General features: G+C 34.2%; 1 protein-coding gene across 3 annotated transcripts; it reads right to left on the minus strand.

Moving 5' to 3' along the window:
* Positions 1-14,144: 14,144 nt before the first annotated feature.
* On the minus strand, positions 14,145-48,098 carry LOC121325277 (paired box protein Pax-2a). Of its 3 annotated transcripts, XM_041267710.1 has the most exons (11): positions 47,904-48,098; positions 45,549-45,714; positions 43,559-43,756; positions 38,293-38,378; positions 37,823-37,942; positions 27,670-27,845; positions 25,177-25,297; positions 19,483-19,692; positions 17,150-17,251; positions 15,098-15,184; positions 14,145-14,416 (listed from the first exon to the last, which is right to left on the minus strand). In XM_041267710.1, the coding sequence occupies exons 1-11, from the start codon at positions 47,944-47,946 to the stop codon at positions 14,340-14,342; spliced, it is 1,386 nt and encodes a 461-aa protein (XP_041123644.1). In that variant the 5' UTR covers positions 47,947-48,098; the 3' UTR covers positions 14,145-14,339. The 3 variants fall into 3 exon arrangements, with proteins under 3 accessions (XP_041123644.1, XP_041123645.1, XP_041123643.1); XM_041267711.1 differs by lacking the exon at positions 19,483-19,692 and having other exon boundaries at positions 14,145-14,397; positions 47,904-48,035; XM_041267709.1 differs by lacking the exon at positions 19,483-19,692 and having other exon boundaries at positions 47,904-48,035.
* Positions 48,099-72,089: the final 23,991 nt, after the last annotated feature.

Consider the following 72,089-nt stretch of genomic DNA (forward strand, 5'->3'; position numbering starts at 1 on the left):
TGAACTGGCGAGCAGACAGGTAAAGTGGATGCTTTTATATATAATAACATTTCTCACTATTAAAAGTAAGCATATTGAACATTAATCAGTGCCCCTTAATCTTATTAGAGTCAAAAACAATAGCTCAACTATTAACTTGTTTAAGTTTCTTACAATTTTACCTCAACAAAAATAAAAAGAGAAACACTTAGGGGTAGATGTACTAAAGTGTTGCGTCTGTCGCAATTGTTGCAATCCACATGCAAACCAGTCAGAAGTATAGCGTGAAATGTATTGAACAAACGCAACGCTCTTAGCATCATTTTAACAAATGCTTTGCAGCCACAGTTCTTATTTGCACTTTAGCAGGATGCAAATGAGGGATCAAAAATATTGTAATGAGATGTACTAAACTGCGAGCAATTGTGGCACTTACAATTGCATCAACTTGTTAAGAAATGTTGAAAGCATGTTTTAAACAGTTACAATTGGTGCTGGCATTTCCCAGTCCGCTTTTTCTCGTTTTTCTTTTTCTCAATGTATTTGAGACGAACACCCAAGTACCTAATTTTCACTAAAGACAGAGTGTACTTACAAGCCTTGAAAACAAATTTCTATAACATTTCTGGTTTTCCCAGTGTGTATGAATAGACTGCACACTTGTGCCATTTGTATAGGACCTTGATCTATTGTGTGTTAATTGTTTAGGCTATTAAGTAGACCAAGTTAAAAATAATAATAATAATAAAAATTAAATAAAACCCTCTTTCATTTAGTTTAAATGTAAATTAATCTTTTATTTGCATTGTAAACCAATTTGTACAATGCAACAGCATTGTACACATTGGAAATAAAAATTGGAAATAAAAATGTACATTATCAATATCATATGGGAGATATTGAAATTGGAGAAGGAATCTATGAAAAAGACCTAGGAGTTTTTGTTGACTCAGAAATGTCTTCATCTAGACAATGTGGGGAAGGCTAACAAGATGCTCGGATACATTGTGAAAAGTGTTGAATTTAAATCAAGGGAAGTAATGTTAAAACTGTACAATGCACTAGTAAGACCTCATCTTGAATATTGTGTGCAGTTCTGGTCACCTCGCTATAAAAAAGATATTGCTGCTCTAGAAAGAGTGCAAAGAAGAGCGACCAGAATTATTCCGGGCTTAAAAGGCATGTCATATGCAGACAGGCTAAAAGAATTGAATCTGTTCAGTCTTGAACAAAGAAGACTACATGGCGACCTAATTCAAGCATTGAATTCTAAAAGGTATTGACAGTGTCGACCCAAGGGACTTTTTCAGCCTAAAAAAAGAAACAAGGACCGGGGGTCACAAATGGAGATTAGACAAAGGGGCATTCAGAACAGAAAATAGGAGGCACTTTTTTACACAGAGAATTGTGAGGGTCTGGAATCAACTCCCCAGTAATGTTGTTGAAGCTGACACCCTGGGATCCTTCAAGGAGCTGCTTGATGAGATTTTGGGATCAATAAGCTACTAACAACCAAAAGAGCAAGATGGGCCGTATGGCCTCCTCTCATTTGTAAACTTTCTTATGTTCTTATTTATTTTGTGTTACCGGCAGGCTAAAGTACAAAGAAAGTGTGCTAGGTATTCATTTGATTTTACTGCTGTACTGTATAGTGTGTATAGCTTTGCATGACACTCCTGTTGAGTTTAAAATGTAAGTGGGTGTCATTCTGTGACAAAAAAACATAGCACTCTATAGCATTGTGTAGTTTTGTTAAATACGTTTTAAGTAAATAAAGCATCTATTTGGAAATATTTTTGCTGTTTCTAATCAAATGAATAGGCATCATGGAAAACAGCAATCCATTATTTCTCACATTGATTATTGCACAGCTGTGAGCTTTCAGATTTGACAAGTAGCTTCACATTTAGGAGTTTTGCATATAGCTAGCAAGCTGTAAGTTACTTTTTTATTTTTTTATAACAAATCATACATTTTTTTCTGGACGGAATAGTTAAAAAATTGAAATGGACTGATACGTCTTCATTTTTTTTTTAACAACTATTTGGGTTTCTTAGAGGTATAAACTATTTAAAAGAGCCTTCCATTCTAAGCAAAGTGAAAGCCCTGAGCTTGACTTGCATAATTAAAACACTCACTAATGAGCTATTGTTGACTGACAGGACAGAAATGCCCTTTCTCCTTCAGACCATCACATGTGACAACTAGATGATAGTGAGCAGAAGTATACTTGACAAGCTTTTACTTGACAGCCGGCTCTGCCTGTGTGTACCACTTAAGCAACATATCTTATGATTTTTGTTGTTAGAAAATTTCTGCTGATCAAAGAAAGTAAAACAAAAAAAAAGTTGTGTCTTGTGTAAATATGCAAAAAACTAATATATATATTATATATATAATATATATATATATATATATTATATATAATAGATATATATATAATATAATAAAATCATATATAATAACTCAACCGTATATTTAATGTGTGGCATATTTACACAAACTCACTTTTGTACTATCTTTGATCAGCAGATAGATATTATTATTATTATTATTTATTATTTATTTTTTACATTTTTTTTAAACCTCTTTGTTCCAATTACTTGCCTTTTGGACAAACCCATTGCTGTCTCATGTTTAACGTGTAGTATATTATTCAATGCTGTGTAGTTGCTGGTTGTTATATTTTGACTCTTAATTCTAGTGAACATTCTGTAGCCAGTGCTACATACTAAAAAGGCATTTTTCCCCACTGCAATATTAGTATAATTAGGGACTAGTTAGTATTGTTTTTCTGCAGTATACATGCCGAAATGAAGAATACCATATTATATTGAAGGTGTTCCAAACCCCATCTACTACTGCTATAAAGCCTTTTATTAAAAAAATAAAATAAAAAAAAAACACACATAATGACCCCATTATTTGAAATCTGTTTAGTAATGTCTATTTTGTGTAAAACATGTTATGACATCTCATTTATACTCAGACAATGGTGGCAAACCAGTTCATTAAAAAAATTGCATAGTTCAAGCACACGTGTCACTAAACCAATAAACTACTATTGCCTGTTGAAGATTCTTGTGAACTATCCTTCAAAAGATTTAAAATAAAAAGATTCCATTTATCACACAGGAAACCAGTGTAACTTATTAACCTTTTGTCATTTTTTTTTAAACACTGCTAAGATGTATTATATTAATTATGACCACTTTTGACAAGCTGTATCCAATGACACATGACAGGAAAAATAGGGAGTAATTATCGTTCTGACTAAAAGATACAAGAGAGAGACTGACAGAAAACATTCAGAATTCCTAAGGGCCGCTGGATTCGCTTCAGGGGAATCGGGATCCAAAAGGAAGAAGATTGGTTTGGACTGCAGTATCTTAATGCCCACATGCCTCAGCCTTACAGGTCTTGTGTTAAAATAAATGTGATCTACTCAATCCAGTTTAGCCCTCATAGGGTAACCTGGGGTCCATTGGGATCCCACGATGCTTTAGTATCAGTTGTTATGTGGATCTAGTGACTTGATTTTTGTTTCCTTTTGGGTAGTTGTCAGGCACCTAACCTGTTACACTATGCAAATCATAATTCTAATCCAGCTAGCTTGGTTGAATTTCCAAAATTGTTTTAAGTTTGGGGTAATAGCTAGCTTCCTGGTTCAAGGATTGTTTGAAAGTACAGAATTAGAGCTTTCCAATGATGTATGTATGTCTTGAACAGACGTTCCTAAGTGAAACTGCAGCAACCCGAAACTAGTTGGCTCCTAAGTTTTGTTTGTTGCCTATTACTCAGTGCTCAACAAATAACATTCCGGTTTCAATGATATTTTAAAACCGCAGGGTTTGCACGTTCCATTGATATCAGGCATGCCCGTATGCGTACTTTCTACCACCCCTTCATTCAGAGCTTCCTTGCTGTGACGCACAGCAAATTGGTAGGTGTGTTCAAGTGCCTGTAACTTGAAGAAACACAGTCAATATACCAAATGAAAGAGGACACTTGGGGCTTTTCAATGATATCTTACATGTCTGTAGCATCTTCCTAGAATAAACTACAGCATCTAGAATACAGTGGTGCCTTCACTTGCTAAGAGACAGCTATGCGCATTGGGCGTCTTATCCATTTTGCATAGCATAAACAACACAATATACCAAATGATGGCTAGAAGTAAAGGAAAAGCAAAATAAAGTATTCATATACACATTTTAATTCATTCATTTACTCCAGTTGTTAGTTACATGTTATTTCATTGCTGGAGTTTCCCAGGTTACCAGTACTTATGAAGGTTAAAAGTTTGGGGATGGACTCTCAGTGCAAGTTCAGTCTGGTAAACCTGGCAGACTACTTGTTCTGACAACATTTTCTACAATATAGTAAAGTCCCCATTCTGTGGGGTCAACCTTATTGGGATCATTATTCATTATGACCATTAGTTTTTTCTAATAGTCTTTTCAAGATAACATGGAATTAAAACACAGTGGAAATATTGGCAAGTTTTGGACATACCAAATTGTTTATATTTATTTGTATTACCCACCTAGTTAAAACCATTATGAATCTATACATAGATGTATCTTATTTATTTATTAAGCTCATTTAAGTTTTTTTTTAACCTTTTTCACCTAACTCAGCTTTTTACAGTCACTCAGACAGTGTTAACATTTTGCTTTTCCATTCGTCCTCTGATATTGTCCCTGATATTACTTTTTAGCAACATTTTTACCAGTTTTATAGCATTTTTTCAATTAACACTGATAGATTATTGTGAACTTTTATGTAAAATAATAATTTAAAAAAGGTCCTTGAGTATACTTTATACTGTACACACAGCATCCAGACTGAAAGTAGTCATGACAAAGGGAGACCCAAGTACTCACTTACTTGACAATGGATCTGGCTCTTTTAGATGTTCTGGCAGAATTCTTGTCTTTGGGGTCATGAAATGTCTCCTTTGCTCTTATTGCTAATAAACATTTCGATAGACTTTATCTAGTACACGTGAATCTTGACATCATAGTAAAACTTTGTTGAAAGTAAAATGCACACAGCTGAAATCACCTGTGCAGATTGCATAAAGTGGCAACCCAGATCCCTGTGTGTTTCCTGAGCAGAACCACCTGCACCACAAAACTGCAGAAACAGCTAGCACTGCAACAGAAGGCATACAACAACAAGACGCTAAATGTACTCGTTACAACAGTCTCCAGAGAAAAGAACAGCTGATTGACAACCTCCGCTTTAAATCTGTGCCTTCCTCCATTTGAAAAGTTAACTAAAAATATGTAATTCATGCACATATTCATGCACAGATGTTCAAAATGACCAATAACTGTAATTATAGACCCAATGCAATGTTTTGCAATACCATTATACAGTTTACCATAATCTTCAGAATATATTGTGCACTTTTTTTCACATTTTAGAAGAATCTCTATATAAAATGTATATATTGTTCTACACAATGTACTAGGATAATATACCTGAGGTGCATGATTTACACAAGGTGTTCATATAATCAGGAAGTAGCTCAAAGCAGCATACTAATACTAATAAGTTAAGAGACAACAAAACTTTTTATTGAATATACGTGCCACTCGGAGCCCCTTGAAAAATTGTTAGGCTTCATTAAATGATTATATATATATATATATATATATATATATATATATATATATATATATATATATATATATATATATATATATATACACACACACACACACACACAAACACACTATACAAGTTTAAACATGGCTGAAAGTTCCCACAGCTTATATAAACTTCAGATGAGATGTAAAACTGAGGTCCTATTGTACGTGACTCTGCAGCAGCAGTTGTTGATGCACAATTCACCCCCTAGTCTCTGTAAGTCCCTCTGGACAAAGCGTCTGCTTAAGGACTAATTAATAATATAAACTGAGATGGTATCTTGCTGTTCATTATTGCAGTTTGATAAAATATAATTTTACAGTGGTGAAGTACTTTCCAAGAAAGATATTAAAATGAAAATCAATCACCATTTATTGTTATTGCAGCTTTACTTTGGAAGATTACTCATTCTGAACTTGCCTCCTGTCTTTATTTTACCTGTTAATTTTTCCTAATTTGTGTATGGTACATCACAATTTGCAAATGCTACTTTTTAAGGATTTGTAAAATAAATAAATAAATATATATATATATATATATATATATGATATATATATATATATATTATATATATTATATATATATATATAATATATATATTATATATATATAGCGGAATGTTACAAGTTAAAAAAACAAAAAACCTTTCTGGAAGCTCATGCTCCATGAATGGGGCCCTCAGAGTCTTGGGGTAGCATGGAGAATGGCAGGTGCATTTTCTAATGCCTTGCTGATGAGAACCAACCAGCTGATCCCGTTCTGGTGTGTGTGTGTGTGTGTGTGTGTGTGTGTGTGTGTGTGTGTGTGTGTGTGTGTGTGTGTTTTTTTGTTGTCATCTGGCATGCTCAAGTAAAGATGAGCTTGATTGACAGATGCATCCAGGTTCACAGTTTATTGGTTTCTGCAAAAGAGCCAGATATGCCAATTTAGACAGGGGAGTGACAAAAAAAAAGTTTCCATCTAAATGGAATAATTTTACTACTGGGAATTCTCTGCTGGGGGAAGAACGAAGACAAGTGTTTTTTTTATATTTTAACAAGGGCTGAATGACAAACATATACGACAGTTAGAGGCTGACAGAACATCAGCTTTTGATGCTTCACAGGGGAGCTATGAAATAAACAACAGGCAGAGAAATTGAATTACAACTGAATAAGAGTGTCTGTTATGGAAGGAATGGGATTGGGGCAGTCAGTGGTGTGATACAGAAGGAATAAGTCTGCTTTTAAACCATATGCATTATTAAACTTCACAGACTGTAGTGATGCACATTTCTCCATTCTTCAATAGGCAAAACTTTAAAGCAACAAACCTGTGGTTTTGGGTTTTTTTTTTATAAAAAGACAAAACATAATTAATTTCAACTTCTGTTGGGCATAGTATGATACTTTTAACATCAAAAGTTAAGATCTAAACAATTGTTTAATAGTTACACTTATTGAGGCGTGCACATGGATGCTGTGTTTACAGGATCTGACAGTAACTGATTCATCTAGTCATACCTTAAAGGGGTGCTGTCAGTGTGTATAGGCTTTAAATCTGACATAATATGTTAAACAAATTTAATAAATAAATATGTAAAGATTTTCTTAGAAAATCAAGTAAACATAGCTTACTATTTATTTATTTATGTATTTATATAAGGTACAACTTAAGAAAAATGAATGGTGAATTATGAATGTATTTATGTAAAGTCAAACTTTTGTTATAAAGGTCGTAACAAACAAGTCAGGCATGCTTTTGATTCTTGCTTGTAACCAGTGTTGTAAAATTATCACTATTAATACATTTAAGGTCAAATCCCATTGATCTGAAACCAGGGGTTAACATGAACACAAAAAAAGATCAAATTTAATAATAATAATAATAATAATAATAATAATAATAATAATAATAATAATAATAATAATGGAGCTATTATTCATTACATAAAACCTCTTCAAATTCACATGCAATTTGGGTACCTTCTATTTACAGGAAGTACAGCAATTTTCCTTGTTAGAGTGTGCTGTTTAACTAGTTGTTACATTTAACTCAATTCGATGTTGGGGTGTAGCATGCAGAATGAGATTTTGACCACAAAATTCACAAACATTCATTATCAACTTTACACAATTTTTGCAACCTATTATAACAGAATAGGTTTAGGTTAAAACAAATGAACCAACTGTTTTGATTTTTCTTGACATTACAGTAGTCACTTAAGTTCAGAATTATACTAGAGAAACTATAATTAGGGGACTTTGCTTTGCTTCTTCAGTTCTGGAATTTGAAGTGCACAGTTAAAGGGTCATTGTAAAGGTAATGTTAGGTTACTTACCATAATGCTGATTCCCTGAAAGAGAAGACGACCACCTAAACATTACACTCCCATAAACATTCACTGAGCTCTCTATACCAGAGCTGTCAATAGGCCCCTTCCTTATTGACATCCTCGGTCCCACCTACCGAGGGGTTAAAACCATCATTCCACGGAAGCCATGTCTTTTTGCATCGAAGCCGTGAGGGCGACCGATGTGACCTCACTGGTTGGCGGTCATCTTCTCTTTCAGTGAACCAGGGTTGCGTTAAGTAACCTAACGTTCCCTTTCTCGAAAACGACCACCAAAAAATTCTGTATGGGAAATGTATACCAGAGCCATCACGAGGGAGAAGGAACAGCAGCTTACGAGGGACGCATCAGAACCGCTTAACCCTAGGTTAGTGGTGCGAGCAACCTCAAGGACCCTTGTGCCTGTTGAAGGCAAAGTAGGATTTACCACTTTCAAGCTGTATAACCTGGAGAATACATGCGGCATAGCCCAGCTAGCCATCGTACATATATCGGACAGTGAGGCTCCTCTAAAGAGGGCCCAAGATGTAGCCAACCCTCTAGTGTAGTGCACAGCTACTCTCCCAGGTGGGGTTAAGCCAGCACTGTCATACGCCATAGAGACTGTATCCAGAATCCAGTGGGACAGTCACTGTTTTGAGAGGGGCTGTCCTAGGGTCTGTAAGCCGTGACAAACAAAGAGCTGGACAGAATGATGCAGAGCTCTTGTTCTATCCATGTAACGTCTCAGTGCCCGTACTGGGCAGAGGAAGTTCAATCTCCTATCCTTCTCCGAAGAAAACAGAGTTGGATGGAAAGACTCCAGTTCCACAGATTGATTCATAGAAGGCTGTGATCACCTTGCGGAGGAAAGCAGGGTTAGTATGCAGTGACACCCTGCTGCCATCGTCCCAAATCCGTACACAGGAGCTGTGCACAGACAGTGCCTGTACCTCACTGACCCGCTTTGTGGAGGTAATAGCCAAGAGGAAGGCTGTCTTCTTAGATAGATGCTTCAACTCTGTGGAGTGTATGGGCTGAGATGGGGCCTTCAATACAACAAAACAGCCCCATTTGGGAACCCCGCTAAGGGGGCTTTGGATCCCTGTTGAAACAGGGAGAGGCAACCCTGAATAGCTGCTACTTCTTGCAGCCATAGCCCCAGGTACCTCATACACTGCACCGGTATAAGCCGATGCAACCGCAAGTGGGCCAGGATAGTGTCCTCGCACTTTGAAAACTTACAAGGAGCTAGGGAGAGGCCAAAAGGCAGCACAGAGAACTCGTAAATGCTTCCTTGAAAGGTGAAGCGGAGGTAATTCCTGTGCTCTGGATGAATGGGAACATGAAAATACGTATCCCGTAAGAACACAGTGGTAAACCAGTTGTATCAGTATTTTGTAGTGATATTATCATCTCGAATTAAAGCAGCCATTTAATAAGTAAATTCATCAAAGCAAAATAACCTCACAACCACTGTGTATCCAGCTCCCACCTCAAAGTCATTCATTTATATGAATTGTTTTAACAAAACAATTAATAAAAGATGGTAAAAAAAGAAATATTACTTGTGCATTATAAAATGCAATGACATACAATAACTGTTGCAATACATACCTTGTGGACATTCTCTTGACCGATAACACTGATGACAGGAAAAGTTGGGAATTATAAGATTAGAAATGATAAAAAGCAGCGTTGTCTTTTCAGCTAATATTATAATAACAAGTTACCTGAAGATGTCTCCTTAGTATCAAGACCATTCTGTAAGTAATTTTATTCCAAATGTATTCGGTAACCCAGGCCTTTAATTTGTGACATGCCTTACACTACACAAAGATACTGCATTAATACATCTACTGTTCTACTGTTACTTCCTTGCATCATCATGGTTTCAATTTACAGAAATCATTGCGTAACAAAATGCTACTGTTTTTATAAATCCTGAGAACTATATTGACATATTACTGCAGTCTCAGTGTGAAGCTTTTGATTTCTTTTTTAATGCATTTTAATGTATATTGCTGTAAATCTACTAAATAATGTCTGATGTTGAGGCATTTATTGGAACAAAGCCAGGTAAACTAATAAATTACTCAGACAAAAGCAGCACAAGTAAATGGTAAAATCAAGTGCTTACATCCTTACATCTATTTCATTTATCCACATTTTATTTTTACAAAAATAATACTATCCATGCTTTTTGGTTAATGTCAGAAGAAATTCCTAGATCTAGGTTTTACATAATGACCGTGCCATACCTATCACCATATTGTTATAATGTTTCCTAATTGCCCGGGCTAATGCCAGACTACTGTATGAGCTAATCATGTAGGTGTGTTTGATCCATCTTTTAATCTTCCTGTTGATTCTTTATATGATTCAAACCTAATGAAAAAGTGCTGTACATGAACATATAAAAGAATGTTTTTATAATTGTGTGGTCATATACTGTAGTGACAAATGTCATATAAAACGTGCTTTTGACCTTATTTAATGTATCTATGCTGTGTATGTAGTAATGCATTCTAATGCTGTATAACTGATATGTATATAACAGGTTATTATACATACAAATCAAGACAATATATGTTGTGGGTGCTGTATTAATTTGTTGAATCCAAGCAATACCCCATCACATTACATATTCCAGTGCCGGATCCAATTCGGAATTCATTGTGTCAGTGACATTCAGAAGAAGTGGAAGCACAGCTGGGATTGGTTAATATATTAGATAACCTTAGAGCCCTCAGAACGGACAGCTATAGGGTACTGCTAGTGTTAATTATATCTACAATTGCATGGAGGAGTCATGACTCTGAGTTGACATACAAAAATTTATTTATCATGTGCACAAAAAATCTGAACAGAACTGGAACAATGATTGAAGCCATGTGGCTTTAGTTATAGACCATCAAAAATGCTTGTTAGATCTGTGACATGTCCCTTGTGTCATCTTTACAACTGGAAGAGACCCATTCCCTCTTTTATCGGCTGTGCAGTCTTATTTTTTCTGTCTCCTTTTTTGTTAAAGGTGGTACCATGAAGTACCAAACTGTTGCATCATAGTTCAGTGAGAAATACAGCAGTTTATATCCATATCCCAAAATGCAAAATGATTGTGAACCATTTCTGCTTTCAGAGCAAGGTGGAGCAATGCATCGTTGCACAGTTCGACATTTTTTTTCTCTTTGTCATTTGTTTGGAGGGTTCAGACGGTCATCTGATTCAGATATAATGTCAATCAAAAAAAAAAAAAATATACAAAAAATACATGAGAAGCTTATAATGCAGACTTTGCCGAGGAAGTTAGTCATTTGTCATTTTTATTCCACCAGGTATGCAAGTGTGAAAAACATGCAAACAACCACAATGAAATACTTTGGGGGATGTTGCCACTATAATTTTTAATGGTCACAAAAATAAGCTTATTTTACTGAAATGCAGTCAAGAAATCCATGGCTCTCTTGACCCCTCAGTTAAAACATGATAACACTTCACAATGAATGTGGAATGGACAGCACGATCAGACAACAGTTGTGACAACAGTCTTTCGAATCAGATAACAGAAATACTTTTATCAGTATTTTTGCTGTGTTGTGTTCATGTTAGCAATGCAAAGCTGCTTTTTCACAATTATAAAAAAAGGGAAATGTGTGACTTGGTAGAGTCCAGCAAAAGAAGACGTTAAAGAAAGCCATTTTCTTAATTTGCATAGTGATTTTAGAAAAGGTTTTGTAAAAAAAGAAACAAATGTTAAAAAAAAAAAAAAATGTTGAAGCAACCCCTTAAAGGTGATGATCGATCGCATCTTGAAACCCTTGAACTGTCAGTTCACAAGGTTCAAAGTTCATGCTGTGCTTCATTTTTTTTCTTTTATTTTTTTCATAGAGCACAACGAGACTTCAGTCACACAATGATGTAATGTTTTTGTTGAAATATCTACAGATGGGACCAGTAAATTAGTATGATACTGCAATGGTCAGGATGTAGGTGATCTTATATACAGAGAAGAATTGTCTTCACGTTATACACAAATCATTCTACAAAGCAGCAATTTGTTGCAAATAACATAACATTAAGTAATTGCTAGAATTCACCTTTCTGTTTACATTTCCAGTCTACAGAGTTTAAATATGCATAATGACGATCTTTGCCTCTGCATAATATTACCACATACATTTTCAGTGTTGACTAGTTTGTTTTTACTATAATACTGCTTTTACAATGCATACACATACTGTAAATAAAATATGAACAAGAACTAAGTCTTTGGCAAATGTGGTAAGAAGTACATTCACTTTCCAGTTTTGTTAGGAGCAGTATGTGTGGACAATTCCTTCACACTGAAGTAGTATTTTATATGTTAGGGTTGCCGTTGTTTCCTTCTTGACTACATTCCCTTCCCCTGGTAAAGACTATTTTTAGTTACTACTATTCTCTGAAGTAGAATACTGTTTTAAAGAATGCACTTCTACTAGAAAATAGAGCTGTAAGGCATAAAAATAATCTGTTTTCCTAAATGGTGGTAAAACGTTCTGTGATTTTCAATACAAATTGTTGACCAAGCTTCACGTAGATCAAGGTATCAGTTTGATTTAGAAAGAAATGCACTAATATGTCTCCATATATAATGTAACTTAAAATTGTATTTAAAAAGTGGTAGGAAAAAACTGTGCTTGCAGTCATCTATACATACCATAGGCATGGTTTGAAGCCTGTGGCCTGAATGTGTTTGAATGAAAGTAGTTATGTTTGTCACAACTGCCTAGTCTTCAAAGAGAAGTATGGTTGTCCAAAAACTGTGTCTCTCAAGTTCAACTATTAGCTATGGATCACAAAAAAAACTTTTACATGTTTACCTTTTATAAGTGCAAAGTGTTACAATTATTTTTTTAAAGAATTTTTTTTTTTTTTTTTTTTTTAATTTCCTCCATTTCTAATATATGCCAAAAAAGTAGAAATTTAGACTAAGGCTTTGAAGCAACTGTATATGGCAGACAGTGTCACAGAAGCTTCAAGACAGGCCTGAGGAAAAAAAAAAAGTTTGACTTCATAGCTATCTACAGTCATGCACAGAGCATGTTTCTATAAATGTAACCAAAATAATGGCATAGGTTTGGAATTTGTAAACTTCTAATAGCTTCCTTAAGTGCCAGCTCTGATCAATTGATAAAATGAAGCTTCACACACATTTGTTTTGTTGTTGTAATAAAGGTTGTCCATACTGCCCCACTGCAGAAAAGGTAGTTACTGCAAGTAAACTCCGAGTGTTTATATCCTATACCATCATACCATAAGAAAATAGTGCAAAAATAAGTACAAAGAAAGATCAGATATTGCATGGACTCTCTTCACGATCATTTGACTTGGTTTAAAAAAAAAAAAAAAGAAATGATCCCTAACATTCATACAGACCTTCATAATTATATTATAATATATAATAATAATAATAATAATTATAATAATAATAATAATAAAAAAAACTTAATTTAAGAATATTTATTTACTTACCCACCATCTTCTGGTTTGGTAGAAGACCATGATGTGTCACGGTTTTGTTTAAATTAATTTAATTTTTTGTAGACTCTGATTGTGTGTCCACAGGACAGGTCCAATTAATCTTCTCAGTACCGTAGCAGTTCGTCATGTGTACATACACAGTATGTATATATATATATATATATATATATATATATATATATATATATATATATATATATATATATATATATATATATATATTTTTTTTCCAAGAATGTTTTTGAATGCATTGACAAAGGGAGTGGAATACCAAAGCTGCAGCCTACTCTATTGCGATCTTCTTGAATGGCAGAAAGCTTCATACCGTCTCTCATTCACCATTAACAAGAAAGAGTAAGTGTTCACTTTTTCCATGCGTCTGGGAAAAGAAAATGCTTCTTCAGAGTCAACTATACTGCTTTCAAATGCTGGTCCTTTTGGAAGAAGAGGAGGAAGCAAACAGTCAAGTACAGGAATGTATTGATCCAAGAAGAACAAATAAACAAAAAATAAACACTTGTCAGTCTTCACTTTGTCCTCCATACACCATGTTCCATCTTTTTTTTATTATTCTTCCACAGTCTCTTGATATTTTTAAATCTTGCAGATTGAAGCATAGGACTTGGTGTATACAGTTCGAAAGGTGTAATTGTGTGTTTGTGTGTGTGTGTGTGTGTGTGTGTGTGTGTGTGTGTGTGTGTGTGTGTGTGTGTGTGCGCGAAATTAGGTGTCCGTCCTTCACTGTATGTAAGAGATAGTTGGATGGTTTGGAGTCGCCTTTCATCCCTTTGACTTGGATGCCAATCAGACTGGTACAATATGGAGGCCATACCCATCGTCCTGCAGTTTCATTTGGTTTCTGTGGTAACTAGTGGCGGTCATAGGCAGTGGCAACAGTGGGAGGTGCGGAGCCCCTAGATGCGGCACTATAATAATAAGGGGAACCTGGAAGTTAACACAGGAGAAGAATACTGGTTGAAAAACACACAAACAAATCTTTAACATAGTAAAAAAAAAAACTGTTAAGGTTGAAAAAATGTGAAACCCCAATGTAATCTAATTACAAATGCAATAAAGATTATTGGTAAATACTGTATTATGTACTACAATAGTTTTTCAAATGGGAGCCTTGGAATAATGTCTTTGCGTAAAAATTAATTTTATAAGTGATTGACTTGTTCTGCTAGTTTTCATTGGCAAAATGTTACATAATGTATCAACTACTGTAAGCAGCTTCAGTTTTTACTCTATAAAATATGTTTACCCCATTAACTCAGTCAGTCAATACTCAGTAATTATCTATTATTTAGTAATTAGTTATCACAGTGTTTTAGACAACACATGGTAGTGTTTCGCTTTCTTACATGCAGACTTTTAAAATCTAAAATGTAATATTCAAAAGGATTATTTTAAAAACAATACTGAATCCTTACAAATATATGCTACTGAAAACCTGTGTACAGTATTATAAAATAAATAGTTTTCTAAAAAAAAAAAATGACTAAGATGAATTTGCTAAATATTAAAATAGGTATATAAAGATTACACTTAATGTGTATTTTACTGAAACAATAAACCACCTGTTAGAATATAAAATGATATTTACATGCAAAAAGTAATACTTACTTAATAATGCAGGGTTGCTAAACCGCCAGGCTTCATTGTAGGGTGTGTACTGTGGATGGGAATAGGGGTTCCCGGAAAATTCACTCCCTGAAAAAGAAATTATTAAGAAGAATTTTTTTTTTTATATATTTCACTACATAACATTTTAAAATTACATTATTTATAGTTCAACTCGTAGAAAGACACAAATCAGGAAACTCACTTTTACTCTTGTCAGCTGCATGCTGATGAATATCACTTTAGTATGTTAATGTATATATTTTTCTACCCTGAGGTGAGATTTTTCTTTGGTCTTTAGTCAGCATATATAATGGAGTAGGGCGTGCTCTTTAGGTCTTACTGTTTACTTTATAATACCCATATAAACTCTAGAAACTTTCATCAGTAAAGGCTGATCTATAGAATTCTTTCCCATTTTTTCAGAATTCCAGTTTCAGGAAGTAACTCAGACTGTGGCAGTGAGCAATGCTGTGGGTCCAACACGTTTTTTTCTTTTATGAGACAATAAAGGCAAGATTTTATATGAAGCTGGTGAAGAATGGCTTTTGGTTTAACAGTGTTTGGGGCCTGTCACTAAATCTTAGTCGGGCTAGGCCCGGTGAATGGGAAAGCACACAAAATGTATAGCCTTAGGATTAAAAGGGCTTCACGTTACTGTGTGTGACTGATGAAAATGAATGTTTGATAAAAAAAATATATATATATATTTGATGCACTTGAAAAGAACTGTTCGCCAACTGAATGAATTCTGTCACAGAATGAATTACAAAACTGAGAAAAAAATATTAGAAAGTAACAATCTTAGGCTTAATACCACGAGGTAGCTGTCCATTAAACAGTGAAACAGTTTTTTGCTTTCTTATCATGAATAAACAGTACAGCATTAAGTTTAAGTTACCAATTTATAACGGATTATAATAGCATTAGCACATGCTTGCTCTAAATAATACAGACTGAATATTTATTATTGTTGTGCCAAATAAATATGTCACCCTCATGCTTTGTACTCATGGGTAACTACTGTACGTTTGACAATACTATGGTGTATTACATCTTGAAGGTGAAAATGCAACAATAGTTTTTGGTCTGAAGAAATGGCATAGAGATAGTACCTCTATATCTGCTTGTGGTCGGCAGTGAAACTCTAGCCATGTCTCTATGAGAGATAATGATTTAAATATTTACAGGCCTCTGTTGCCTGTTTTGTGACCCTTAACTGTTTGCTGTGAACCTGCACTGCAGGTTAAGTAGAGGGGAAAGAGATACGCTCTGTAGCACTGGGGCTTGAGGACGGCTGAAAACAATGTTTATCGACGACTTGTGAAAGTGCGCACACAAGGGGATAATGAGCTTTGGAACTGAAGTGTAACTGAGAGGAACTGTCCTATCTCCTTCCCACTGATCAGTTATCGAGCATGTTTAATTTCCTCATCCGCATCAGATGGTCTCTTAACTACTCTCACTTTCTAACTCAAGGTCAATGCCGCATGCCTAGGCATGCAGATTCCTTTGGTAATCATTATCCTAAATGTGTTTATTGTTGGGTCAAAAGAATACAATTCAGCATGGTAGCATGGCAAAGAATAATTCTACTACCGAAAACAGCTCACAGGAGACATTAATGGCTTTTAAAATGTTTTCTACATTTGATGCAGTTACTCACATGAAAGATTATTGATTTAATTGTGATGTGTGTAATTCAGTGTGTGACAGCAAGTTCTTGCTATTTTTATCTTATTCATTTTTTGAAGGCAATTGCATTTTCTACATTTTGTGGGCTAACTACAGTATCCGGTTGTCCAGTTTTCATTTTATAAGTGTCTCTAGGCCTCAGTCACTGAAAAGAAGGCAAGATAAAAAGCAAGAGAAAGAAAATATGATAAAACCTGCATTGGCCCTTCCACTTGCATGAAAGTCTGTAACAAGTATTTTTGTAAAAAGTAGAAAGAAACACATTACATTATAATTAGCCTGTTTGTGTGTGTGTGTGTGTTTGTCTGTGTGTGTGTGGTGGTGGTGGTGGGGGTGGTTGTGATTCATAAATTAACCTACCAGGGACCATTCCAGCAAGTGTAGAGGAGGGGTAGCTGCCCTGTCCAGTTGGTGGTACGTGGGGGGGATAGCCAGGAAGGGTGGTACTTGCCATGTCACGACCTGGAAAACACAACACAAAACACAACCTTTACAACACTTTGTCTTAGTTTGAATGCAACAGGCAGGTTTAACCACACACCTTTGTTTGCCTTTTATATTGCGTTGTTATTATACCTTAAATCTACAATTTCAGATTCACTTAATCCCCAGGATTTCCAGTGATTATCAGCTGAAATCCCAGAGATTTACAGCGTATATCTTAAAACAACAAGTACCGTATCTGCTATGTCCAAGATATAGATAGGATAAGCTACAGACAATGGGGGTACTATCAAAGCACATGCTGACTTTTTTTTTTCTTTTGTAAATCCGTTAAACTACTTCTTAACAGAACAGGACAGCTAAAAACCCTGTACAAATTATTTTAAATACAGTACAATGAAAACTATAGTACCAGATTTGGATGTGTTTACTACTCTATTGTATTGGTTACTACATTTACATCCACACACATCAAAGTGGTCTCAAGTCTGTGTGCTATATATACACTTGAAATTAATGGGAAATAAAAATTGCCTTTGACGTTAAACAGTAAAGAAGTACGAAATGAGATTTTAAGGGAAAAGATAAAATCAAACTGCAAGTCCTGTGTGCAACAGCAAGACAGCAAGACAGTTCAAGAGACAATGTGCAGTCACTGTGAGGATCGATGATTCACCTAGCTCTATACAAATGTCACACCAACAGTGAAGACTGTGCCTTACACTAGGGATTAGCTAGCCTTCAATACTTGGCCAGGCATAATCACTTGTATCAAAGCACACTTGGTAAAGTGCAGTGATACTGCATTACCGTACAGTCAGGCAGCAGAGGTGACAACTTCCGATTTAACAATAGATATTGGCTTAAGATGGAGATGGAGAAAAATAATATTGAACAAAGATTTAAAATAAACTACTTTTATTATATGAATATATATATATATAGATATATATAAATATATATATAGATATATATATATATATATATATAATATATTTTGTTAAAAGGATAATTTCCCTGTTAATACAAAAATCTGGGTGAATTGCAGGTTCTGCCACTTTGCAAGTGAAATTCCTTAAGCTTATTCCATCCACAATCACAGTAAACAAATAAAGTTAAACTAACCCCACTGACTCTCACTTTCAAATATCCGACTCATCTGACATGACAGAATATAAATGCACACCAGGCACTTTGTGGCTCTGGTCCCACTAAAACTTGAGCATCATATTGAGCTGAGCACAATGTTTCCACATTCAGCTACATAATTGGTTGTGACGGGTGACTGTCCTACCCAGGCACCACAGTGATTGTGCTGCCGCACGTAGTTTGAGCCGAGCCAGAGCTCCTCTAGCTCCTGAGCTTCAGAGGCCTGCAAATGATACATTGTTAGCACGAGGGGCACTGGGGGTTGGGGAAAATCATTTCCCAATTGAACATTAATGAGGAAGACAGCAGTCAAAGTTGTTCTTGTTTACGTAATACAACAGTGAATTTTAACAAGCCATAGTGGGGTGCCTAGCAACATCAAAGAATGCTTCTGCCTTAAAAAAAATCACATGGCATCAGCCTCCTCCTGAAAATGACTCCAGAAAAAAATGAAAACTTTACCATAATCGCACAACAAAGTAAACTGCAGTTACTCCAGTAGTAAGACAACTATACTCTTCGTGCTAAATGTTTTAATAAACAGGAGTTGGAAACTTTTTTTTTTATTAATGCAACTACTGGAATAAAATAAAATAATAAAAATAAATAAAAATAAAAAAAAACTTGAAATTTTTTGTGCATTAAAGAAATTTCAAGTAATATAAATTACATATATTAAAAAGCTCAGTGAAAAATAAGGCACAGTTAAGTTGTTCTAAAATCTGAATATGGGTGTTGTAATGAAATGTAACCATAGCCAGCCAATTATGGTTTCATGAATACATTTATATGCTATGTTTTCTGGAAAACACATTTCAAAATACAGAAAATAGATGATTTTCTCCACGGTAAAGCATTGTTTTACAGCTCAGGCATCAGAAAACTCTATTGTTTGTTGTCCATAGGTTGTGATTTCGGTGATTGACACAAGTAAAGTAAGTAGATAAATAAAAGGGCTAAAACACAGAGGAACTATGATATTTGATGTTCGTTGTTTCAAAGGAATCACTAGTTCAACACAATTTGTTCTTCAGTAGCAATTACATCCCCCCCCCCCCCCCCCACCTATTTGGTGTACTGTGTATTTCGTAGTGGTGTACCTGCTATTAAAGGTTGGCTTGCATACTGCCCGTAGCTGGGGCTGTGGTGGGCATATGCACTGTAGCAAGGGGTGGAGGCATCTATTGACACGGTGTGCTGGAAATGCTGGAATTCCGCTAGGCCTGAACCTGCCAGGGAGGAGGGGGTGAAAGGAGCCAGCGACGCTTCGTGTGGCTCCTGCTTTACACAGATGGAGGATGAATGGGACTCTGCCGGATGACAAAAAAAAAAAAAAAAAAAAAAGAGACACAGACACACACGAAAAAAGAAAAGAAAAAGAAATAATGAGTGATGAGACTGGCCATAAAAAATTGTAAACAAAAGGAAAAATTGAATGTGGAACTGCGTGTCACTGACTGTGGTGTGTGTATTTTAGAAACCATGTAAAATTGGACTGACATATCTCTGTTTTTAGATCTCATGGAAATTATACTAAAAACTTTTTTTTATGAAATTTAGCAACAAAAGCACAGTTTTTCAGAAATGTGGGTTTGTTATTGGACAAACCACTTGATTGTATCTTTGATGTAGAAATAAGTAAATAATAGTTTACTTAAACAGTTGATAAGGGGAAGAACATGGTGTTCTTTGTATGTGTAAATGACATCCTTGAGTTTACAGCAGTAGTGAAGAATTCTATAGCTTTGTGCCTTTTAACAGAAGAAAGAAAGAATGTTCCAAACATTCCAATAAAAGTAACAATTTGTTTTGAGTGGGGTATGCAAAAGGTGGCTCAAAAGTGTATGTGACTGACTGACAGTTTGGTAGAAAAAGACACTGCAGCTGCAGCACACACAGCACACAGAAAGGCACAGAATCAGAAAGGTGACACATTAATGGACAGGGGGCTCAAGCTGAAACAGAGACAGTGTGGGTGAGATTAATCTTTGCAAAACGGATGACGAGTCTCTGTTTTTATTAAAAGCCTGTGGCAGTTTGTTTTCCTATTTTGTGCCAGAGTAATCTCCTAAAACCCATTTCTTTTTTTCTCAAGCAAACTGTGTATATAAATGGTAATCTCTGGTTAAGCAGACTAGATTACAGCTGTGGCATTACGCCAAGCCGTACCCAGCCCCTGGATTTCATCCTGGTCTTCACAGATAGCATTTCAGGCAGAAAGCCCTGACTGAAGCCTTTCTTTACAATGGTTAGGCCATCCTCCATAGGTAACAACTCCTTGCATTATTTTGCTAATATTGTTAAAACGTTAATGGCAAGCTATCCTCACATATTGTGGTCGCACAAAAACCACATAATACATTTCTTTTGGTGGAGGGGGGTGCAGGCTGCTGTTGTACACATAAAAGCCAAGTTTTCCATGAACAGTTTCTGAGGGAATACTTTCTTAGTATGAAGGTAGGTTGCTGAATAAAATCAAGCAAACTCTTTCCGGACATCAGATAAATCTGTACAGAAATCAAGCCACATGCCGTAGCTAAGTATATATTGATGCACACGTTTATTTGATGACATGCATTGTCAGAGGTCCGCATGGGGGGAAGGGAAGTAAAACACAGTACTGGGAGCAAGATTCATGCAAACTATTTGATCTTTTTTTCAAATCTAGCGTTTGAAAAAGCAAACAGACTCAGTCAACTTTAGTGTGGGGGGTGGGGCCCCCACCCCCACAACCCCCCCTTTTTTTTTACCGTGTTGTAAGCTAATATTTTTTCTGTTTAAAATGTCACTCTAGCCTGAACAACAAAGACTACATTTATAGATAATGTTTATGAAACAAGCTTGCTGCACAAGGACAGGGTAAACATGACAACAAGCAGTGAATAGTCCAGCCCTTGCTCTTTAGGGTTACAAGCTCAACATATTTTATTTCACTGTGGTTTTTGACTTAGAAACCTAAGCAATCAATGTAAGCACTGTTGCTGGCGCAACATGCCCTCTTTATATTCTTTTCTCTTTACTAGGCTTGTTCGCAAAGACTCTCAGGACTCCATGATAGTCTCATTAGCTGCTTCCTAACTATTGTTGTTTTACAACAGATTTGTGTGCAGAGATTCCTCATTAAGACAAGGGCTTCTTTATATGGGATGCTTTAGTGACAACCCTCTCAGACTTAACGCCAGGAAATCGAACATCTTTACTGGCCTTTTTCCCACACAAATCAATTGAAAAGATTTTTTTTAAAGCATTGTTTATCAACAAAATATTATTTTCTCGCTATTAACAGGTCAGAAAAGTAAAACATGATTGTATGTGGTTTGTAAAAATCAATAAACTCCTATGAGCTGGTAAGGACAACTGTTTTAAAAATAGTCAAATGAATTTGCTTAAACTAAAAATTATGTGTGCTTATTGTTTACCAGTTTTGTACTTGCTCATCTTTTACTGTTCATATTTAATATCCAATGCCAAAGCTAAACTGAGCATTGGTCTTTTAAATGGCCACAAGAAAAAAAAACAAACAAACAGTTTTTTCATGGTTAGAGACTAGTGTTTATACACACTGGTTGTCTAACAGACAAGGGCAACATAGAACACTGACCCCAGTGTTGTGTTCTAGACCAGTGAACTTTGAAACTAATACAAATGGTGTTTCTTATTGTCCTGGGGACAAGCTACACTTAAAAAAGAAAACTGTCAATCCATGATTATTCCAATGGAAGATAAACACAGGCCCAGGAGGTAGAACTCCCATTGGTACCGCTTAGCTGTGAATATTCTCACAACACTCTTTCACAATATCTATTCTAATCCCATTGCGGTATGTATTCACCAAGCACACATTCATGCCATCAAATAACCTTCAGCGTGCTTTAACCTCGTTACAACACAGTCACCTGACATGGTGTCTTTAGGATGGTAAAATATTACATTTTCATGGAACATATGACAGGGACACCTTCATGTTCAGATGAAAAAAAAAAAAAAAAAAAAAAAGATCTTTGAGCGACCTCCAATTCTAAATGTAGGATGTGGCAATTTATCACCAGCCAAAAACCTGTATACCCTAATTAATTACAACTAAGTAAAGAATGTTTGGAGAGCCAAATTGCTTCAATTCCCTGTACACTCAGTGAAAGTCATTCATTATCAAATCGGTGCTCAAAGGTTAGTGTGCTATTGTGATGATGAAATAAACATTAATTTCTGTGCTGTGATTGTGGTCCTCCAGCATACAGATACCGAGGGCAACAGACCACACACCAGAAACAGCAGGTTAGGCGGCTGATCATTGCTCAGAGGAATTGCAAGACGCAATTGGAAAATTCATTGTACCAACAGGTTATGTAGCCATTTCTGATGATATTTTTGTCACCCTTTAACTGCGATTACAAAATGCTTTCCACTCAACATGTACATGTCTTCTCAGTCCTTTTCTGGATTCTGAATACCATTCCAAAAGCCTTGCGAATTGAACAGCATTCATATGTAAAAGAATCATTCCATTCCTCAAGGAGTTAAAGAACGCTCCAGCCTCCTGCAGAATCGTTTCAAGTTCTCAATATGGGAACAAGGGGTGCCCATTGAGACTGTGCCATCCCGCTGGCACCAGGAAGTTTCAGATTAATAGGCTCAGCAGGCAACATGCTTCAAGAATTTTTACTGTTGATTCATTCTTCTGAATCTATAGAATGCCACTTGACACCCCTGCATAAGGCTCTGTTTGCTTTGCAGCTGATGCTTCAAATTGAGCCCAAATTAGCAGCTAAATTAAAACTTTTTCGCTTTTAAACCCACATTCTAAATAATAAAAAATAGGAAAGTCCTGAAATGAGCCACTTTTAAAATTGTTCTTTTATTTTGTCCCGATGGTCCAACGTAGATTTTACTACTTTAGCACAGGCTGAGGAAGACATATTAGTATTAATGCTATCACAAAACCTTAATACTGTTTACTTGAACAATGCGATTAGAATGCTCTTTAGAGATGTCTAAATATTATTTAAACGTCATTATCTGAGTCAATGTACTGAACAAGCTTTACATATCTCATGTCTCATTGCATTGTCTGTTTTAGACAAAGATGCCTCTTGGTGAATTTCAATGACGCTCACAATGCTTTAAATCCTTTTCTTATTTGAATTGGCTGCCTACTTTACAGATACTTTTAGCAGTAATGGGATACACAGAGACAAAACATTTCTCTTTTTAGCTTTGCAGTTCCTTTAAAATGCCAATCTCCGCTGGTAATGAAGAGTTCACAAATCATTCCTCTTTAATAGATTATGCAAATTCCAGGACATGAAATCAACAAGATCAATAACTCCAGGCATTTTAATTGGTACCAGAAAACATTTTAAGAATGAACATAATCTTCAGCTCTTTCCCCTGTAAAGGCGCTATTAATTAAAAATTGGACCCAAGCCTAAATGCAAAAGATAATTTAGCACCTCTCTTTCCTTGGCTTCAGTTCCTAACACTTGAGTTTATCATATTCCAGTAAACCATAATGTTCTGCTATTAACCAAACCCCAAATGGTGTATCTGAATAAAATACATTGCAAATTAAGTTATTAGTGTCAACAGTCACTAGGGGAAAATCAAGTGTAACATTTTAAGTGCCAGTGACTGGGCAATATCCACAGACAAAAAAAAAGCAAGCCGATGTTTATTTAAAGATCTAATAAATGTATTTAAGACAACAACAATGCAGATTTTAAAAAATGTTGACGAAAATTATTAAACAGTCGAACGCTTTTTAATTTTTCTTTACTGTGTTTAGATATAGAACCACTTGATAAAAACAAATGTTTAGGCCATTAAAATTATTTTAAAAATAAACTAAATAAATAAATCATACAGTTTGTTTAAATGCTGCTCTCCTGAGATGCAATATGTTATACAATATGTATATTCTCCCTATGACACATCTACAAACAATACAAAAAAAAAAAAAAAAAACAAACATTTCATTCTTATTATTTTTTTGTTTATAAGGTTTTATTCACATATTCCAAAATTTCAATTACATATATAAATATATATATATATATATAAACACAGGGCAGTGCTGGAAATCCTTCTCGGGAAGGTAAACGTGCTAGATTGGCAGATGACCTTTATTTCACCCCTTTAAAAAGGAATACTTCCTCTTTAAACCTCCCAGGTGCAAATAAAGCCACCTGCCAGGAAGGACCCCTCCAGACTAGGCTTGCTTTGATACAATTACCTGAGCACAAAGGACAAAACACACACCTTTCTTCTCATGAGGCCTAACTTGCTGGAGAAACCAGCCACCCACATATTAATGAGAAAGAAGTCTTTCTTTGTCACGTAACACTGCATGGTATCATTTCAGAAGGGGGACTGTAATTTTCAATCATCCTGTCTTACCCCAAACAGAACTCATTGGCTTTGATGGCTCCTGCATAATTATGTGAATTTTAATAAAACCCCATAATATTAATCTCAGGCCAACATGGCTATCAGTAAACTTAACCTTCTTCTTCTAGATAATAACAACAGCAACTATGAAACAATGTTTTAATTAGAAAGGTTTAATTAGAAAAAAAATGCAGATATTGCTGGCAGTGAAACCGGATCGCTATTAGTTGTTTAATAGGGAAAATCCAATGACTAATGAAAAAAAAAAAAAACTTACTAATGAAGGACGCTTTGTATTCTTCATCAGTTTCGAAACTTTATCTGGGTACTTTTTTTATGAATTGTTAATTTATTTTACAGATACAGTTTATAGGGTGGAATAAACTGTATCTGTAGCACAAGTATCTTACCTGTCACTACTTGGTAGCTTTGTGACACATTAGAGCCTATGTCTTGGTTGGCGCTTGCTGACAAACTGGGCTTTACGTCATCAAGCCCTGGGTTCAGTGTTGGTAGAGAATACTCATTAGCCTGCAAAGAAGAAACATAGTTATATTATTCAACAAAATAGCTAGAATAATTAAAAAAAAATATTGATACAAATTATTATTTATATAATGACAAAATAATTAGGATACCAGGACAATTAGCAGTCAGTAGTTAAATATATAATCCATGTGTTTGTTGGGCTTTCTTTAAAAAATAATCAAGTCAAAAGAAAAAAAAGAAAGGATTTCGTAATGAACAGAAAGACAAGGCGTCAGCTGTCTCTTTGTGTTTCATTGCGGCTATACCCCTGACCAGCCAAGGGCGGTAACATTGAAGCTTTGTTACAGAGGCATAGCGTGTGGCGTTTATAGCAGGACATATGGATGAGCCATTTTAAGTAAAAAATAAACAAAAAATTAAAGACAGCTAAGGTTGAATAAAAAAGAAAAATAAAGTTAAATGAAACTTTGGAGAGTGTAGTACTGTATTAAAATATAATTTGATTGATAATTTTGATTGGGAAATTTGATCATTGAGGATGCAGTCATAATAATAATTATTATTGCTATTAGAAGTAACAGTAGTATTGCTTTTATGCCTACTATATTTCAAAATGTCACCATCAAAATTAGCTAGACCTTAAATGCAGGTCAATGGACATTTCACTCATTAATATATATATATATATATATATATATATATATATATATATATATATATATATATATAATATATAGATATATATATATATATATATAATCTAAAAAGATAGGCATTTTTCTAAAAAGAGGTGCAGACCATAAGGGACTTTATATATTAATGTCTCTGCAGAGTTAAAAAAAATGTTAACAAAACAAAAAACAAACACAGCACATTTTGACACACAGTGCGTCTTCATCAGGACAATCCCTGCAACAGCTGAAGACACAATATTTTTATATTTTAAAACAAAATGTAAGAGAAATCTGATGCATAATTATTAGCGGTCATGATTAAAAGAAGATGAGATTTTTAACTGTGCGACCAGTCTCTACAAGCATTATTCTTTCAGTATGCAATGAAGCAAGCCCAGTATATCTGTGGTGTCTCTGCCTGCCCCTTAAGCGTGTTTGAGCAACTCAGTGGACAGAGGTCCCAGAGGGAATGCCTGTGACCCCAGTCTTGTCTGCTTCTATCACAGATAAACTCTAATTGTCTGCTACAACTGTTCACTGGCACAATTGTGGATGTTTTCCTCTATTCTTTAAGGCTTCAGATGCATAATAGCTATGTTATCAAGCACATAAAAAAGCTGGAGATTTGAAAAGGATGGCCAAATGGCCAGCAGAAGTGTGGGAGGGTTGAATCCATTGAGTTTTGCATTTTTAGAATGAGTTTTTAATGCCTGTCTTTAGAAACCAGACACAGGCTAATAGGTCTGCCTTTTCATGAGTTAAAAAAAGAGAAAAGAATCCATGAAAGGGAAAGTAGTCTGATTAATATTACATTAAATTAAAACTGATTTTTCTGTACTGGTCTGGGCCCTTTTTTCCTCTTCTTTTTTTAATACCCTCACTGCCGCTCTTTGTGATTGCAAGTCATTTCCAATTCGTTTTGGTATTGATCTTCCAGTAGAAATCAGTTTTGTAATTAGCTGCAAATTAGGCCTTCTACTAGGGGTGAGGGCTGTCCCCCTGATTTATCACCAGCGTAATTCGCCACGATTGGAGAGAAATTAAAATGAACTCAATTAGGCGACGGCTTTTGCTTTATAGGCCCTGCTTGGAGTTTCAAAGGGAAAATGTATAGTCTCTTGTTGTTTAATAGTATAATGAAAGTAAATAAAGGTTGTCCATTGTAATAAACCCAGTGCCTACAAAAAAAAAAAAAAAAAAGAATTGCACATATAGGGCTTCTTTTTGTATTTATGGTTTTGTTGCCTTGACAGTGACTCTAATTCCTTCCATTATGATGAATAGCTTGTGCGGCTTTTACTTCTGACTTCAAAGGGGAAAACAAACAAGATGGTAGTTGATAAAACTGAAAAGGTCACTCTTTACTTATATTTATAGATAATATAATTTAAAGCACAGACCTGCCAACCAAGATACATTACTTGTTTCAAGACAAATGACGATGTTGGAATACAGTATATTATGTTAATCATCTGTGCTTTGAAAAATACTCATTTTGTATTCTAAGTTTGTCTGTAGACAGCCGTGGCTTTGACATTGCTGGTTCTTGTTTGTTCAGTAAACAGTAGACATGAGTTTATTTATTACATGTAGACACATTTAAATTACCGCCTTAAAGTAGGCGTGCATCTAGAGATTTTATGTGGTTTATGATTTAATTTGCATCACCTTTGTTGATTATTTTAGTTGCCTCTGGTTTTGCCCCAATGTGTGCACCTTTTGAACCAAACAGATACTGACCTGATCAGGTTTCATGTGTTCAGTGGCTGGGAAGACGTCGGGGTATGAAGGCCGTTCAAAGACCCGGTCCAAAGCCTCAAGCTGTTGTTGAGTAAAGGCATCTGCCCTCAGGTGCTTCCGTAAACTGTCCACACTACCATGAGATTCACTGTTTGGGCCAGAACCATCTGTACCATCTACAAGGAGAAAGAGTGACATTTTTTTTTTATACAATTTTCTTCTTCATGTAACTCTACCCCGGAAGCTGTAGGTTCTGTAGCTGTAGGTTTTTTTTTTTTTTTACGCCTGAGTATCTGCATGGCTTTGTAACAAAGCTTTTAAAGAACCCCATCTTAAGTCCGAGGATACGTTAAATAGACTCTGAGAAAATGCTGAACCATGTGTGTCAGTTTTACACACTGCATTAGGAACCACTGGAAACTACCACAGTATTAGCGCCTTCATGGCATGATAGGTCTGTGAGAATTGATGGATTACTATCAGCACAAATGTATACTTGTTGTGGAGCGCAGGTGTCTTAGTTAAATATGCATTTTGTTGAATGGGTTTACATTATGCCATGCCATGTTAAGTTATTTTTTTAAAGACAATATTGCCTATACAATCTAATTTTGTTTTGTTTATTTAGGTGATGCATTTAATTTTGAAAACTAGAGGTCGGCATCAATACAATAGCATTTTTACAGACAGTAGAAACCAGTTAATCATTTCATGATAACCAGTTAAAAAAAATATGACCCTTTTACCTGAACTTTGACCCTATTACCCTCATATTTCAAGAGGGATACCTTCTCTCTCTCTCTTTGTTGCTTGTGTAAGACACCTTCAACCTCTTAAAAACCTTCAGCTCCAATCGAACTGCAAGAGCAGTGGCTGCAGCTTTACCGCTCTGCCATTTATTCAGGAGGGCTTCAGCTCTCTTACAAATCTGTCATTCTAAATTTGCGGCAGATTATGTTCTCTCTTCAGCGAGTGAGCGGTGATATATGATATGCAAGGCTCCTATTGATTGCCTGATCCGGTGGCAGGAGGCAGACGAAATGAACTTGAAATGAACATCATGCCTCAACTCATTGTGCGTATAATACTCTACTTAATCCCACATTTTTCTCTGCTATGGAATTCAATTGATCAATCATGTTTCACTGATAGTACCATTTCAGGGCGTTATTGCCATTCCATTTTGCAGCTTGACCTTTTTCAATGGTTGGGGCTAGAGGATGAGCCACAGTCTCACGGAGAACAAAATATATACAGAACTGTATTGCATATATGTGGCTATACTGGATGTATACACAAGTGTGTTTATATACCTAAATAGATAGATAGATAGATAGATAGATATTTAAGATATATACTGTATAAATAAATAAATAAAACACATGTATCATAATACACTAATTGTATCATAAAATATAAAACAAAATTATATGTAATGTTAATGTAATTCACCTTAAAAATATTGAACATACAGCTATTAAGATAAAGGGTTTATTATTATTATTATTATTATTATTATTATTATTATTATTATTATTATTATTATTATTATTATTTTAAATGTAATTGAATGTAATTGAATATATATCCTGTTAAAAATATTTACATTTTTTAACCTATTTTCCCTTTGTAAGGGTATACTATATATCTTTTCACATCCCAGGGGCCGGACAACATATCTCCAAGCAGGCATTTTCCATGGACAGCTCCCTCGGGGGCCTTTCACACCGCTGCCAGTTGTTGCTGTATCAAAGTCAATTGCTCTCTTCGGTACTGAAGCAAATAGAGTCATTAATTACTTTCTATCAGCTGGCCTGAGTAGAAAATGCGATCGATAACCAGGCATTCGTCATTCACTACAGTGGGGCATGCAAAATAATAAACCTTACGGACTTTCCTCACAGCAGTTGCAACTGGGCAGCAGTGTGAACTAAAAAGCAATTACACAGTTAATTTCTAATGCTTTGTTCTTTAAAGTGTGGATACATTTAACCCTTCTGAGAAGCGGATGCTTTATACTAAATAAAAACAATCGAATAAACAGTGCGTTTATTTAACACCTAAGGAGCTGATGTAAAAGATGTTTGAATTACTGTGACAAATACAACAATATTATTTCCACTTCTTATTTTTATCCTGCAAGATCTGTGTTGATATTTTTTGCTTTGTATGAGAACTTCCTTAAATGTGTGTCAAAATGAAAATATAGCTGGATGCTATCAATATGTCTAAAAGTGAATTATAAAGTTAAGGATAGCATTCTAAAAAAATAAAATAAAATAAAGAATAACTTTATGATCCTTTTATGGCCTGCTACTTTTCTTATGGTGCTATACAGCCTTAAAAGTACCATTCTCCTAAGACTCCAAGCAGTTAGTAGGGCTTTTCCAGATTAGCTCTGATGTAATGTTAATTAATTTGAATCAGGAACACTCTGGGGCTATATCCGTAAAAGCCTCCCTCTGTGAGGTTTTGTCGGTATTTTATTGATCATTGTCACACTTGAGTCTATTCATTTTGACATCTCTCAGTATTAAGACTCCAGTAACGAGGGACCAGACTATCAGATCAGATAACCAGCTCTATAAAACAGTCTCCTCTCTACGGGTTTGACACCTAGGGGTCATGACCCATAGCAGGAGGTGGGCCCAAGCCATTGTGTGCTCCAGAACACTCAGAGTTTACCTGCATTATAAACAGACAAATTGCAGAAAGAGCACATCATTGAAATATTAACGAGACAGGAGTGTGTATAGACGTTGCTTGTGTTTTGTGTCCTTTTCAGTTAAAGTCTGAAGACAATCGGTCGCTCCGTGAAGGATACATTTTACAACTGTGGACTGGTTATTTACAACTATCTTCTGTTTCTATCTGTATTACGACACGGAAAACGCATGTCCTGCTTTTATCTCTTCATGATCCTGATAAGATCGTATCAGCAAAAGTGTTTTTCGTAAGCCTAATTTAGCTGTGTTAATTCATTGATCTTTGCTTTAATTACTGCGCTTGGGCTCAAATCAGGTGTCACATCTTGTTCACAGTGGGGTCTTGCCTCAATCCAGTTTTACAGCTACGTGGGAATGAGGCACGTGAAAGTGACTCTCCCAGGGTCACACAGCTACTCAGTTCTGGTTTAAATTAGGATTGCAACATTAGCCTACACGTCTCATGAGGTCTCATATATTACTGTATTATTAAAGTTTCATTATATCCAAAACGTTATTTTTGTATTATTATATACAAGTTATATAATTGGGTTCTGATGTAGAATTTGCAATTGATTTTCAAAATAAACTCAGATTACCCAAATAATTCAAGGGAGTAAGGTCGTTCCCCTGTGTCCATTTCCCATACTAAAAAAAAAACAATACATTTAAATTATTCCTTTTTATAGAGATGAATAGTTCCAATTGCATCTATTATTATATCACACTGTCTACTTCAAAAGGAGGTTCTGTGTCCTGTTTACCTGTTATTTTAAATATATAATATATTAAGACTTTTGCTTCATAATAGTAGGAAATCCTTATAAGCTCAGCTAGTTCAGGTCACTCACACAGGAAAAAACAATAACAAAAAAACAGCACAGCTTCCCTAACTATGCATGTTTTGAGAAAATGCTTGCATTTACAAAGCCTATGGTGCGGAAAGACAGTACAGCAAACAACGGTATCCAAAGAGATGACAGCAAAAACAGGGCCATTCATTTAGTGTGCTATTTTGTGCACGTTTAAGGGGTTTATTAATTTAATTTTACAGCTCACAAGCTGGGTTGCCTTTGTTTCTCTTTTTCGTCTAGGTCACGAGTATGATCCTAGCATGTGACGTTCCCTTCATTTAGCACTGCTGCCTTGGTGATGTTGTGTTCTGGTACACAATTAATGCATCCTTTTTTTTTTTTTTGCTGGTAATGCACCGCTCCATTAATTCTCAGCATCAGTGCCCATAATTGACTTTTTTTTCTGACACGATTTCTCCCTTTGTGTGAAATCCTTCCTGTTTTTCTTTACGTGCTTCAAGGATCCAATGATATCACTTACAGCCAATCAAAATGCTCCTGAATACTAAAACACCTTTAGGCAGGAGCACACATGTATTCAACCAAACATTTTCTATTTGCCTTTTTTTAATTCCTTAAGTTTCTAGCACCCATTGGGCCTTTCAAAACCAGCTTGGGTTGCCTGAAATATTCAGAGTTTCGTTTTCAAAGAGAAACGGACACTTATCTAAAGCATGTTGGGTTAGGAGCACTACTGGACATATCTCCGGGTGAATGTGATAAATAGATTATAAGGATACTGCTCCTTACTGTTTACAATTCAAGCACAGCTTTAGGATGGGGACTGTTCACTACTAGGAAGACACTTTATGAACAAACCTTTAATTGAATATGCTGCTTGGTTAGCTAATTTGGGCATTGTTTGGCTTAGCTTGTGTAGACCATAAAAAAAAAAAAAAAAAAAAAAAAAAACATCTTTATAGGTGATATATGTTAAAGCTGTATTTACCTAAGTGAGCAGACATCCTGTAACACTTGGAATTCAGACATGAGCTGTTATTTTGTGGAAGCCTGTCTGTCTATCTGTCTTCCTGCATATCATTATACCAATTCAAACATCAGGTAGGTAAGAGCATTAGACAGAGTGAAGATTTTTGTTGTAGCTGGTTAGCTACAAGAGTCAGATGTTATTCCACTTGTCATCGGGAAGAATAGCATTGATACTATTAAAGAAAGGGTATCCATTTCCATGGCCCTGTAATTTTGAATCCCAGTCCACACACATCAAGCATGATCAAATGGCAACCTGATTTTGACTGTTATATCCTATCTGTTGATTAGGTGTTATCATACAAGGACATCCTGCCCCATATGCCAATTCCACTGCTGTGGCAAGACCTTTAATATTTTTACATTTTATTTGTTACAACATGCCTCCACCCACCTATTTTGGCCAGTAAAGATACATTGGAAGAATTCCAGAACTGCAGGTAAAAGAACTGAGAAACCCAGGTCATTACAATCCACAAACACGTTCACATTAATCTTCAATCTAATGGAGAACACAATCTACTAATCATTGTTTATAGTGAACAATATAGTCACGTTAACTTTTAAACATAGTCCAACATTTACCAAGATGAATTAATGATCATAACCCTTTTTCACAAAAATATATATATATATATATATATATATATATATATATATATATATATATATATATATATATATATATATATATATATATATATATATGAATATTAAAGCAAAATGAGCATTATTAAAGATACGCTTCTTGGAAAAAGAACAAGAAAAAAAAAAAAACCTGCTTATATTATGTGATATAACTCAACTAACCACAGCACGGCACAAATTACAGCCAGCACAAGCATAATGCCAAATGTTCTGGCAGATCGGTAGGAGCACAAATTAAAAAAAAAAAAATACAATGCAGTATTTTACAAAAGGGAAACATTTCTTGTTTTTTGCTATGTTAAGATAACAGATCAGAAAATGACTCTTTTTTATCTTTATAACATAACATGTAGATTTCTGTTTCCCTTTCCCCCTTAAGAAACTGCTTTGAAACAGGCATTCATCACTACGGTACACCAGACAGAAGCCATCTTCACAAGTGGCTCAATGTATAACTCTTAAACACCTAGTAATTTTAGAGGTTGTCAAAAGCCAGCATTGTGAATTGCTACTTAGTGACATCAAAAGAGGAAGGGGTTTTGTAACATACTCTTTGACTTGTACCACTGTATTCATATTTCTGCCTTGTGTAAATGGTGGCAAGGAGAGTGTGCCATTTCTGCCTTCAATTTCAACTATAACCTTGAATGACCTTTACACTGAACTTGTAATTTGCCTGCTGACCTTTTGACCTGCTGATGGGCACATCTTGAAACTGAGTAACCCGCCCTGAGCCTGCAAAAAAACATTACCAGGATTTTCTTTTTGAAAAAGAAAAAAAAAAAAAAAAAAAAAACAGTCCGGCAATAACTGTTTGGTCTCATTTGGCTGAGCTACTGGAAAAAAATAAGTGGACAGGCCAAAAAATTGTCTCACCTAAGCTTCATTTTTCCGGGCTAGTTATGCATCATGCGGGTGATCGCATGCCATTTTACATAATGAGATACACAAAGCAATCTGGATATGGATTCAAGGCCTACAAAGGAAGCAATACGTTGTGGCACACACTCGACTGCTGAAGTAATTGGTTTATATATCTGCAAGCAGTGATACCAATCTTTACACAGATAGAACTGAAGGCTGGTCTTCTCCTCTAGGCTATTTCTTTTGTCTTTTCAATAACTTGCACATCCGAGGGAGAGGGAAAGGGGGGGGGGGGAGAATGTTAATTTGTGAATTAATAGCTTTTCTCTGTGGAATTGCAAATTCTCTTAAATGTCACTTTGTACAACGTGCGGGGGGCTATCCACCAAAGAAACAATCACAGGAACTACCCACAACCCCTCCTTCTTACTGCCAACACCACCAATAGCCAGCAAGTGTAACATGCTACTTTTAATTTGCAATAACACATGACAATGGCAGATTAATGGCTCTTATGACACTTGTGTCCCTGAAGCTCCTCTTCTGAAGACCTGGTGCACATAACGTGTGTCACACTGCATTATCTCAACATTCTTCTTTTAATGGGGCTCTTTCTTTGAGGGCACTGCTGACTGAGAAGTTAGGAGATGCAAAATACCAGATTGCAGCTTTGGCATTGCCAGGCTATCTGGACTACAATTCTATCATTTGTCTGACCCATTTCTTATCTTTTCTTAAATCGCCTGCATTTTTTTTTCTCTCTAAATGTTATTAGTATCTAATCAAGCTGAGATATACAGTGCTAAACCCAACAAGTCTCAGGTAGCCTAAGGCTACTGTGCTACTATGAAATTTAAACCATGTATTAACTGTCATACAGTGTCCCTGGTGTCTCAGTGTGAAATAAGGACTACGTTTAAATAACAAATAGCTTTCTATACGATTGGCGGGGGTTCAAATAACCAGTCCTCAAGTCTTCATTAGGGCCTGATTATTAAAATTGTAGATGCTGGGGCTTGACTGAGTACCTCTATAATGTGTATTTCCTATTTTTTCATTAAGAATGGTTTCTTTAATGTAGAAAGAAAAATGCTGTTTTACTTGCTAACTGAAGGTCCCTTATTGCTGCAGGAGATATATGTGTCTGCTTGCAAATGAATTACAAAATATGCTTGCAAGTGAATTAGAAAAATGTGTGTGCAATACTTTATTACATGAAAGGCTTTCTTAAAACCCATAGAAGATTGTCCATGTGGGTTTGCAGAGCAAGATCCACATAGGTTAATATGCTAAAATCATCATACCGGAAAAGTGCAAAATTTATCTGACTTAATATATATATATGATATATATATATATATAGATATATATATATATATATATATATAATATATATATATATCTATATATATATATATATATATATGCAGCAGTTTGGTATTTCAAAAGACCCAAAGAGATCTGGAGATACAAGATGTGGCATTTCTCTTGAGACCCCAATCCAGAAACTGCTTTCCTACTGGGAAACAATGTGTTCTACATGTATACATAGGGTAATAAATATCCATGGGTTTTATAAGTACCTTATATGGGACTTATTATTATTATTATTATTATTATTATTATTATTATTATTATAATAATAATAATAATAATAATAATAATAATAATAATAATAATAATAATAATAATAATACTGGTAAAGGTATTATAATGATTAGAATGCTGACTTATGTTAAAAAGATTAGTATTAATTGCTAGTTTAATCATGGTAATTTCTGCAAAGCGCTCAAACTCCAATAATATTAGTATATAACACTATCCATATAATAAAGGGACAGAGATAACGTTCACTCTTTGTACTCTATGCATGCAGTAAACAAAGTGTTTACTAACAGAATTCCACTATGCTTTTGGCTTTATAAGAACAAACTGATCTCTATTAGTTTTCCACATGGGAATCATTAATTAGTCTTTAAGACAGCAATACTGCACCCACAAACTGGTATTTTAAGCAGTCAGGAACTCCCTTCTTTATGTGGGAGAGGCAAGTGTTAAGTAAACTGACTGGTGACCCTGTATAAACCCCATCCTTTTCTGCAGCAAGTTAAGCAAGGGTAATTGCACATTAAGCTGATAATTCAAAACAGAGATGTTGTGGAAATACATGGATCTCAAAAACAAAAGCACACCATTTTCTAAAACAATCCTTTCTTCTCTACTAATGCCTTCGCCTACCTTCCCCTGAGTCAATCTCAATAAAAATACAGGTTGAGTTACTCTGACCTGGAGAATGACTGGCATTTGACAAGATACATCTTAATCTACTCCTGCCATTCAGCTTCTGACCAGTGGATTTCCCTTTGGGATTTGGGAAAGAGCTAAATCAGTAAAATAAATATACAAATAAAATGTATCTAGTATAGAAATTCAATCACAGACTGCTGCTATAAAATGATGTCATTTGGCATTAATTACTTTAGTGTTGTAAAATGGCCAGTTATGGCTATATTTAGTTTTGCTCCAGGTGATTTACTGCAATCTGTTATATTCTCTCTTATCTTTATCCCCACCTGTGTTCAGTCTATGCTGCTCTGTGATTGTCCAAACAAAGCAAATGTTTGGGAACCCAACTTACAGTATACTATTTTCCTCCCTGATTGGCAGCCCACCGCAGAGAAGAGGCGGAACAGAGATATAAGGCTTTCCTGCATTGATAAATGGCGGTTTTATAAATTATTTCCAACCAGATCAGTCCCTCAAACTCCCTCGGTGTTATTCCACCTGCTCGATTTCTCACATGGGTGATGTTTATTCAATAATATTAAAAAGCCTATTGCTTGCAGAACCGATAATCTATAAGCCCTTTGGCTGCCTGTATCTACTCACTCATTCACTCAAAAAATCATTCTTCTTGAGCCGCTGAGTTGAAATGTCTTCCACATCAGCAGTGCTTTCTCCAGCTGACCTGGGTGGTTGGCTACATCATCTTGACATGTAATTATCCTAACTCTTCTTAATCATTTCAGCCAAGATTAATTGTACAAGACAAGACTGACAAAAGTGGAGGTCAAGACTTGAAATAAAAAAGGAACTCTCTTCCTTAGTCTTCAGTGTTTTCTGCTTTGAATTGACTAAGGAGCCAGATAATGATGATGATTTGTGCAGCTCTTTCAGCTAACTTTTTTTTGGCTCCAATGGTTTTGTCCTAACCTTTTCACAATGAATGAAACCCTTGCCTAAAAATAAACTTGTGATCTCTCAATGAATTCCACTCTTTGCAGAAATAAAGGTTTAGGGGCCTAATTGGTGCTTTTGGATTTTTTTCTTCTTTCTTTAACACACAATAGTGTTAGCATTCTTGTCTAATTAGTCAAATAAGCTGCTGTGATAGTATTCCTTTTCTAAATGTCGATTAAAAATCATGGGCTTTCTTGTTAACTTGATGCATGATTATTATTTTGCTGCATAAACACATTTCACCTTCCGCAAACAGAATAACTCCGACTAATGATTGTCATAAAAATAAAAGAATATTGATTATCTTCCACCCCAGTTCTAGATGTCCAAAAGTCTAATTATATTACAATGTCATATATGTTATAAATACTAGTTTGTGTGTGTTGCTATTCTAACAATAAACCAAGCAGCATTAAAAAAAATTGTGTGCACCTCCAAATTGTGTGCACCTCCAAAGTCATTAAACTTTAAATCAAGACCTCCAAATGTGCTCTGGCTTCTGGACTCTATATGTAATGGTGATATCCTATGCATGGAACACCTTAAGCTCTGTTGCACATCCATTCAAAGTATCCCTTTATTATGCCACGCGAGGACCATGCTGCCTAATAATTTACACTTCTTTGTGTATCACATTGCATGAAATCAAGAACCAGTATTTTAAAATTAAAAAGGTAAAGCTAAATTTATCTGCAGGTCAATGGAAAGGACCAGAGCCAAGACTTCAGAAAATCTAAGCCACTTAAACAAACAGATGAGAGGAGTGGATCCTGTAGCTTGAAATGCTAACCTACAGGTGACAAGGTGACAAGGCATGAAACAAACAAGTCTTAATATCCCCTTTCCTCTTACCATCGTCTCGTTTCCTCTTTTCTCCATTCGACCGTGGAATACCCAGAATGCCGTTGATAGAGTAAGATCCAACTGGATCATTTGAAGCACTGGATACCGGCGGGGAGGCTGTGCTTGGTACTGAGAAAGGGGAACATTTTATTTAAAATAATTGAGAAGTGAGTAATACTTTAAGAAGAATAAACTGTTATAGAACTGCTTTGAACCGAGATTTTCTACCTTTGTGATCGTTCTTCATACATATAGCTTGCTGATTAAATCACTTTTCATTTTTTTCAGGGTTGAAGCAGTTAGCTTTGGACATAGCCTATTAGCACTGCATAATAATGACTTTTGTTCCCTCAGTTTTGAACATTGGCATATGTAAAGTCTCTTTGCTGAGTTCAGAATTAAAACTCCGCCTGTATTCAATTATGCATGCAGAGTTAGACATTTCAAATATATATAATTTTTTTTTTTTTCTGGCTTACCTATGGTGTGGCCTGTTGTTGAAAGCGGTGTCCCTGTTCCATCTGGGGAAGAGTGGAAAGGCTGTTGAACTTTGGTCCGAATAATCCTGCACGGTATAAATAAGAGTAAATTGTTAAAACATAATCTACAGCATGCAAACCATGATAATTTCTCTTTGGACAACTGTTTAAAATGACTTGAGCACACCAATATGTCTGCCCAAAATTCAAATTTCAGACAAAGAAACAACCTCACCAGGCCCTTACATGTGGTCATGGACGTGGATCAAACAGACATCACAAGCTGGGCAGGTCAAGCATGATTCATTCCATTTGTTAATGTGGGTAAGGATTGGATTTGAACACATTCTTTACAAATAAATTAGGATGGAATTTGTTTGTGCACTTGACCATAGCTTTATGCTCTTTTTTTATGAGGAAAGAGTTGAATATGACCGTGTGAAATCCTTAGCTAAAGCCGTCCTAAAAACTATTTTGGTATATGTGACTTTTAATTTCAAATTTGAAAAGGGAATTAAGGTAAGAAATGCATACAATCTGGCTTGAATGATCTTGCAAATAAACCATGAAATCAGATCAGTGATCAATTTCGGTGACTCTACCTGGCCCAGGACTAATCATCTTTCCCTTCTCCCCACCACCTCTCTCCCTCTCTCTTTCTGTAGCATCCACAGGAGCACCCAACACTCTTGGCTTCGATCTTCCCAAATCAAACACCTCTTTATAACTGAACAGCCACAAGTGCCAATGCAGATGAGATTCTATTGATCGGGGCTTGGGGATAAAAAAGTTGGGGATTATTCACAGGCGAACAGATGCAAATGGAAAGCTATAAATTATATGTGACAGGAAAGCAATAGTACCTTATTGCTGTGCACAAGCTTACTCCAGCATAAGATTAATTTAATCTGTTTGGCACTTTAAAAAAGAGGCTATCTGCCACAATAATTTGTAAACTTTGAAACAGTTAATCATGAAAGTTCAAGTATCCAATTTTTAGAGTTCAACTTTTAGCTGAAACATTAACCGTAAAATTCTAAACCTTTTTGTATAAAAATGTAAAAAATAGTCGCAAGTTTTTCAATAGAATTTTGATTTTTCGAACACACAAGAGTCCTAACCTTCTCACAGTTTATGAACCTTGAAAATAAACTCACATACTTGATTAGCATATTTAATTAATGCATTGGTGGAGAAATAATGCCTTAAAAGCAAATGATATATATATGTGTTCATTTGACTTGCGGAATAGTAAAATATATATTTTTTTTAATTTAGTTTGAAATTATGAACTTCCCTACTAGTGTCAGGGCAACTAAGATTTAATGATCAAAACAGTCTATAAACATCACACCTCCATTGATTTCAATGACTTAGGTAGCTTCCAATTTCACTCAATGCACTGTCCTTAGGGCAAGGCAACAAAAGCTACAAGCCTTTTCTAGAAAACACATATCAATATTTTATTTGGATTTTTAACTTCCCTTCATAACAATTGTTTGACCCTTTGACTCATGTGAGCCACATAAATTCAAGGCCTTTATTTGGAATCCTTGTTCCTAGTATTGAATAAGCAATTTGGAAGGGTGAATTAATGACTTCAGCTGTTGCTGAAAATTCCCTGAAGAAATAATAAAATTACTTTGAGTCTGAATCGATACCATTGAGAGATTTTGAGGACCTTTTTTTTTTTTTTTTAATGTCTACAAGCAGGTATTTGGTGGCAATTCCTTGTAGCAGCTCTAACACAAAGTACAACCGTATCTCTGTGTAATCTTTAATAATTCATGCAGGGAAAAAAGTGTTTAACGCTAGAACATCCTCTTTTGTCAACAGACCTGAGGTCAGTTTCCTTAGAACATAAACCTTGAGGTAGTGTGTCTCTTTTCTTATGTCCAATTTATGCTGTAGATTCAAACCTGTTTGCACTGTATTGCTGTACCTGCTTTTTAATAAAAATCAGCCTGAGAGTGACTAGATTCACTCTGTTGGTCTACACTGACACAGAAATGACTTTTAATGGATGGGAAGAAAATATTATATTTTATTTACAGTGAGATAAATGAATGTTTTATATATATATATATATATATATATATATATATATATATATATATATATATCCGTGTCTAAGATAGACATTATAATTGAATTGTCCTGAACTATATATATAGATATATATTAACAGTACGTCAGTACTTTACTTAATTTAACTTAAAAACAGGACATTTCTGTAAAGCGATTCGCTTGCTTGCTTATTTTATTTTTTTTATATTTATGAAAGTGTGAATTTAAATTTCTGCAGTTTTTAACAGCTGATAAATTAAAGGTGGCATGAAATTTCAGATTATCAAAGACCCAAGTGATGCTTTCTTTTTTTTTTTTTTTTTTTAAAGATTTTTGATCAATTTTAGTTAAAACTTTTTTTTTTTTTACTCAAACTATAATTCGCTCATAAATATCTTCAACTAAATGCTGAATTTTAGACTAAAAGCTTGTTAATACAAAAAGTGATAATCACAGTTAACTATTCTGGAGGCAATTAAAAAAAACTAACAGATTCTTGAAGTTCCTTTAGTAATAGAAATACGTTCCATTGTATTTACATTTTAATTTCCTACATAAACAAAGGCTCATAGAGTGCTCCATTTGTAAATCACTCAGTTGACTTTAATTAAAAATGAAAAGTTTATAGGGGTCTTTTAATACGATTAATGCACATTTAAAAACGATCACATACATGTGTTCAAACCTGCTCAAATTGTCCTTTTTTAAAGCAACCACAGGGCATGAAATGAATTTTTTCAACTTTTTTTTTTTTTTTTTTTTTTTGCTATCTTGTGTGAGGCTACCCTTGCTCTCCAATCAGCTCATTAAAATGTAATGCTGATGCCAGCTCTATGGAAGAGTGCCTCCTAAGCAAAGTTCATTACTCATGCTCCTGAGTAGGGGGTTTACTCCCAGTCTTGCTCGCTTCCCCTTCTCCTTTCTCTCCTTCTTAGATACCTCCTCTTAAACTTTGGTCAGCCATGTATCTTTCCGGCATAGACACAAGGGTGGTGAGGCTTTGTTATTAACACTGGCATTTAAAAAATCTGGTTATAATTTAACTCACTTAGCCAAGAAAGGGGTTAGAGCTCTACAAGGTGACCAAAGCCAAGCATTTGGTCTACATGGAGCAAACAGATTAGACGGATGTGTATCCATGGTTTTACCTGATCTATCCATCCATCCATTTACTTTTATAATTAAAAGAGAGGAAAATGCTTTTGTCAACGAAAATGTCTTTAGCATAAAGCTGCCATCCGATTGTCCAAAACCAGATTGTCCAAAACTTCAGCCCAATTTCATTATACAAAACACTCAATTACTGGAGCAAAAAGCATGTTGAGTTTACTTTGATTAATTGCCTTCAGTATACACGCAAACAAGTGAGACATTTAGTTGCAATAGGGTTAACGTTTAAAGTATACAGAACATCTTAAAGTAAGAAGTCATGTGTGATTGATAGCTGAAGAGCTTCTGCATCGTGGTTGCTATGGCTTCATGTGCCACACCTTTAAATATTATAAATGAAAAATTGAGTGACATCAGCTTTAGATATTGAGGTGCAATTATGAACTGTGAGTGCTATTTAACTTTTTAGAAGAATATTTTCTGTGCTGCGATCTCGTTGAACATTTGCTTTCATTTGATTTCATTTTGAAATCATATGATGCTTATATAATTAACATTACTCCAAGGTAATAAAGTCATAACTGCTCACTTTGTTTTTTCAGATAGATGTGTACTTTCATTCCACTGTCCAAGGAGGAAAGTTTTGAAGTGCTACTGTAACACTATCTAGTCCAATATATATATTTTTTTCTTCCAAATCCTTAATATAAATATTAAACTGTTATTTTATTATCCAGGAAAAAGCTGTTTTGATTGAAAGTGTATTTCCATTCAAAATAAACGTCAGTTGGGTTCGACAAGAGGTGTCAAAAGACTAATAGTGAATAAGGTTCAATAGTTATTAGTGAGACCTGCATGCAATACTGTTACTATTTTGTAGGTAGCCCTATTGCCATGCTGTTATGTAATGGATTTTTGCTTCAGATGTGGTCTGAGTTTATTTGGAAACATAACTATCAGTTCACAATGAAGAAACTGCCTATTCTTGCACATTAGCCTTAATATTGAACTATTGTGCTGTCTATTTCCCATTGCCAGTGGATCTGGTTACAGAGTATTGATTGGTTTTCATCCAGACAGATGTGATTGTGGTGCTCTCAGCTTTAGATCTACCTCTGTAAGGACTGATTGTTGAAGGATTTGGGATTGAATTGCACTATACAGACCACCCTCGGTGAACAGGGGGTATTTAAAAAAATCTAAGTTTTTTAAGACTTTTAAAATATGCATTATAGATACACGTTTGTATTGAAAAAAGATAATGATATACTGTTCGCATTGAATTGATTTAAAAACACATAATAGCTTAACAATTTTTAAAAAAACAACCAGACTGGGCATTTCTTTGTTTGATTCATTTACGAAGATATTAGCTAAAATATCATGTTTAAAGCCGCATCTTCCATTTCCATTTATATTGCTTTCAATTACACGCATCGTTTAGTAAAAGTCTATATATTTTCAATTAGGTTCCCAATTCTTTGATGGTAATTTACATTTCATCATGTTTTTGTGTATCAGTCATGTGTTAACCCTGTTACTTCTTTTGAATAATTCCAAAGCTAAGTACATGTAAAATAAATAAATAGATATAAAAAATAAATAAAGAAATTGAACGCACTGCTTGTTGTAACTTTTCTTTAGTTGTTTAACCGATTTGTCTTTTTTTGTGCTGATATTTGTTTATTTTATTTTACCCTTTGCTCTAAACTGAAGACACATTCTATTATTTCTTATGCTGATTACACATTGGGTGCAGTACACATTGTCACAAATGAGAGATGCTAGTGTAACATTGTGTTTTTCTATAAATGACGTTAGTGTTATTATTGATAATCAATATTTATAGCAATATATATATATATATATATATATATATATATATATATATATATATATATATATATATATATATATATATATATATATATATATATATATATATATATATATATATATATATATATATATATATATATATATATATATATATATATATATATATATATATATATATATATATATATATATATATATATATATATATATATATATATATATATATTATTATTATTATTATTATTTTTACCTGTTGATGGATGACACACTGGGGACAGTGTCGTTGTCACAGACGCCTTCTGCCAGCAGCCTGTCTCTGATCTCCCACGCGAACATAGTGGGATTCTGGCGTTTGTAATCTGCGATTTTATCCACAACTTTGGGGGTCGCCACTTTAGGTTTGGAACCACCAATAACTCCGGGTTTAATGCTGCCTGTCTCATAGTACCTGCAATAATAATAATAATAATAATAATAATAATAATAATAATAATAATAATAATAATACATACATACATGCATACATACATACATACATTGTACATGTGTGTTCAACCGTAAGAAACATTGCAATGTATAACAATATATCCAATTTTTGGTGCTTTCATTTCACGCGGATATAGCACCGCTATTGAGCTTAAAAGTTACTGTTTGCATTTGTCTTACCAGTCCGTAAACCCAGCAGATTTCACAAAACAACATTGCAACACATCGCATGTCATACATTAACATGTCCCAAAGGTTTTTGTTTGTTTGTTTGTTTGGTAGGTTGGTTGTTTTTTTTAGGCAGAACATTAAAACCTTGATTGTTTCGGTTTCCTGATTATTTCTCAAGGGTGGCGGCTCTTGCACTCCCAGAAGAGACAAGTTTTGTATGTTTTTTTTAATTTAAAAAAAAAAAAAAAAGAGAGAGAATGGATGATAAAAAAACACCCTTCTGAAAATAAAAAGAAGCGTCTTTCTTTCTGAAATGAGATTAATAAATAACACTCCCATTTTTGGACATACATCCATGTATTTATGTGCATTTAGCGAAAACAATGTACTAGAAACGCCGAAAGAATAGCCTGATCAGCTATGTTGGAAATTGATATGTTTAACTGTAATCTGTCACAAACTATTTTGTTAAACATTTTAATAATTAAAATTATATTATAATTATAAAATATTAATAATATATAATAATAATTAATTTATTATAATAATAATTATATGCACAGTACATGTCATGTCTCTTTCTGTACGATGGCAACTGTAAGTCGCCCTGGATAAAGGCGTCTGCTAAGAAATAAATAAATAAATAAATAAATAAATACTACTACTACTACTACTACTACTACTACTACTAATAATAATAATAATAATAATAATAACAATAATAATAATAATAATAATAATAATAATAAACCATTTTTAAAAACATTTTTGACTAAAAACGTTTCCTAAGCATTATTATTTTTCAGAGAATGACAGAAATAAGTAAAAAAAAAAAAAAGATATACCTTCTTAAATCCTTTTGATAGCTGAAAAAATATTTCAAAAACTTTCATACTAACGCACATTAAGGAATCTCAGTACAGCACTGAATTCTGATTGCTGCTGTTAGGTCTATTTATATTTGCATTTGTGCCACAATGAGCTTTCGATATATGTGCATGTATGGAATTTGAAGTTATTGTTACGCATTTGTGTTTTTGTCAGTTTACTGGCAAAAATCATCAGAATTAAAATTGTCCCTCCCCCCTTCCCATATCATTATTAAAATAGCCTGGATTAACATCAAGCAATCCTATTTCATTTTAGGAATTTCAAGATGGATATGCCCTTTAGGTATTACGTGTTTTGGTTATATTTCTCAATTTAAATCGGATGGACTTAGGTAAGGGGACATTCAATGAATCTGGACTTACCTGCTGCGCAGTACGCGCGCGGCTAATTTTTGTGTCCTTATTATATTAAGGTGATTTAATTCAAAACGTCGACTTCATCATGTGTAAATAAATAAACAAATAAAATCTTGCCAAGCATAAACTATAATTCCTAGTCTTGTGTTTTAACAGGATTTATCAACTCTTTTTATTTGTATGACACCGTAATTCCAAACGTGGATAGATTTATTAAAAGGAGCACTGGATTTCATAGGGATTTACCACAGAAGAAATGCAGTTCAGTTGCACCATTATTGTTAATTTAACTTTTTTTTTTTTTTTTTTTAAACGGGAAGGGATTTGGCTGCTTACCTGCCAAGGATCTTGCTAACGCACCCATGGCTAACCCTTAGTTGCCTGGAGATGTCACAAGGTCTCACTCCCTGGTGGGCGAGCTCGACAATTCTCTGCCTCACCACATCAGGTAGGGGTCTGCCATTCACAAACACCCCTCCCAGCTGGTTTACACCCCCGTGCCCTATATGGGAAACAACAACATCAAAAACACATAACATTACATACATGAGGAGACGGAGGAGACCATGCACATAGGAAACAAATACACGAAAAGAAAAGAAAATAGATAATATAAGTAAATTATCAGAGAGCGGGGAAATGTAACGATTAAAATTAGCCGATTAAAGGATAACAAAAATATCCAACAGTATGCGGGAAATTATATCTCAGTTTAATCACAATATAACAACATGATCATAATATAGGCTGGTGTTATCGGCCTACCTTTTCAGTGTTTCTCTTTCGCGTATAAAACAAAATAAATAAATATAATACAATACCATTAATTACAGGAAAGCAATTGCTTATATTTTGAGAAACGAATTATATTTTCCATTAAAAAAAAAAAAAAAAAACACAAAGTCAGCATTGCACAAATACAAATAGGTTGCTTTACAAATGCATTTTACTTCTGTTCGTTTTCATCACCGGCTTCCGAATGGAGCTCGCTTTTCACTTTAATTAAACCGCTTCACTTTTCTCTATAGCTCTAATATCAATAACACCTTGTTCATACTTTCTTGTTTATCTATAGTCTCAGAAGTCCACCCTTAAATATAATTCCAAAGAAACACATAATTGTTTATTTAACATTGAATAATGGTAAAAGAAGACTATTAGTCATTTAGTCTGCCAAAACATAAGTATATAATACTTTTTAAAAAATCTAACACCTTTAACCATTATACCCATTATATAAACATACAGGTATCTCCAAACCTAGTTGAATTCCTGTTATATCCATTATTAATCCCTTTATAGTTTCAGGTAGTGTTAGAAACGCAGTGCGTCACCTGCAGTTTAACACCCTGTACATTAACACAATGAACATGTCAAACTTAACGTGATATTCCCAAAATAGTACGGCTTTTTAAACGTTTTTGTTCCTCTAAAATTGAACTGTGTGGACATCTGGACATTTTAACATTGTGTTTATTTTTGAGACCCGTCTTTTTACCTGAAATGTCAAGGCCTAAATCAATATAACATAGTCACAACAATTCCCCTTTCTTTTTCCCATTTAAAAATTATAGAATTATTTTCTACTCAGTTCTTTTAATTACAGTTGTACCCATCAAACTCAAGTCATTTTGCATTCATTTTATACAAATAGAATATGATTAGATAGTTCCTCTCCAGCCCGGCACATGCTGTTGGTATAAAGTTACACGCTGTTTGATTTCCCCATGCCATTTATCATAAATAATTAAAGCGAGCCTTGATAACTCATATTACATATTATTTAAAGGTAGTAAAGGTAAAACGATTACACATATATTATTCTAATAAAAATATTCCAGTGTGGTTAGATTAGCAAAATACGGTTTTATATATATTCTGCCACATTTTTTGACCAAAGTTTTCAAGGAGCTTTTCTTCTGTAGATAATTATATTGCATGGTACACAAGCCTAGCTTAGATTACTAAATCACCTCACTTAGTGTAATTTGCAGAATTCTTCAGAGCACTTGCTTTCTATATGTGTTGGTGACATAGGAAACACGTGATTAATATATGCCTTGCAAACGTCTTCTATTAGTATTTATAATTATATACTGGAAGTTATACATTAGCGCCAACAATGATGTTGTTTATTTATTTCTATAATAATTCCAATCTTTAGACTTCTTTATTTACAACTACGTAACTGTATTGGAAGTTGAAACTGTATTTTACGCTATTTTATTATATTAATATATATATATAAATATATAATATATATATTATATATATATATATATATATATATATATATATTTACGTTTCGCAGCTTATGTTAAAATTACACCTGTAAATAGATCCAAAGTTCACGGCTTTTTAATTGTAAATGATCTAATCACAAAGCCAAACACCGACCTATAGGATATTAAATACATCAGTAATATTCCATATAGATATAGGATTTGTTCTCTAAATTCTGTTTGTGGGAACGTATGTGCATGCTATAGATTTCGCCTGAGTAACTGTATGTATTTTTTCCCCCCAAACACACATTTTAAAAATCAAATCAACGTGATTTCACAGTACGTACGATACATTAAAATATATTTCACAAATGTATTCCTCGTTGTCAAAGCAATAAGTACAATATCAGAAAAACAGCATGCGTGTACATGCAGGGTTTACAATAAGAACTATTTGTGTACTCACGGTGCATCGCTGAGAACGGGTCTGCTTTGCAGTGAATATCCATAGGATAGCAGAGAAAAGAAAGATAATCGACCGAAGCCGCCGTTTCGCCTTGATAATGCAGCTTTAAATTCAAGGAAACGAAAACTATGCTACTAGATAAGAACAAAACCAAGCAGTCTGTGTCCGAATTCAATCGATCTGTAGGCAACTTCTGAAGAAGAAGAAAAAAAACAAAAAAAAAAAACAAAAACAAAAAAAAAAACACAACGGCAAAGTTGCGCTCTCGCGTATTTCAGTCGAGTCCTTGCACCGAAGAGATTAGGAAGGTGTGTCAGGTGAAGAACATGACCGATACTTTAAATAACAACAGATTTATAAACAAAATGTACCAAATCTGGAAATTATTGGATGATTTCAAGGCACATGCTGACGAGACAAGACATTCGGTTCTGCTCAGTGAGTCTCGCTGCGTCTTCTTTTAAAACTGCAGTAGAAATTCCTCCTTATGATGTCGTTGGGTCTGGATGGCAGGTCTTGGGTTTGATCAGATATGTATATAAAGGTGACAGGGAAAACATGGACACACTGAAAGTGTCTTGTGGTTTTTTTTTTTTTTTTTTTTTTTTTTTGAAGGTGGGATGTGCTTGCAAGAAGCTTTGGGTTGAGAATGAAGCCCCTCTCCCCGTGTCTCTGTTTCTAAAAGCTGCAGCAACCCCTCCCTCTAGATCTCCCCTTGCTTAGAGATGGATGACTTGTCAGACAAAGGCAATAGATTCCAACACTTTGTGATTCGCCAACGCAAAAAACTGGAGCCCAGATGAGGAGGTCCCTTCATCTGACACTTCGAAAGGGGAGGGAAACAGACGAGGGGGAAACCATTTAGAGTTCGGGAAAAGAAAAAAAGGAAGCGAAATTAACAGGACAAGAGAACAGAAAGCATGCACATTGATTGCTACTGCTCTATTTAGAATACATAAGGGGTTTCATTATCCTCAAAAGAACTAAACAAGCAACTAAATTAAACAAAACTATTTGAATCTGTAAATCATTATAAGGCAAACTTTATTCACAGCATATGTGCTAAAAAAGAAAACAAACAAGCAATGCATTGTTCATTTTATGGATCCAATTTAATACACACATAGACACAAGGAACTTGTGATAATTCAATTGGGTATATTATATATTTAAAACTGGGTATGTTATAAATAATGTTCAAAAAATATTTGCAGTGATAAACAGTCCAAATAAACTGGGTATAATATATATAATTCTATGATATATATATATATATAGATATATATATATGATATATATAATATATATTATATATTATATATATATATATATATATATATAACAATTTTTCTTCATATGTTCTTAACATTTCTTCTTAATAATGTTTGTGGAGAACATGATGTCTGGCTGGGTTATTGTGTTGTGTTTGATATTCTTCTGTAGATGGCGCTCCTTGGTTTCATTTGTCTTAGATCTTCCTGATAACAGTGTTGGGGAAAAAAAAAAAAAAAAGTTTTGAGTAGTTTAACTTCAGGCTAGAGTATCGGTTAAATATAGAAACGAGATATTATCAGTCTTCAGCAGTCCTTCATAAAAAATAAAAATAACAGCCGAGTAGGGAAAAAAAAAACAAACATGTTTCTGTTATATTTTGTTTACTAGATTAAAACAGGAAAATAAATACAAGTATCAAAACGTACCGACATAAGTTGTATCAAAATTATTTTCTGTCATTACCCTCAGAATTCAGAATGGGACCTCTTTCCTCAAGTATTCTTTACAATTTTCACATGAATAGTCGAAGTACAAAATTCGCACGTAGAAAGTCATTATGTATAAACAGGAATACATAACATCACACAAGTTGAGGGAAAACATATTGCAGTAAGGCATTTTACGAACTATTTATTTTACAGTTGCAGTATTTGCATTGTACAGTGACCGTTAGAAAAAAAAAAAAAGAACGAATAGGCCTACACATTCATGAGATCGAAAACGAGAACAAGAACTTAGAAAAAGAGGTACTGTGTTTTTCTGCTTGTTTAAGTGTGTTTGTGACTGAATACATACCATTTAGGCTACAGATCGCTAAACAGTTTCGTGATTTTCTGAATTAACGCCTGAAACCAAGAGAAGGTTTTTAGTAATGAGACTTACAAGCTTTGTCTTGTTTACATTAAACATGTTATTTTTAACACTCTGAACAGTGCGATTTTAAACCCTCAGAATTGTAAATTTCCAACCAGTAGAAGTTTTAATAACAATCATTAACATCAAAGTCAAATCATTTTTCACCAAACGTCAGTCATCAAGTAGTTTATATTAAAAATAAAAATATATATATATTATAATATATATATATATATATATATATTTATATTATATATATATATAGATATATATATATATATATATATATATATAAGAGAGCCATTATGTTAATAGCATTGCATGTGGGTATGTATAGCCTAATAACATTTTGTGTAGACACAACTTCAATTCCCTACTGTGTGCTAAAGCTTAAACAACAAAAATGAAAGGTTGATTAACATTTACAAAATATCATGATAATTATTCTTAGTTTAGCAAAATAGTAGCAACTCGCACAAATAACACAATGCAATAAACATGTAAGCAATAATGTGTAAGTTATTCAAACATATCAGTATGTGAACGCATAAAATGTTCCAGTATATTTTGAATTTCGAAATGCGTTTCAGCTGTGCCAATCCTTTAAAGACAGGTTGTCTGTTTCCCAGTCTCGGATACTACAAGTTTTCATTAACCTTTTTACAAGGATGTCCCGTCTTGAATTTACACTTCAAAAAGCTCATCCGCCCTTTGGAGGAAATTAAAGAAAAATAAACGTTTTGTGTTTTAAGAGATACTGATTTCCGGATTGGGATCATTAGCTTCCCAATACAGGTGATCAATTCAATAAACCAACTGCTCATTTAAATAACTTTAATCTCGCAATTTAAATGTTTTTTTCTTTAACTTTTTCAAGTTGCGTCCTGTCATTCTAACATACGGTGACGTAAATGTTGCAAAACAATAACAATAATGAAACACAAACAGCATAACGTACGCCTGCTTTGTAAATACCTCGGTTAGGGCTTGATGAAAAACGCCTTTGCATTGTACTGCAAAGCACTTCAAAGAGTTGTCCCTTCTTAAGAGAATTCCTGGGTTCTTATCTACATTTTAACGCAATACCCAATCTTATAACACATTTCAAAATGTTATTGTCTCCCTATATGTTCCTGCAGGACTTTATTGCTAATTTTAAAGTACCGTTCAAAATACCGGTGTGTGTGTGTTGCGTCCTGTCATTCTAACATACGGTGACGTAAATGTTGCAAAACAATAACAATAATGAAACACAAACAGCATAACGTACGCCTGCTAACTGTTTCATCCCCACCCCCCAAGAGAGGGCCTTTTCCTTTGGAAAAACCTCGGGTTGGGCTTTTGAAAAACGCCTTTGCATTGTACTGTATCTAAAAGAAACTTCAAAAACTTTCCCTTCTAAAAGACCCGCTTCCCTTCCTGGTTCTTATCTACTTTTAACGCAATACCCAATTAAAACACATTCTCAAATTTTTATGCCTGGTCTCCAAAATGTTTGGGGCAGGACTTTATTTCTCTTTTTAAAGTACCGGTTCCCCAAGGCGAAAATACCGGTGTGTGTGTGTGTGTGGTGTGTGTGTGTGTGTGTGTGTGTGTGTTTACAAATGTATGTTTGAAACTTACATGGGTTAGATTCATATTCTCTTAAAGAAGGCCAGTCTCAGTTTTGTGCCTTCTGGCCAGGTTTGGGGATGATTTTTCTTTTTGTTACTGTTTTTGGAGGAAGCTTCTGGTACAATATGTAGCACCATGGGCTGCAATTTCACACTCCAGAGCGCATTTCCCCTAAAGCTACAATCCTTTTCCCCTATAAGACCCCCTGAATTCTTTTTTTTTTATTATTATTATTTTTACCCTTCTGGTGACAGAGTTAATGTTTCAATCCTTGAATTTTGTCCCATAGACCCCTTAATTGGTTTTGTCCTATACAAATTGTATTTTTTCCTCATTCTGCACCTGTGATAGCGTTTCCCACGGCAAAAAAAAAAAAAAAGTTCTATCCAATCTGGTGCACGAACCGAAGGGCTGATGTAGCCCCCCCCCCCCCCCCCCCCCCCCCTTCTTTTTTGTTTTGCATTTGCCTGTTTTGAATGTTAATGGCACACGTGTAAGACTCTCCATTCTGCGTTCGACATCTAACCTCTCTTCTTTATAACGGACCATCTTTACAAATCCGACACAAGGCAAGGATTCTTTAAACGCACGTCATATAAATATCTATAATGGGATCCTAGATTTCAAGCTTTGATCTTTGACCTGACTGTTATTTCAAATGAATTTCTTTGAGTTTGTTTACCCATTCCAAAGTATGATCTTAAATTCATTTATACGCTTTTTTTCCTAAGTTGAACCAATGGCATTATTATTATTAGTAGTATTGCCACTACTACCATTACTACGTCATTGATCATGTAGGTGTTTAAATATGCTTTCCTATGGGAAGATAATGCCATACAAATGAAACTAGAAATTAACACTCCTTAATGAAATTATATTTGTTTCATACTCAGCAGTGCTTTCCAAAAAGATTAAGTGGAGACAAATCGTATATATTAAAGTAGGGACCTAATACGTAAACAAATGTTAGTATTTGTCTGGTTTATTACCTCCAGTTGCATATTGTCCAGGGAATATTTAACGTAAAAGTCAGAAATAAAAAATGTTTAAGTGGAGTATTATATGATCTATAAAGCCTTAGCTATTAATACATTAATACATAATCTCTAGCAACGTTTGCAGTTGACCATTTACGTACAGTAACCGCAATAAATCTGCTTTGCCATTTACAGTCAAACCATCACATGTACTTATATTTACACCAACAACAAGAAAAGAACTCCAACCTTATGCATACTGTGCATGTGTATTATCAAGCAGATTATAGACCTTACATTATAAATAGAATACACTAGTAAAAAATACTTTGAACCAGCTTCTCAAAACTAATATCCTAAAACAGATTTTAGGCAAAGACAAGTTATAGTGGCAAGAGCTGTTGAAAGAATAGTTAATACAATATTATTAACACATAACCTTTTAAAGGCCATTTGATAAAGAAAATATCATTGTCTGTGTTACTGTTGTTGGTTTCTATTGATAAAATTGCTCATATGACAATACAAATGAACCATAAAGGTAATGTGACACGCGTGGTACCTTAACGAGGTATGTTTTGAAATACGTGCCCAAAAAAAATCCCATATATAGCGCCTATCATATAATATACAAGTTTGATCCAAATAAAAATATAAATAAATAAATAAATAAAAAATATAACTGATGACCGGGAGTTGCTATAGTTTCATTGTGTTTCATCACATCACAAATTAGTGTTTTAATCAAATAAATAAATAAATAAATAAACATTTATATATAAAGGAGAGTTGACGCCTAATTAAAAGTGGTTTGTTAGAGTGACAGAAAGCCATTCATCTTTAGCCTCAGCTGTTAATGGCCTGTGGATTAGTGAAATGGGGAATGGAAACAGAAGGAGGGGAGAACGGGAAAGAATGGAGCGCCTCAGTTCTGATGTGCTCAGGAACCAAAAAGCGACTCTTTCGCTGCTTCTCCTGCTTCCAGCCTGTCACAGACTATTGTCCAACACCAAGTTAGCCAAGTGTACTTCACAGAAGAAAGGGGAAAAGTTAAAGACGTCAGAGACCAAGTACAGGGGTAATAGTCACGTTTTTCTTCAATTTTCTGCAGTCTCTGGTTCCTGTCCCCATTCACCTTAATATCACAATGCTAACGTCACCAATCGATATGGCTTTTTTTTTTTTTTTTTTTTTTTTTTTCCTAGACCTGCCGCGTACTTCAGTTGGGAGCTGGCATCACTGGGTGTAAGTTGAACATCAAACCTTCTAGACTTCTGGAGAGATTATATTCCGTAATTCTAAAACTGTATTTCTCTATGTTGATATTTCTGATCTGTTTACCATAACGGTATTATGTGCTATTATCGGCTGCATGAAAAAACTGTTTAGATTTGAAAAAGATGTGCATTTTTTAATCATTGCAAACTGAAAAGCAAATGCTTCTTATTTGTGCTATTCTACTACGTGCCAATACATGTAAATATATATATATGAAATATATATATATATATATATATATATATATATATATATATATATATATATATATATATACTATATATATATATTATAATTTAATTATATTCATTACTATTTTTTTTAAGTTTATGAGCTAAGATCTATTTGTTTACATGTCGACAGTAATATGTATTGGTCAATGTTTACTACCAATCAGTAATATGTAAATCAATACATTAAATACAACGTCAAAGTCAAGGCCAAAAGGCCTACACAAGATTTCAAACAAAACCGTATACACGGCATGCTTATTTTACAAATTCAATTATTACTTAGTGACTGTGTAGGAAGATTTTGAAATTACAGTACAAACCATTTGGGAAGAATATCAAATTATGTCAGATATTTTGGAAATAATATATGTGAACCCAGAAGAGCGTTTTGCTAAAAATGCAATCCTACATGTCTCTCTTGTTGTCATTATACGATAAACTGTCTTTAGTATTTAATAACACAGTTCGTGAATACTTCTTTTTTTAATAGTGTTTAAAAATTTTGCAAGTGCTTATAAGGTCTTCAAAAACTCCAGCTGGCTACCACAATAAATGTGTATAGCTAATAACAAAAGCTTAACTTACACGAGGGAAAATAGTGACAGGAGCCCAATGACAAAAAGCAAAACAAGTGCTAAGATTTCCAAAAGAATAGACGGGGCATGTGTCAAACGAAACTAAAGGCATTTTTTAAATATTGATCCGTTCACAACTCTATTAAACTGAGGTTATTGTGCAACAGCTTTCTAAAATAAAGTTTCTTAAATGCTATATTTAAGCTCTGGAAAACATTAATCAGAAATAGCGTTGTAGAAGCGTTAAATGCCTTTGTTTAAAACGAAACATCTTTCTGAACCTATCAGGTTCCAATGGAGGCAATTTTCCTTTAGACATTTTTACAGAATACTGAAAATCATTTTAAAAAACACATCTTTATTTTTTTTTAAAACGTTACTAATTTTTTTTTTTTAAAAATTTAAAAAGTAAAAATAAAACAATATCGCAAATGTATTTAATACGCTGAGCCGTATTCTATTAGCTGCGCCTTAGATTGCTTATTCATAGTCTATGGGGTGAACAGATGGGCCATCAATTTAATTCTATCCTCGACACCATCAGAGATTGATTTTGTACTTGCTTTTAATTTTGCCATAATTAATTAGATCATTACAACTGTTTTCATTGATCTCCCCATTTAAACCCAAAATGGAAAGGTGAAATAGTGTGTGATCTGTTTTTTTCTAATATACAAACCAATAAGGAAATAGGACTAGGATTTTGTGACATCACATACAGGTTTCTTTTATGTACATGCATTTCTGTGTATACCAGAGATCTGTTAAACACATGCGAACAAGCCTGACAATAACATGTCCACTTCTTGCTGTAAAATGTTAAATTAATAAATGCAATGTAATAAACAAACATAAACGTATGACAAGGGAAAATGTTTTAGTACACATTTAACAGCTATATTTTAAAAATGCATATACCAGACACTCTAATGTTCAATACAGTATTTCCATTTAAAAACAAGTCAAATGATAGTATCGCAGTTACGAAAATACCAAATACCTTTTGTATATCCCGTCTTAAGATCAAATTAAATAAAACATATAGAAAAGGATACCACGGTTGTAAAACCTGCTAGACACACATAATATACGACAGCAGCATGTAATACTAAACAGCAGTACACCCGGAGTTTACATAATTGCCATATGATAGGTGATTATTTCAAACAAAATTGAAAATAATTGTGAATTTTAAACATCTGCTTGTGAGTAAACAAACGGTTAAACGCCATGTACATATTTACAATGGTCTATGCAATTTAATCTTTTATTAAACATTGAATTTAATTATAAATAATGACCCAATGAATAAACGCTTCATCCAAATATTAACGTTTCTTAATGAATAGCTTGACTGTAGGAAATACGACTTAAAATAAAGGGGTAGAACGGAGTTATATTAAATCAATAGAACATTGCTTAATAATGCAGATTGATGGGGTGCTTACGGCTTGAAATTTCTTGAGCTGAATGCAATAAACAACCACGGTATACAAAAACAAGCTTGAACACATGCTGGTGAACTACAATTTAAGTCTATTATTGAAGCCTTTGTGCTTTGCTTTGAAGGAATTGGAGTCCTTTGGTTGCCTTTTAATGTGCACAGTATACGGTACCTGTTGTAGTCACTGTGGCTATTTTTAGGGGCCGCATTTGAACAGGTCACCAGATTCACCTCTTGCAAAGTGAGCCATGATCTTATCTCAAAACAGAAGCTATCACACCTCTCTCGACTGCAAATAACACTTTGGCACGGTGTGTGAGAAACAAGGGAGAGCAAGGGGGAGAAATAATAATAATAATAATAATAATAATAATAATAATAATAATAATAATAATAATAATAATAATAATAATAATAATACATATTCTTACCTGATCGCCCAGCGCTGTGAGCCATGGCTTCTTCTTGTCTAATGGTCTGTCTCCCCGATGCAGCCCACTAGATCTGTCCGGCCTCCTGCGCTCTCTCCCCGGCTGGGCGTCTTGCCTTTCCCCGCTGGCTCTCAAAATCTATGAGCAATCATCCAAAACTAAACGGTTAGACGACAACAAAAAAGGAAGCAAACCCTGCTCTAGTGAGCTGGGGATTGATACAGGAGAAAAATAGCAATCAAAGCAAATAAAGCGTTTCAAGCGTTGTATAAAAAGAAAGAATACAACTTGCCTGATGGAAATAAAGAAGACTCTTTATATAGGGAGATGGGTTTAGGTTGTTCTGTGTCCAGAAGGCTTTCTTTTAACTTCATTACAGACATCAACATGTACGTTTTGTAAAAACGGAATATTCATTTACCTATTTAAAATAATAACAACAATAAGAATAACGTTTGACAGATTTATTCAAATCTATTTTTTTAAAGGAATTTTTCTTCAATAACTTCCTTGAAGTTTAAGCCAAAAAGTTAAATGTAAGGCTGGATATTACAGGGAGTTTGTTCACAGAGGGAGCTGCCAATTGGTTGAACCCAGCAACGGACCTGCAGCCAAAGAGAGGAGGAGGAGGAGAGGAGGAGGAGGAGGAGGATCTACTTCATCATAATGCACACTTAATATTATACTAATAATGCTTGATATATAATTTATTCAAAATGATATGTGATATAATTACCATGCAGGTTAAATGACAATATAATACCACAACCACAAAATGAAACGTATCAATAGCAGCCGAATCAATAGAAGCGTATCGTATGTGCCTTATCTCAAAAACACAGTGGTCTACAGTAAGTCTAAAATGCAAATGCAGAACGATGCAGCTAAAGCATTTCAACCACGTTTCATTAAAAAAGGACACGATAACTCTACATTATTCAGATTCTGTTATGAAACGAATGTCTAGCCTAAATGTTTATTGTATCTAAAATAAAAAATGGATATGTATATAGCCTATATTCAACGGAGTCAGGTAGACTACGCGGTGAAAATGTTTCCACACTAATGTTAATTAGTTATAAACCACACGAAATCACAAGTTTAAGGCAGTTCCTATACATTTTTATATAACTAGTTCACGTTTAATCTTTTACTCTCGGCTGGTTCCGGTGTAAAATATTTTCCTGGTAGAAACTTGTTGGAACTTCGTATAACTTCGCATAAACAAACAGGGAGACGTGGATGTATGCTAGATACAGAAATCGTAAAAATATGAGTAATGCAGTAAGCATCAATAGACCGTTTATTATATTTGATATACAAAGGTCAAATTGAATATATCTGACGTATAAATAACGAAAAATATCAGACTTAGGTAAAGTTCAAAGCGGCTGCTGTCAAGACACTATTCATACAGTAAAATTTAAAAATCGTGATTTAGGGAAGTTTCCAGATATACAATGCTTTTCAAATAGATTAAAGCTCAAATATCAGCACTTCTTACCAGTGTTAGTTAATTTTTAACGAGAGAGAATTGTTCTGAACGAAATGAAAAAAATGTTCAGTGGAATACAAAGTCTACAAAACGCCCCCCCCCCCCCCCCCCCCCCCCCCCCCCATTTGAATGCAAAACTAACGAGCGAAATATATTCAGGCCCGTATGGGTGCTATGACATACGACTTTTACAATTAGTGTAATTCAGATCGTAAAATATATATTGGGGAAATCTGTTACTTAATATAGAGTTGTAAAACGCGCTACCTGTTTTTATCAGGTTCAATTAGTTAAAATTGAAAAGGGAAATACAGAATGAAGGAAATTATCCAGAAAAAGATTGTATTGCAAGTTATTTTGATTCGCTATGGTATTTCTTGGTTTTGGTCCAGCAATGGAATTCTACAAAACAAGTTGGAAACCACTTGTGTCATGTATGTGCAAGGAGCCTTCTTTAGAAACTTGGATACCCAAAAAACTGTGGATTCTTTAAAACATTTTTTTTAAAGCAAATAACACAAGTAAAAAGAAAAAAAAAAGAAAAAAAACTTGAAAGAAAAATGAAGTGGAAAATGATTTAAGGTTAAAGTATTTTAATTAGAAAATATTTTGTACCTTGAGCGCTAAATCAGTCAGATTTTAAAGCTTGGTAAGTTTTTTTTTTTTTTTTTTTTTTTTTGCAGCCGCGGGTCCAGCAAAGTATTAACTACAATTTACATCTCATTTGCAATTTAAACACATATGATCACAACTTGAAGGTCTTATTATTCTAATTTATTCACAATATATCTATTTTACGTTCAGACAATTGGATTGTTTCTGAATGATACACTTTATAGGCTGCTGAAATTCTAGTACAAGAGACAATTTTGAATAAAAAAAAAACATATTTTCTATGAACGTTATTCTACATCATTACGATGTTCTTCAAATAAGATTTACTTGAAATATGTTATAATCTGTTACACAGCATACTGTTGTACAGCTTTTCTTATTTATTTATTTATGTAGTTATTTACTTTTTTTATATGGAATGGTATTACTGTACGTGTACGAAGAAAGTCTACTGAACTGTAAGTTATTGAAAACATAACCCCTTATTATTATCACACTTAGTACATATTTTGACCAGAAGGGGCAGTACAATTCAATATCGATTGACGCATATTATTTTTTTTAGTTCATCCGTAAAAGTTTAGTAAATGCAAGTGGTGGGTGTGTTTCTGTTTAGTTTGAGATGTGTTTTCCAATTAGTATATCTGTTTCGGTTTATAATTGGATCCAGGGCCGGTCTACTTGAAGAAGCTGAATGTGTTTTCTTCTGGACTAGCAAGCAACTATTACAAGAAGAATACAATAACGATGGTAGAAAGACACTAGGGCCAGTCAAAAGCACTTTATTTACTAATCATAAAGAAAGCACACATCGTATCCCCTGTATTATAGTATACATATTCTTTTATACATAACTATCCTATACATAATATATATATATATATATATATATATATATATATATATATATATATATATATATATATATATATATATATATATGTGTGTGTGTGTGTGTGTGTGTATATATATATATATAATATATATATATATATATATAGAATATATATATATATATATAGTATAATATCTAGATATATATAATATATATAAACTGATGCAACTTTCATAAAGGCAATATTATTTCCCTGTCATGCACATTTCATTCTGAAAAACAAAATATAAAAGCAATTTTTATTATCTATAACACTATTTTCATATCCAATTCTGCCGTTTCTGGTTCTGTGTTATCGTGATAAAACAAATACCAACCACCACCACCACCGACCCCCCCACCCCCCAAAAAAACAAAAAAAACTAACTTAGTCATTGCTGAATGCACCTGAAACAGGGATCTCTATCTATCTATCTATCTATCTATCTATCTATCTATCTATCTATCTATCTATACATGCATGCATGTAGTCCAAAAACATTTTCATAAAAATATATTAACTACGTGGTGAACGATATTGTCTATTTTAAATATGATCAATTAAGCATATGTAGTGTAAATGCACGAAATAAAATTGCAGATAGTTTGAGCCTTATTATTTTGGCTACCATTTGTTATTTTCCTCTTGCTAATACTATTTTATTTTTTATTTTTAATTCACTTAATCAGATGCACCAAATATGCTAAATAAATGTTAAAGGGTTAATTATGTGAATACCCGCTACTTAAAGCACAAAGGAATAAGAGATAATTAAATACAAAGGCCATGTTCAGGCAATTCATAAAATATGCAGATTTCTGAGTAATTAATAAATATGCCCCGCAGTAGATGATTAAAAATAGGATTATATTCCTATTTGGATTTCAGATTTTTTTTTTTTTTTTTGCAAGTTGTAGTGCAATGAGAGCAGACTGCCTGAAATACCTGACGAAACGACTAAGGTCCTGCAAGAAGCCCTCCCCAATTAAACTTTCTAGTCTGTCAGTCAAAAGGTCTGCTGCTGCGACAGCAATAAGCTTGCATATCCCATTTTAGAAATACATTGAGAACGTCCTTTTCTGGAAGAAAGAAAGAACAATAGAAGGTATAGCATGCGCTATATATGCTTAAATGCTTGTCGGGGAATCACAGAGATATGTTTAAAATGTAAACTTATAATTAGTGTGTTCAGAAAAAAAAAAGTGTATTTGGGACTCCAAAGAATGCAACATCCACAACTATTTTAATTACCAAAACATGCTATATTTTTATATTATTATTATTATTTTTATTATTATTATTATTATTATTATTTATTATTATTATTATTATTATTATTATTATTATTATTATTATTATTCTATATTTCTTTCAAATCTCAAAACGAGCAAATCATCATGCATTAAAAATACTGTTATTTAGAGGAACCTTTTGATAGTTTTTTTTCTTGTACTCTATTTAAATATTCAAAATGTTTTTTTTTTTTGTTTTGTTTTTTTTATCTTTATTTCTGTACCCAGATTTAGGTTACTTTTTAAGTTAAAATAAGAGCAAAACATTGCATAGGCTCGGTAAAGGTGTAGGTTATCTAATACAATAGATAACAGCTTATTTTCTTTCTAGTACTAAAGGACATTACTTGATACATTGTTTCATTATTTGTTACTCCAAACGTAATGACTACCAGCATGACCAAATAGCTTGATTTTTGTTTCATCACTCCACAAAACCTTTGAGTAGAACTCATATCCATCATTTAAATGCTGTTTTGGTTTTCCTAAGAGTGTTTTCCTTGGCCCATGACCATTGAAATATAAATGAATAGGAAAAAAAATAGTTAAAATTGGGATACTCAATTACTTGGAAATCTTCTTGTGTTCTTTTCCAGCTTTATGACAATAAATATTTTTCTGCCTGAAGTCTTTGCTTTTTCCTATATAAACCTATTGGTAATGAGAACAATCATCCTCTGCCTAACCCTTTTATACTCCCATGGATGTTCACCTACAATCCAACATTTTCTAGGTTCTTCATTATCATATTGAAATTTCTAGCACCTGGTAGACAATACTATCATAGCATCAAAGGGTATGAATACTTTTGAATAAGCATTTTTTTTGAGTTTTGCAAAAAAATGCTGAAATAAATAATTGTAGACATCTATTTCTTGAAACTTGTTTTCCTCATCCACATAAGTGCTACAAAAGATTTTTTCCTATAATTATTTGTACTTGAAAAATATAAATTTCCATTGGGGTATGTAAACTTTTGGCTACACCTGTGTAAAGTTTACAAAGTTATTTAACCTGACTCACCTTAAAATTAACATTCATATTGATTTTGTTACAGTTCACTGAATATTGTTTAGATTTCAGTTTAAACTCTACATTTTCTTTTTATATTTTCTTTTCTTTTGAAAAAAAAACAAATGTATTACTGTCTTATGGTTTTAATTAGTTTTGCCAGTCCTTACCATCAATAAGTCAAAATATATTGCAAAAGTAAATATGTGGAAACAGATACAGATAATTGCTTCTTCTCATATATGGGATAATATGTATAACAATATATACTGAATTATATTTTGCAATACATTCACATACTATATATGATTATACATATATTATACACTGCATCTGATGATCTGTAATATATTGTAATATATGCATACTGCACCACATGAAATAAACGTATTGCAGTATTAAGATAGTCCAAAGGAAAAAAAAAAGTTATTTGTTAATACCCTATCCAATGAATTCTATTTAACCTATTACTGTAAGAAACCTTTAATGATCTCAGTTGCTCATTCCTCATTACACACCACTAGGAGCAAGAGAAGAAAACCTTTAACTCCCAGACCCAAAACTTTGTACATAACATACAGTCTAACACACATTATACTTGTTTTAATGACTATAAGTGAGACATCTACAGGTTCAGGCTTAAAGTTCCATTGAAAAAATCTATCACTTTTTTTTTTATCAGTCATCTATCTCAAACCATGAACATTTATCATCACAGCCATTCTCCCTGAAAACACAAATCAATTCACATTTTTTTTTTTTTTTTTTTTTTACAAATTATCATATTTATCATAAGTCTCCAAGTTTGGAGTTACAATCTCATAAACTATCTTCACCACTTTAAAATTCGACAGTGGCTTGAATTTAAATTATGCTTTTTTTTTTGGCAACTGTGGAAATATTTGAAATTAATGTAACTTAAATGGAAGACTACTGAAAAAAAAAAATAATACAAATTGCAATTTGGCACAACAAACTAGTGTTTTACATTTTTATTTGAATATTTTTACAATATTTAGACTATACATAATTCACAATGTGAGCATAGTAAACATCTACTTTAGATGCTCTCTGTCTAAACGCTGAGAACTACATTTCTGGTCAATTTATATAATGTATTGTACTAAATTGCTTATAACTTAACAGTTTGATAGAAATCACTCCCTGAAACTAAAATAAAAACATATTTCAGTGAAACCAGTCACATCAAATGTACTCATTCTTTGGTTGGATGGTCATAGATTTTTGTCAGATACCCTTAAGTTGTGAAAAAAAATAGTTTTTACAAAATGTTTGCTAACTGGGCTGTATAGCTGAATACGATTTTAATGTTGAATTTTATAGCTGTACCACGCTCTGCCATTCTTGTGAATATTGTAATATAGCATTTTTTACAAGTTACTCTTCTGTTAATGTTCCAGTTAGTAAGTTTTATAATCCTCCTCAATGAATTTTTTTTGTATTTTTTCTGCGCTGTTAACTTTGGTGCAGTTTCAACTTTGGCATGTTCCGTGAAATAGCCTAAAAATACTTTTTTTTCTTTTTTCAGCTAAATTCAAATTAAGCAGTGCAATTTCTATTGTTCATTCAATATTTCTGTAGCAAAAAAATAAATAAAATTAATTTATTGTAAAGCCTTATTTGAATTGCTTTTATGAAAAAAGCAAGTGGTAAAGATGTGTTCAATCAAATATTTAATACTTGCATGTAATTATTTAGGGACAACTGATGTATTCAATCTATTCTTAAATGTAAAACATATTTTTTTAAAATGTATTGTTTAAGTTTAATTAAGTATATAGAATCAACACTATAGAAATAAGCAAAAATGTATATATGTTTTGCAAAAAAATGTTGACAAAATGTGTTGGGATACGGGGGTGTGTTAGTGATGTTAATGTTAAGGAAATATTGTTTTCTAGTTTTGAAAAATGTTTGAGATTATATTTTTCAAGATGTGTGGTGAAACTGTGGAACACTGTGACTAACATTGGTTTTAAATTTAGGGCGCATGGAAGGTGAGAAACTAAAAACATTGGCTACAACCAAGTGTTATGAGAAAGCTCGACCAACCCACCTCAGACCTGACCTGAACAACCAGCTACTTGTTTATTTCTGGACCTCTCCTCCCAAGCTGATCATATCAGTTGTGCCAGATTGTATGAATGTTCTATGATGTTGTTTAATGTCCACTGAGATCACTCACTACACCTATTTCACTTTTCACTGTTGAGCCCTCTTGAGGTGTCGTGGGCTAGTCGACGAAACACAGAGGATGGAAGATGCCCACTTGAAGACCCCAGAGATGTACCCCACTTAGTTCAATCCAGATGGTTGTCATACTGATGCGCTGGGGAGACCGCACTGGGTTGATCCCCGGAGCCAGCATCACAACCGTTGTGTGTGCTGATGTGCTGGGGAGGCAAAATAAGCTGATCCCTGGAGCCAGCATTACACTTCAGCAATCAACACCAGACAGAAGGATATCTACATCATCAGATGGAAAGCAACGCAAATGGATGGAGATGCAGGTGGATCACATTAGTTTACTGTAAAGCTATGTCTTAGTTGGTGCTTATCTTGGTGAGAGCTGAGTTCAAATCAGCATGAAGTCTAACATCTACTCTCATGTAATGAAATCTTAATTATTTGCTAATGTAAAAAATAGGTTTGTAAATAAATAATAAAATACCAACAAAAAAGCACCAGTTTGAAGCACAATTGTACAGTACACAGGTTTTTACTGCAACAGAAGCCAAATCAGTCAATGCTGGAAAAGTGCTTTCTTGTTAAGGAGAGGCGCTAGAAACCAAAAGTAATTTTATTACATTAGTGGCTGAAAAGCTAAAGAATTATTAAGGTTTATTGTTACTTCCTTGTGAACATGAATCTGCAGTGTATAAGTGCACAGCTGGCACTGATGAGAAACAACATAGAAGATATATTGTATACTAACTGTAAACCTACGTTGTCTACATTGTAACAGTACAGCTGAAAGCTCCACATATCTCCATCTGCCTCTCTTCTGAAATCTATACATTTATAACATACAGGGTTTGATCATTTACCACATGTAGTTTATATGGCGTTGCGGGAGAACATAACATTTCTAGCATTAGCTAACTGAATTTGATGGATAATTATAGCATAGACAACTTATATACACATAGAAATAATGCCTCCTTTTGAGTGTTGTAGCCTAATATTATATTACACCCTTTACACCCAAATGCATTTGTGAAAACTAGAAGTGTAATGTACTGAAAGTAAAGACTGCATTTTAGGATAGAAGCCAGAGTCCAATTTTGATCTACTTAATGTATTCTTAAAAGTGGGGTGCAATGACTTAAAAAGTCATTGCTGAGTGCAGCTAAATTTTCTATATATGTCCTAAAAGTTTCACATTCATTACTTATAAAATGGAAAAAAGGCAAATTTGTGGTTAGACCATTTTCAAAAACCTTCGAGACCTCGACCCGGAAGAGCGTGCGACGTGAGTGACGTCACACCAGGACATTCACTGCTGTAAACAAAGGCAGTAAATGGAGGACAGAAGTGAAAGCGATGTTACCGGTTCAGATGTTTTAGTATCTTAAATCAAACAGATTAGAAATGTTGGTCTTGTGCTTCATTTACTGTATGTTGGCTTCACAATGTAAAAGTAAAAAGTGTCAGAATTTCAGGTTTTTTAATTTGAATTTGTTTCTTGGCAGTATTTTCACACATGCTTTTAGTGAAAAGCTTATGCCAAGCATGCTTATTCAGATGGTGAATTTATTTTGAAGAATATTGCTTGATTGTTGCATCTATGCATCCCTGCTGTAGTGCGTTACTGGAATTTAGTTATTAATCAAACAAGAGGTTAAATTATCAATTGTATGTTCCGACTAGGCCAAACTCAATAAAGGTGAAGGACCTCTAATTATATCCTGCACAAGTATTTAACTGGGCAGAACATCAGTGATTGATAGGAAGTATACAAAACAACAAGGAGGCAAACTCATGGAGAGATACCAATGACCCTGCTGTGTTGGAGCAACCCCATATTACACACTTATTTACCATGGTATCTCCCCCTGGGTGTGTTGTGTTTTGGCGAGCGATTTTGTTGAGAGGTAATGCAGGAAGGCCACGGGGGTGATGGTGAGCTTGTCCTGGTGACATCATATATAAATTAGCCACAGCTTCGAGTGAGCTGGACTTTTCATGGAAGTGTCGACTTCAGAGTTGATTTGTATACACTTAGCATTAAACCTATACATTAAAACTGCACAGATACTTTTATTGACCTACCAACAGTACCGTACAAGTGAATTCTGAAAACAAAAAGAAAAATCATGGCACCCCATCTTTAAAAAATATTTTAGTGCAGTTATCATGGGAATACTGTTGAACATGGGTAATGTCCACCACTTGGTTTGCATAAAGAATCATCATTGATGCTTAACAAATGTTTATAATATATTTATTATTTGAAACAAACCCAATTTAAAGCAAAATCAATGCTATATTCTTGTTCTTTAACCACAGGGTAATTTTATATTCACCAGGATGCTTAGGTTTTGACTAATATGAAATTAAATGGACACTTTATCTACACTTTCCTGTTTAAGTTCTTAAAAAATGAATATTATTTTGTTATCTGCCATTCTCTACTGCCATTTCATCCTAGATAAGTTTCAAGGCCTGCTAACTGTTAGATAATTTACAAGGCTTGCTAACTGTTTTCCTTTTTCAACCAACCACTGGGGGTGTATTTTGTACAGGTATGTTCTATTTACTCTCACATTTGCCACAGTTGCAGATTCAGAAATATAGCGTCTCAGAGTACTGATTCCTGGACCTCTGATTTGGCATGTAGGCCAGCTGAAATACTGACAGGGACATTGTGATAGGCTTTAGCATCAAAGGGTCTCTTATGAGTGGGATATGGGAAATCAATGCATTGGCATGTCTGCAATCTCTTGTGAGAGCAGCAGGTGATGCTTCTTTATGAACTTGTATTCCATTGCTGTTTGACCACTTCACTCATACATAAAGCATAATCTCTAGTTGTGTGACGCGTCTGTAGAAGGGAAGACATTTTCTTGGTGGTGCCTAAAATCTCACCATGGTCTTTGGAGTCTCATATCAGTGTCCCATATAGCTGCTGATGCTACTGAAGTTTATCCAATAATTTACTGTTGGTAATACAAAGGCCCTCTAAAGTTGATAAGGGAAAGACTTAAAGAATAAATCAACTAAATCTGCTACATTCATTTTATTTTTTAAGTTAAGGGGGCTACTCAATTGATCTAAACAATGGAGGATCTAAAATCTGCCATTTTACTTACTTTTATAAACGAGATACACTTATTTATTTTATTTATTTATTTTTTTTTTTTTTACAAATTCCCCTTTTAATGCTATCAACAACAGCAGAAGTTAAATCTGCCCCTGCTAATTTTTATAATTTTTCCCAGCAACCAACCTAAAGATTGTAATATTACTTAAAAAAAAGTTTCATGTAAAGTAATAAAAAGAAAATGGAGAAATTTAAATAAACAATGGAAAGGCAGCCTGCAATGTACCTTTGCTGTAGCACGCAGGAACAAACAATCCCAGGTCAGGCCACCTCCATTATTAATAATTGTCCAACTATCTCTGAAAAAGAGAAAACTGTTTTATTCATTCTTGTGGATTCCAAGAGGACCTGAGAAATGCCACTTTCAAAATGGCAAGGTCGATCTTATAGAATCTAGGGCAAGTAGACAAGCATGCAATGGCTTTGTGAAAAAAGTGTAATGAAATCCTGAATTCCCTTTTTAAATAATCTGCTTTTCAATCGTTCTGAACGAGATGTCGAAGCCTCCTTAATGGTAACTAAAATAATAAAAACAAAGTAAAAACAAACCTATCTTGTTCTGCAGTTCTTTAACAGTGCCAGAAACCAGCTTAAAAATGAGCAAAACCAGTTCATAAGTTCATAAGTGTGTGTCAATGATTAATGACAAGTATTGCCCTAGGCATTAAAAGCAAACTAATGCTACCTGAAATATATCAGGTTTTACCATCACAGCCTGACAATAAAGCCAAGACAGTTACATTTAACTTGCTACATGCACCCTTCTGTTGCTTTGACAGCATGATACAACAAACAAACATTTGAATACCCAGTAACTGGTATATTTTGTAGCTTTATAAATACATGCAAATCTAAATACATGCAAACCTTGGGCCAAAACATTCACTTTAAACTTGTCAGTCTTCTTCCAACACAGAAGGAAGCAGAGTTGACATTTTCTCTCAAAGCAGCTAATTGATTTGAAAACATTGCTTGACTTGTTCCTGCACTCCCTGCTTGACATTTCTTAAAAGCCTGTTTCATGAGGGCACGAGCTGTTGAGGTCAGGACTAGGTGAAGTTAATAATAAAAAAAAAAACAGCTCATGTATATACCATTTTATATATAATTTCAAATAATTATAGGTCTGTCTGTTGACTACATTTTAAAATACTTAAATACTTGTTTAATATATACCAGAGAGCTTCACTTAAAACATAAATATATGTGGAATAATCAAGTAGCAGGGCCTGGTTACAGAGGGGAAATATTTGCACACTGTCAGCACTAGCAAACACAAGCTGAAGGCAAGTGTTTGCCCTGGCCAAATGTAATCATTCCAGAGATTGTGCTGATGCTGCTTGATTATCTCATTTATGCAATGCTTTGGATCAAAAAGTTTACAGCTACTTCTATCGGTGCGGTTTTAGAGAAGACAGACCATTGGGAGCTTAGCTGCTGTGTAATAAATTCATGGCTATCTGTGCTCTGATTGGCTAAAGTGATAGTTGTTGTATGAATTGTAGCTATTGCAAAATTCTGGAAATAATTCTGTCATATTTTCTTCCTAAACCCCCCGAAACATGATATGGAGAGTATAGTAATCATACTAGAATCTGCATCCAGTATATATTTCTTATAGTAACCTTTTTCTCTTAGCTTACCGATAGCTCTAAATGTATGTCACTAAAACATTTATTTATACTTTCCTGTATAAGGTCATTTGAGTTTTTGCCTATAGGTGACATTCATAATAAAATAAACATGAGGTTAACTGTACCATAATGATAATGCAAAGTGTGCACTTCAGAGAAAAACTGTCCTTCAAGTCATAACATGCCAAATTGCTAAGGCAAAAATAAAAATAAATACACAGATAGTATTACATGACTTCTGATACATTTCCATAATATTTTCATCCATATCTGTGTATGATATATTGATAGATTTCATGTTGGAACAGTGAGATGTATTCTTTAGTAATGACGTGCTATGAAATGCTATTTAAAAATATTACATGCTTTTAAGAAGTACTATGTAGCCTGCCTGTTGTCTTAGAGTATGTTGTGAGTTTACGTTAAAATAGTTGGATACTTACTGTACACATGTCTTTCTCTTTATGAACAAACTGTATTCTACCTATAAAATGAAAGCTTTGAGGAACCATTTCAATTGTCTTTCGAAATATCTAACAACAAAGTTGAGACATTTATTTTACATAGTATAACTATTTAAGCATCACACTATTACATTTTAATATGAAATATCCAAAAATACGATAAAAACATATTTGGACAAGTGGTGAAAGTATGCAGCAAGCACATAAACCAGGAACTTGTCCTGTCAAGACACAAAATAGTTACTGAAAGCACAAACTCATAGAATACAAATAAAAAAAAAAAAGAAAAACATATTTAGACAAAATAAATGCCAGCACTCAGAAAATAAATTACATTCCAATTCCAATCACATTAGGTATTTATACAGGTTTTAATGCGTTTTAATTAAAAACAGATATATAAATTAATTTAAAATGTTGTCACCACTGATTTGGAAGCTAGATGTACATACAGTATAGGATACTAGAAAAATAAATACTGTAAATAAGAATAAATGAAGACATGAATTCAAAATAAAACCTATGCACATTCCATAAATAAAACCTTTGTACCTAATAGTGTGCAGTGCCTTCTTCAATAGAAAGTTCCAACCTTGGCCTAATCTTTGTATCTGTGTGTATGTTAGCCCTGGGGCTGCCTTAGGGTACTTAGACCCAGCTGCCACCTTTTCGACCAGGCAGGAAACAGCTTCAACAAACATGTCAGCAATATGGTAAAGAGTGCTTTTTCCACTGGGCCTGTGGCATGCACTTGCCTTTGTTTGCCTTTGGCATCTTGTAGAGTGTTTAATCTGATCTATGCTTACACATAATTAATAGCACAGAAAATTGCATTTGGTAATTCTGTCTTTGCCATTAGCGCAGTAGCTCCTAGGCCTTTTCTTACTTTATCCATTGAAAAGATATTTATCTTTGGGAACAATTCCATTTTTTAAAATTTTATGTAAAAAACAAAACAAAAAAAACCTCATAATTTTATTTGTTTTTTTAAACTTGTTTTATATAGTATAGCAATTTTATTCTACATAATGTGGTAAAAAAAACAAAATCTTTGCATGTTAAAAAAATATTATGAAATTCAAATGCCTATAAAATATAAAATTAAGCTTTTTTTTTTTTAATTTTTTTTTACTTAAAAATTTTAAAAAAATGGAATTGTTCTCAGAACTATATATTTTTTCAGTGGGTAAGGCCTGCGAGCTACTGTATTAATGGTAAAGACAGAAGTACCAAATACAACTTGTCAGTGCCATTAAACTACATGTAAGCATTGGTCATATATTACCTATATGTAAGCATGTGCTGATAAATTGAAATTATATCTGACCAAAACTTATTTTAAGACACTGTGAGGCGTGTGAGTAAAAATGGATTTTCCAGACAGTGATTTACGTGTAAAAATTAAAATTTTATTTAATATTACACGGAAAAAAAAAGAAAAATAATAAAGAAGGATGTGAGGGGGGGAGTGCTGGAGTAATCAAAAATAAAGGAACGGAAGCCTCTTAGTCCTCTTTGCGCTCTGCTTAAATCCAAAAATAAAACAAAAAGGAATAAAAACAGAAAAGAGCCAAGTTAGTAAGGCCTCCGTTCGTGACACAGTCCAAAACTCCCATGTACTTCCCTCCAGCCTTTTTTCCCCCGCCTCTATTCCTTAGGACCAACCCCGAACACAGTAGCACGTTCCCTTTAGTATGCAAACCCCGCCCCGGTAGTCAGTGGATCACCAATCCCAAACTGACAGGTATCCTTAATTTCATTTGACTCCAGTGGCTGGAATTTACATACTCGTACTTCCGCCCCTCACCAAGGTGCCACCCCTCAAAAAGATGACTTTTGTCATGGTCACAAGACCTTGGTAAGGGAAGTCCCGAGTTGGTTTGATGCCTTCTACTGTTGGGAGGCTGAATTGCAGACCGAAACCCCTTTGACTCATCACAGACACGTTTCTACATAATATTCTAACGCTGGATAAAATATTTTTTTTTAAAACGGACGCTGAACTGACCCTTCACAAGGATGATTGGAATTCATACCTACAATACATTATACCAGTATGGTGAAGCGCCATCCATTCTGTGTCAACAAAGACTAGCATCAAAGATCACACACATTTCCATTGTACTTCTCGTTTTGCAGTTGAGGCCCTATGGTATGAATAACCAATCTGTGGGCAAGGCAACCATACATTATAACACTGTGTCATCTGTTTGACACTGGAAGGTAAATGATCCCTGATACCTCAGGAGACATGTCAACATCTTGCAGACGCCATACCCAGAAGTTCCCAAAATCGCTGTAGGGGGTTCCATCTTTCAGCTTATGATGAGCAGTTGTGGAAGGGTAGGTGTGGCAGAGCAAAGCTCTGCCCTTTTTAAATTGGCAGGGATGGGGTTAATTTCCCCTGCCTGCCTGGGTTTATTATCTTCAGGTGGCTGGGGTTGATTAGTTGATTAGGTTAATTAACGATCAATCAGCACCCAGCCACCTGACATAAAAGGAGGCCTCTGCTCCTCATTTGGGAGGAGGGAGTTGAAGCAGGTTGGTGTTTTGTTGGTTGTGATTTTTCAATTTTCTAAATCCAGTGAAGGCATTGCCCTGCCTGGAAACCTTTATTTTGTACATTTTGCTTTTTTTGTCTTTCTTTTTGTGTTTCAATCCCTTTGTTTTGGCCCTTGTGCCTTTTTATTTTTGTATCTATTTATAATAAAAGTATATTTTTTTGAACTGCAGTCTGTCTCTGGGCCTCTATCCACTCGCCAGCCTGCCAC

The sequence above is a fragment of the Polyodon spathula genome, chromosome 13, assembly GCF_017654505.1.
Source record: "Polyodon spathula isolate WHYD16114869_AA chromosome 13, ASM1765450v1, whole genome shotgun sequence".
Classification (NCBI taxonomy): Eukaryota; Metazoa; Chordata; class Actinopteri; order Acipenseriformes; family Polyodontidae; genus Polyodon; species Polyodon spathula.

What these genes read in the sequence shown, in the direction of transcription:
- LOC121325277 (XM_041267710.1), bottom strand. Translation starts at nt 47,946, where the DNA reads ATGGATATTCACTGCAAAGCAGACCCGTTCTCAGCGATGCACC. An exon ending in AAAGAGGAAACGAGACGATG is followed by an intron (nt 27,846 to 37,822) that starts GTAAGAGGAAAG and finishes TTCTCCTTGTAG; the next exon opens with ATGGTACAGATGGTTCTGGC. An exon ending in ACTTGCTGGAATGGTCCCTG is followed by an intron (nt 15,185 to 17,149) that starts GTAGGTTAATTT and finishes TTTCTTTTTCAG; the next exon opens with GGAGTGAATTTTCCGGGAAC.